General features: G+C 40.4%; 2 protein-coding genes across 2 annotated transcripts; both read left to right on the top strand.

The window, feature by feature from the left end:
* The first annotated feature begins 22674 nt into the window (after window positions 1-22674).
* Window positions 22675-24774, top strand: LOC147901901 (pentatricopeptide repeat-containing protein At1g11290, chloroplastic-like). Its single transcript, XM_087374387.1, has one exon. It carries the CDS (start codon window positions 22675-22677, stop codon window positions 24772-24774), a length of 2100 nt encoding a protein of 699 aa, XP_087230513.1.
* A 9633-nt stretch (window positions 24775-34407) lies between these two features.
* Window positions 34408-36948, top strand: LOC147901900 (Metallopeptidase M24 family protein). The gene has a single exon (XM_087374954.1). The coding sequence runs from the start codon at window positions 34978-34980 to the stop codon at window positions 36487-36489; it is 1512 nt and encodes a 503-aa protein (XP_087231080.1). The 5' UTR covers window positions 34408-34977; the 3' UTR covers window positions 36490-36948.
* Window positions 36949-70000: the final 33052 nt, after the last annotated feature.

Here is a 70000-nt window from a genome sequence, read left to right as displayed (position 1 = left end):
TAAGGTGCTCCATTTGCCCCGCCCGCTCAGGCTAGTGTTGTAGCACCACGTGGCCATGCCTCTCTCTGTCTACAACACATGTCACTGCGCGGTCGGTCCTTGACTCTCCCTTCACTCTATCTTCCTCCACCGAAGCTCCAAACCTCCCTCCTCTCTTCCCAAGCCTTCACAATCCTGCCACGTTGGCTTGGAAAGCCTCTCTCCCTCGTTAATATATAGTAAGAAGATAAGATAAGATAAGTTGTCTAAAGGGCTTTGAAGCCCGTTGACAGTTTCAAATTTCAAGGCTGCATGAGAGAGGTGCAAGCCAGGTGCATAGAGGCAGATTGTGAACCATCAACCACTTTGGTTGCATGTAGCAAATGAACACTAGATGAGCAACAAACAACAAAAGCAATAGGCATAGGTTCCCCACCTCGTTGTAACACTAATAAAGTGCAAACACAAACGTTTCTCCTCCTCATCGTGTCATCGTTTCCCCGCTCACTATAACACAAACCTTTTCCCTCCTTGTCATGCCCATAGCATTGCCATCAGCCAGCCCATCAAGCCACGCCGTTGTTAACCACAACGAAGCACCAAAAATCCCAACCATGAGCCTCAACCCAGGACGAATCAGCTGATATGGACCTTCCCACAAACGTTTGCCTCGCAAACCATGGCTCTGCTTGTCAGCCACTTATCCACAATAGGATTATATAGTCTAGGGTTAGGTTAGTAGACTGGGTTCGATTAGAAGGTCTAGTTGAAGTCTTGTTAGTTAGCTAGTTAGGTTAGGTTAGTTAACTTGGGCAAACTAACTAGGGTTAGGCTTAATCATGGTTAGATTAGGTTAGACTAACTAGTCTTAAATGTCCTAGAGGTGTTAGGTTAGTCCCCAAAAAAAAAAGAGGGGTTAAAAAAAAAAGACGGCTCTCCACAACCTCTTTTGAGGGCCTTTTAAAGCCCAAATCAGGCTCATTTGGGCTTCATTTTGAAGCCTCTTTGTCGACCCTTCTCTCGAGCTTCTCCATCGACATTTTTAGTGGCTCTACATAGTGTAACAAGTGCTTATTATAGCTGGTCTTTGCTACCTATTTCTCTGAGTCGGCTTCTTCTATTTTCCTGGATTCATACTTACTTGTGGTGGCAGCCGTGTCTATTAGCTTGTGCAAAAAGTCAGCTACATTCGGGCTTCCACTCTCTCATAATAGTCACCATGGCAACCAAGCATGCCACTCGTGAATCACTATATGACAGTGATGAGGTGCTCAACATAAGGAATGGACTAGGGAATGCTTAGTGGGCTAATGCAAGGGGCTTGCAGGGTCCCAAAGAGGCCTAACCAGCCCAACCTAAGTGGGTTAAGCCCACATTTGAGCCCACCTCTCCCCCCATCAATGAGGGTAGGGGGCCACTTTTTAAAATTTGAATTTCAAATTTCGAATCTCCCTCCCTCCCTCTCTCTCTCTCTCTCCCTCCCTCCCTCTCTCTCCCTCCCTCCCTCCCTCCCTCCTCCTCCTCCCTCTCCCTCTCCCTCTCCCTCTCCCTCTCCCTCCCTCCTCCTCTCCCCTCCTCTGTCTTGCTCCTCCTCCTCCCTCTCCCCTCCTCCTCCTCCTTCTAGCTCCGCCTCCCTCCTTCCTCTCCCCTCCTTCTCCAGCTGCCCAGGATCCCTCTCCTCTGCTCCTCCCTCCTGCAGAATCTCTCCCCTCCTCCTCCCTCTTGTAGCATCTCTCCCCTCCTCCTCCCTTCTACATCAGCTCCTTCCCTCCCTTCTACACCTATCGCCCTACTCTTCTCCTCCTCTTCCTCTTGCCCTCATCTGCTTCTCATCCTCCCTCTTCCTTGCTACTCTCTCCCTCTCATTGCTCCATCTTTGCCAGCTCTCCCATACATTTTAGCCTACATCGCTGATACCTCTCTTTGAGTACTCATGGCACCATTCAAGGACATATCCAACAAGTACCATGTGAACCTACAACTAGAGGTAGAATATACAAGCACACGCTCTTTGGATATAGTGGAACTCCTCCAAGTGTGCTCCACAATCGTCGATTGCAAGGGAAGAAGCATCTTGACCTTTGGGTGGATGGAATCTTGTATCCTTTAGACCCTGCCACCCAAAGGAGTCCTCCTTTTCATACAGTGCATGATGTTGTTCGGTTTGTTGGCAAGGAACATGATGGATTTCTCAGTTATTGCAATCGATTGAACCATTCTCAGACATTGGCTATGCAAGCAAGCGAGGTGCAGAGAGCCCAAGCAAAAGAACTTGCACATTTGGGAAATATTACTATTGTGGCAATGCATAATAGTATGCAGGATCTCCAATTGCAAAAGAAAGAAATCAATGACAAAGCACATGCACTAGACTTGGAGCGACATGAATTGGAAGAATCAATCCAGAAGCTTGCTGAAAGCAAACAAGATTTGGAAAGGTCTATCTATGGCCAAGTTCAACGTGCTGTGGAGAAGGAACGAGAGAAGTTGATAGAACGAGTACAAAAGTTGAAGGGAACACTTTGGGACTGAAGGAGAGGAAAAGATAATTGCAATCTATGGATGCATTGTCAACCAATAGTGGTGCCCGAAAGAGGAGAATATGGGCTGCAAGTTTAGTTGCCCAAATTTTCAATGAAATTTCTTACCCCAAAATATTTGTGGTGTTGCATTCTTTCCACTAAGACTCATTTGTACTCTACTTTAGGAATTTCATGGAGGATGTGATGGGAATAATGGAAATGGATGATAGTGATCCTTTATATGTTCTAAGAAGTTTAATAAAGCCAAGTGATGTCATAGAAGTGTTGAAGGACCCTAGACAAAAAGGGCTATGTAAACAAGTTGCTAGAGAGGTAATGAAGGATTTCAAGGGCCTCGTCCAAGCAAAGGAGGTGCTTGGAGCTTGTGATGCTATTGATGTAAGTCGTGAAGCTTACAACTCTGTTTTTAAAATTTTCAAGTCTGCTATGGAGGAAAAGTATAAGATATCTACAATGCCATTGCCAACATCGTGGTCTGTAAGGCTTGCACGTCAAGAAACAAACCAATGCGCTAGAGAAAAGCTTGGAGGATACCATTGTGTAAGTGGCACAATGACTTGGAAGAGTAAAAAGAAATCTGGCATCCAAACATTTGAGATCAATGCTTTCAATAATGTTTATGTGGATGTAGAGAATTTGCAAAGAGCCATGGTCAAATTCTATGGGATGAGAGAAGAAGGTAAGAGAAATTCCCCCTTCACATTCAACTTTATTTCTTCTTATTTCTATATCCTTACTGAATTTCTCTTTCATTGTACAGATGGCAAGCTAGTATTTGTTATAGAAATGGATGAAGCTTAGTTGGTAAAAGAGCACAAGCTAGAGAGGGTGAGCATTTGTATTATGAACGACGCCTTGCATTTTGCTCAAGGGGATGAGGAAGTTGAGCAGGGTTTCTCAGTCCAATCTGAGAAGGACATATGGTGGCTTGTAGCCTTTGAGACCCTAAAGGAGTGCCACGAGACATTGAAGTGGGTTTTGGAGAGAACTGACATCTCGTCGATTATTTGAAGACAAGAGGTAGGGCAAACATTAATTGTGGATGGGCATGGAATGTTTCAAGTTGAATGGCATCTAGCTGGTGATTTGAAGACCCTCAAGTGCTTGTATGGTTGTGATACAGGTGCAGATGCAAAATGGACATGCTTGTATTGCACCCATTCTCAGAAGATGCAAAAGGGCATCACAAAAAGGATCCTAAGTGGGACCCCATTCTACCAATTCCATTGGAGCATTTTGCATGTTGAACTGTGTATACTTAATAAGTTACTCTATCTCCATCTAGTTTATGCTTTTTGAGGCCACAATAAGTATCTGCACAATGCATTGCAAAAGCTGAAGAACTACTCTCACTAATGGGACTTCATGGAGGCAATGTGAAGCTTAAGTAGGACAAGAAACAATCAGGAAAGACGCAAAATCTTCCTGCTAAAGTGTCCATGGGTGGAGGAAAGGCAAGGAGGTTCTTGTCTAACCACAATGCTGATAAAGAAAAACATACATTGGCTCAAAGCACCCTAGGTTGGGAGTACTGGAAAGATTTGTGTGAGTGCATCACAAATCAAGCTTCACATCCGCAAATTGCTACTTTGAGAGCAAAACTATGGACAAAGCTTGATGCATTTATAAAGTTGCTTAGACAAGGTCTAACATATGAGCTTTATTATGAGAGATTCATGACAGCATTGGGAAAATTCATATCATTGATGGTAGAAGCATGGGGGGAGTCACATATTACACATTACATGGTAATCCTCCTTAGGTTGAAATTTGTGCTTTAAACTTGAGTTAGTTTATGTTTCTAATACAATGTTTTTCTTTACAGCATATTCTTTACGCACATGCACCATGGTTTGTGGAGCAATGGGGCCCTCTGTCCATTTGAAATACTCAAGGAATGGAGAAATCACACTACAGAGCAAAGGTAGCATACTTCAAGAATACAAGGCATGGGGGTGGTATCATGTGAAGCAATGCACTACACGAAATGTTTGATTGGTTTTATAGATGTCTAGAAACCAGGATTCTCAAGCGCGATAAGGTAGAGGTCTCAAGTCTCGCAAAAGCAATTCAACAATGTCAAGAAGACAAGGAGATGTGCTGCTTGGAAGTCCTCAACATGGAGCCAAGGGGTTGTGCTTTGGTTGCAACATAGAGTTAGACAGGGGAGGCGTTGGGTCCTAAGAGAGCCCCAAATATAAAATGTTTGATGAATAAAGTTAACACTATTTTGAGTCAATTATAGATTCCAAAATTTACAAAATTGTTTGGAAAATTGCAGAATTGCATGTGCGACATGGCAGGGTAGAGGGGTGAATGGGTTGGGAGGGAGGGTGGTGAAGATTAAGTATTACCGAACTGGCGATAAAACACTGGGGGTGGAGGAGGTGCACTCAAAAAACTCTAATTTAAAAGAAAAACCCTAAAGTGCTTTAAAAAAGACTATATAAAGCACTTGAAAACCCTAAAATCCCTCATTTCTATGGCACGAGTTAAACAAACTGCTAGACCCACTGGATGCCGTTTAGATGCTACCCATTGTTCTCCTCAGAACGCCATGGCCTCCGAACACACTGCAAGCCCCAGTGGCCAAGAGGGCAATGATCACTAGGGATCTGAAGGTAGTTCTCATCATCAGGAGTCCAAGCAACACGAGTCCCCACGATCTGACTCTCATGGGGAATCCCAGGGATCTCAGCACCATGAGGAATCCCAGCATGATGAAGGATCCAAGCACGATCAAGGGTCCTCTCACTCCTTCCACACAACAAGTAAAGAGGTCTCCCAAGAGGGGCAAAATAGTCTAGTCAATCCTGATCAACTACCCCTCCCTCCTCCGTGGGGTCCTGGCGTGGAGCAGCTAGACAAACAAGGGGAGCAAGAAAGGCAAAGAGAGGAGATGGAGAGATTACAGGGGCCACAACAAGAGGAAGTAATTGGCATGCTCGTAGATATAATGAACATTGGCCCCAATCCTCCAACCAAGCAGACCGCACGGAAGAGCACCATCAACCCTCTGTGCCTCGAGATGATCAAATATGAGGAGCCTCTATAGTACGAGCTGAGCAAGAGCCTCAGCCTGCTGTCTCATAGCCTCATGAAAAGGAAAAGAGACCAAGGACAAAGCAAACCCCTAGGCATGAGAAGCCACCTCGAATGACCCACGAGACATAGGAAGAGGAGTCTGAAGAGGTGGTTGCAAGGAAGGAGAGGCGAAAGAAGTTCAAAGCAGACAAGCGGCCATGGAGCCATGTCCAAAGGCCATTGTAGGGTCCCCCAAAAATTAAGAGGCACAAAAAATCGAGCGTCGAGGCACTTCAGGAGATCCGCAAGTTCCAAACCATTGTGGACAATCTCATTCCCCGTGCACCCTTCTAGCATGTTGTACGTGAAATAGCACAACATTACAAGAGTGATGTGCATTTCACTTTAGGCGCTATGGGAGCAATTCAGGAGGCAGCGGAGCAGATGACAGTAGGTCTTTTTGAAGACGCGAACTTATGTGCTATCCATGCCAAAAGAGTAACAGTGATGGACAAGGACCTTGCACTCACCAAGTGCATCTGCTCTGATCCCTCCCTTAGGCCCTAGATGTTGTTTAGGTTCATTTGGTGTAACCTGAATCATTTTGTAAATCTCTGCCCTTTGAGGCCAATGAATAAAAGATATCTTTATGTTCTATTACTGTTCCCATGTTAATATACATGTTATGTGATGCTTTCCATCAGTTTATGCAAGTTCAGTGTGAATTTGAGTGGTCAAATGATGTTTTTTCACCATACGACAGAAGGTAAATGTGTTTGGCATTGCGCAGGAAGCCCAAAAATGGTAAAACCCAATATGGCACGTATGGGGCCTGTTTGACTACCATATCCAAGTCAAAAAAGGCCCCATATGCGCCATAGTGGATTTTACCATTTAAAAACAGGCCTCATACATGTCATAGCGGGTTTTACCATTTTTGGGCTCCCCGCGCGATGCCGAACACATTTGCCTTCTACCACACGGTGAGATTCTTACTGGATTGCTCAGAAATGACCATTATAGCATAAATATTTATCTGATCGCATGCTTTTGAACAGAATAGTGAATGAAAATATTAATGCCAACAACAATTAAAGTTATAAAATACAATGACAGTATAAAATAAATTTTGTAAAAGAACACAAAATGAGGCACTGTATAAAAAGTATAGTTGTATTCATATAAAATAAAATTTCTATACAATAAGGCTTCAGAGCCTTTCTCTCTTCTCTAAAGCATAGAGAACATTGGGGTTTGAATTCCCAAATACACTCCTAGCTCTAAACCTAGTTGCTGGCTAGGGACATGGCTGCTACCGTCAATGCCATACCTTGAAAATTGGTTCCAAAGGCATTGAGGGCAGCCATGCGGTTCACCAAAATGACCTTGTCAGCATTGCAATTGATGTCAGCATGACCAATCACTCTTAACAAGGCCTTGCACTTTAGGAGGTCATTAGTGCCATGTGGAGAAAACTTTTTGTGGATAACCACAAAGCACCCTTTTGCTTGGCCAAGGTAATGTGCCAGTGAGTGATCTCGATTGAAGCTACTGCAAACAAGGCGTTGCCGAGATGAGAATAGGTCGATCTCAAATGCCTCCTGCAATAGTCCAACATTACATTAGAATTCCATTAAACCAAAAGTATACCAAGAGAGAAGAAATTCAAAGCTCATAGTTTCTTACCACCATGGAGTCATCATGCTCAATCCCTTCCTCTTTGTCAATGAAGACGGATCCAGAGGCCTCCTGCTGTCTGGAGTGAGATGTGGAGGCTTCTTTTGGAACATCAGATAGGTCGAAGTAGATTGATGTCTCTACATCTTTGATTTGGGCCAGTGTTAAAGCAAGAACCTCTTCTATTGAATCATCTGCTCCAAAAAACCCAAGTTCTTGCATAGTCGTGTCCACCTCGTATCCACATAGGATACCAAGAGCTTCATCCTCCCGAAGACCAAACATAACCTCTATGTCATGGAGAAAGAGGTATTGTTCTCCATCGACAAGAAGGGGAGCAAGAAACCATATCATTGTTGTGGGGTCAACAGAGGTGGTGCCCGAGGTGGATGGAATTTGAGAAGTAGAATGGGGTTCGGAAGGTTGCTGGAGCACTCCCAGGGCCAATGCAACTTCTCCTCAACTTCTTCATCTATGGGCTCTTCATTATAGATGTTGGGCTCATCTACAGAAATAAGAGGATCAGAAAGGGCAGGGGCAGGGTCAGCAGGGCTTGAGGTCGAGGCCTCCTCTTCCATTTGTCCCTCCTGGAGAAGGAAAATAAAGGTCATTTCCCAAGATAGGAACCTATTTCCTATGTTTCCGATGACTCCACATGCTAGGCGGTCATCAGTGTCCACCTCCCTAAACCCTAGGGGTGTGAGCTGGCAAAAGCGATCTAAACGCTTCACGAACCTAGGTTCTTGATTGAATAATTAAATAATCAATTGGGACCCATCTTTTTGTAGACTCATCAAGTTGATATGCAAAACTCGCGATGTAGTCTTGCATGTACTTGATGAGGTCTTCAAAATCTCATCTCGAGCTCCCAAGTAGGTGCCTAGGACATCTATGCTCTTATCAAAGGCAGGAATTAACTCCTCCTCTCTATCAATTAATGGAGTACGGGAGATGAAATCATGGAAGGCAAATCTAGCAGAATCCATGGTAGTTTGGTAGCTAGGAGAATTATGGCTATGATAGTGAAACTTTGAAACTAAAGTAACTTTATAACCTATATATACCCAAATGTTCTAATATAAAAAATAAAAAGAATTATAAAATTTTTGGGAAAAACTTGACATTGACATGAAACAAAACCATTCAAAACATCAAAATTAATTGCACCACTATTAATTGGAAAATGTTAAAATCCACAATTGTTCCACCCCACATTTTCTAGACAATCTTCAATATTGCAGGAGGGATAAAAGTGGCACTATGCATGAGCTTCTCTGCATGCTTTCCTACCTTTTCACCATTTAAGGTAAAGTGAAAGGACTCAGACATGCCATCCTCCATGACCAATATGTGTTCCTGCACGTCCCTGAGAGTCCATTGTGACATGACAGTCACATTCTTGACATCTCCTAAATGAGAACCAATACATAAACTTACCCCTATATTATCATCATCATTAGAGTCAAGGGGGAGCCAATTGCCACCTGTTTTCTTCCAGCACCTATATTGGAAAGCAAAATATAAGATTTGGTGGGAGATGTGGTACTTGACAACCACATTGTCCTTACGTACATGGCATTGAAACTGATCACCCTTTTGTTCACTTGACTTGCTTCCCCAATTCACCCCAAGCAATTTCTCAAGGGCATTCTCATGTAGGTACTTGCATGACCACATGGTTTTTGTTCTGTGCAAAGCCATAAACCAAGACAACCTTACCCATTTAGAGCCAAATGTAAACTTCATGGCCATGCCCACATCCTTTGCAATCTTTTTCTTGTATGATTGCATTGTCCTTGTGTCCACCATGCTGCAATCCATGTCTTCAAGTTGCGGTGTTGCAATGCATTGAAGATGGCCATAGCCTGATGCTGTCCTTGGAGTAATGTACTTGGCATTATACCAATACATATTTCTCTGTTTCAAAGAAGAGGACTTCTCTCTAGCATGCATTTGCCTTCCTAAATCCTCATGAATGGCAGTAAAATTACCTAAGAAGCACTCGATTAGTTCCCATTCCTCAAAGTCTGAAGGAAATACATCTGCTATGCACAAGTGCTATTTCAAAATACAATTTTAGTAGATGTGTTGCACCTTTGCAAGCAATCCTTTCTTCCCAAGCTTGAACTTCAAGATTTGTCCCTTCCATTCATGCAAAAGATCACCTCTTTTGCTCTTGGGAAGCTTATGTGGACCCTTGGCAGATCCTCTCATGACAATCCAATCATTCAAGCTGTAGGTGCAAGGCACCCATTCACCCAGTGCATTTTTTCTGCTATGGGACACAGAGTACATGTATGGTCTCCTCACCATGCTTGTATAGAGGTCACAACAGCAATAGTGGACTAGAAAGTGCAGCTTGGAGGGAGAGAGCAGCTCCGATAGAGGGAGAGAGAGGGAGAAGGTATACAGGGTGCAATTGAAGGTTGAGAGAAGCTCTAAGAGGTGTTATAGCTAGGAATGGAGGGAGAAAAAGTAGAGGGGGATAAGCAGCTGCTCTAGGAGGTGTTGTAGCTAGAAATGGAGGGAGAAAGAGTAGAGGGGGATGAGCAGCCACTATAGGAGGTACTGTAGCTAGGAATGGAGGAAGAAAGAGAAGAGGGGGATGAGCAGCTACTGTTGTAGGAGGTGTTGTAGCTAGGAATGGAGAGAGAATGAGCAGCTGCTATAGGAGGTGCTAGAGAGGGAGAAACACAGTGGACTAGAGTAGGAGAGGGCAGAGGAGATGCCAAATGAGTTCCCACATTTGAAAAATGGAGGGAGAATGGAGCTAGACTAGAGAAGAGGAGGGGGCAGGCCTATAACAAGCTGAGAGGGGGGAAAAATTCACCCAGAAGGGTCCACCGCCTCTTGAAAGACTTGTAGGTTTGTTTGGGGGAGGTGCATATGGGAGAAGGGTCAAGCTTGGGTTGAAGGGGGGGGATGGTTTGAGTGGTCCTCGATGTAAGAGGAGTAGCCAATAGGGGCTGTTTGTAGGTCTACCCACCCTCCACCTCAACATGGCATTGCCCCACAAAAAGGAGTACTCCCATTGGTACACCTCAAATACCTCACTAATCCCTTGAAATTAGGAAACACTAATTGGGGGCCCTTTGGAGACCCCAATTCTCCCTTAATGGTTGACCACTTGTTTGAATAGATTCTTCGCTTGAAGTAGAGTTACCTATGTCTTTGCTACCACCCATACTACCCACTTTGGGAGAGGGCTTGAAGATTTTTTTTTCTTGGGTATTGAGAATCTCCAAGAATGTTTGCTTTGGAAATTTGGGATCTTTGAAAAATCTCCTAATTCTTCCTGGATGGCTCTTGCATAGAAGGACTTATTCTACAGCTCGCGCAAGGTATTTTTTTCCATCCCTGTTGATGTGGTCGGTTGCACTCCCCTCCACCTACATTAGAGTCTCCTCCAGCTTTAAAGGCAAAAGTTGGTTGCGTTCTCTATTTACTTTTGGCTTCTTCCTGGTTCCAACTATTTTCTTTCCCTCTTGTTGCTTTTCGAGTTGTCTCTTCAAAAACCTCTTCAAAGACCATTTAGTTCAACTTTTTTTTTTGGACAACTTTAGCCTCTTTTGTTCCCATTCTTAAGTCTTTTCTTTGAGGTGCAAGGTGAATCCAAGGAAAGATATGAAATGCCCTGGCACATCTCTATCCTGCTCTTCCCAACCTAGCATCTCAATGCCAATCCCATCCATCCCTTTCACATCTACATGAGTGCCTATGTTAGAAAATCTATTCGCTTTTGATACATGACAACATCAGTATTATCAAGTGGAACTTTAGTTGTCACCAGAATCCTGTCAAGATTGGTAGTAGGAGTGGTGGCAACCCTATTTTCTCCACCATTGATAATAGAGGCCATTCCTTCCAACCAAGCTTCTTGCTTGGGTATCCCAAATAAAATCTTGACCGCTTAGTCTTGTGTTTGCAGCTCTCTCTTACATTCATTATGATATGACCCAATGGAATCCATGATGTGTTCTATCATCTCAAGGGTTGGTCCATCTGTTAGATTCAAGAGACAGATAGGAACATCATGATCGACCATGTCATGTTTAAGATATATGCATAAGCACTTGACACAAAGGTCAACTGATTTGCAGAGATGGGGACACTTATTCCCACTAAAAGTATTTTGATTATGGTGGTTAACTCCAAAAAGTGTGTCAGGTAATTATTGATGAACTGAAGCTTCTATGGGAAGAAGTGAAGGCTTTCGATGCTGACATCCATTTGAATCAAAGTTCATCTTGAGATATTCTTTTATGGACCATTCATGACTTTCTTGCTTATGGTTTGATTTCTGGTCATACATTAACAGTTTATTTAGCATGCTACAAGTGTGGACCTAACTTTAAAGGAAGGTGGTCCAAGGCAATGAATAAAATGGTCTATTCTGGTCATAGATGCTTCTTAACCATGGATCATAATTTTAGAAGAATGAAGAAGGAACTTAATGGACAACCTTGTCACATCAATCTCCCTTGGAAATCATGGAATTGTGTGCAAGAAGAGAACATTCATTAATGGGCAATAAAAGAATGAAGAATGAAGATCCAACAAAACTTTATAGGTTGGAAGAGGCTAAGCATCTTCTATACACTACCGTATTAGTAGGCTGTCATATTTTTCAAAAGCTACAAATATTGATGCATGTTTACCTCTTTTGTTTGTGCGTTTGGAAATAGGACCTTTTAATACAAAATACAATTGATGTGATGCATGTTAAAAAAAACATTGGGGAAAATATATCGTAGGCAATCATGAAAATTGGTGATAAAGACTCTTTTAAGGCACAAAAAGACATGGAACAATTTGGCATTCATGAGGACCTCTGGCCAAAGGCATAGGTAAATGTTGGGAAGAAAGGTATATTACCAATGGCACCATACACATTGACCAAGGAACAGATGGGAAGATTCTTCGATCTACTATCAAAAGTGCATATGCCTATAGGATATGGATCATCACTAAAATCACACATATCTAATAATCACATTTTATCCATGAAGTCTTCAGGGGGTGCACTACTAAGAAACCCTACGTATCATATGTGTTCAAGGGGTACTTAAATAACCCCTCAACTAAAAAATTTCTCCCAATAAAATCGCCCCTCTTTACTTATGAACTAATAGATTTTTTCCTAAATTTTGATTAAAAACCCCCTCCTATAATTGTAATCCTATTAAAATTTCTCCAAAATATGAATTAAACACCCCTCCTTTTGAATGCATGCGGAAACACTAAAATTTTTTTAGGTGAACCCCCCGAGATGAAGTCTCATAATTATCGTATTTTTCTTCCTTTATTAGTTGGAAATTCATTGTCAGATGGTGTCCATTTAGGTGCCATGAGGATGAGCCTTTTTTTCAAAAGATATATGCAAGTGTAATAGATCCAAAAAAGCAAGATACATTATACAATGAGGTTGTATTGCTTTTATGCCACTTGGAGAGAACATTTCCGCCATCCTTCTTTGACATTACAATTCATTTTCTAATTCATGTGGTGGAGCATTTAGAGCTATGTGGAATAGAATATTGGCATGGGTTTTAAGGAATCTCGAGAAGGGTATGGGATACAGTTAAAAAGATGATTGGGATTGACATTAATGAAAAGGAGAAATAAAAGGAAAGGTGAAAAGGTTTTGTCTTTCCCCAATTATGTAAAGGCAAGCAAATCTTTGTATTCTTGATAACTCAGATATTGTCAGACCATGGAAAGAGTAAGCAATTGATAACTATTTTCTACCCCTTGTTTGTTTTTGAAATATCACTAATACTAATATTTAGAGAAAAAATGATCCTTTTTTTAATTTGAAAGAATGAAATAAAATATTTTTTGCAAAAGCACTTTCTGGAACGGTTGCTTCAAAGGTACATGCATTGGACATTGTATTTTATATGAAACTTCTCATGTATAAAAATTTTAAATAAAAATAATTAATTTAAGATTGTAATAGATTTCACAAACTTCAAAGCAAGGAGATCATGCGGATACTATGTTGTTTGATCTTGCAAGAGGACCTTTACAAATAGTAAGCTCCTATTCTCATTTGTCTATCAATGAGAAAAGTGACATATGACACTGGGGTGGCTGCTTATTTTGATACTTGGAGTCACAGTAGTGCAAAGGATAAAAATCCAACTATTGCTAAACTTCGCTTCTTTGGTCATATCCAATACATCTTGGAGATAGATTTTGGTTCATTCTCAACTATCTTGTTGCATTGCAAGTGGTTTAAGCCCAATATGTATGGAATTAACACTACAATGAAGGAGGATAAATATGGATTTAGAATGGTGGATAGAAGAAAGTTCGAGGGATAACACTATCGATGATCAAAAATTTTTGATTGGACGGAATGTGCAACAACGTTTTTTACATTCTTGATGAGGTTGGTCCATATTGGAGTGTGGGGCTCTATAAAACATACACCTAGTTCCATACAGTCCCTTGATGTAGATATTGGCATTTTGGATCGATCTATTTCTACATACTTTTCTTTTCCACTCACCCTATTTGATGATCATGTTGATAGAAATGATAATGCATGCAACCAAGGATGACGAGGAGGAAGAAGATTTTTTAACTTGATATTTTCTTAGATCCAGTTTTACCATAACTCCTTTGTATAAACTATATCCTTAGTTTGTTTCAAGTTTTTATGATATTACCAATAAATCTAAGTTTTAGATATTATCAGTATTTCATACATGATAAAGTGTTTCTATGTATTATGAGCTCCATCTTAATGTTTGCATAGGTTGTGTGGTTAACCATATATCTCTTAATTGTGATACTTGCAAACTTTCTTAGTTGTCAATTTTTTAGTGCTGAATGTTTTCTTTTTTTAGTGATTTATGATTTCTTAAAGAATCTCACCTCTCTTTCCATCAGGATTAGCTTACATATGTTGCATGACCTGTACTTAAATATTATACTTCAATTTAAATTTTATAAAAATCATACAGCCATTGGTAAGAGATGCATAAAAGTCATTGTACTTAATTATTCCTAAATTAGAAGGTAGTACTTTCTTTATTCATGCATCTTAAAAGAGAGAAACCTTGGTTTTACTAGAAGCACAAATGCTAGAAAGGCTTCTTGGCTCACTCAAGCTTTTGGATGGTCATCCTTAACAAATTATCATAGGAAAGGTTTGTGAACAACTTCAAATTAGTAATTGTGATATTGATATGTGAGTTGTTTATTTCTATGCTCATGAGCACGTAATTTATTCTAAGTTTTGTATTCAATCCTAACATTTATATGATATCATCATAGGAAAGGTTTGTGAACACCTTCAAATTACTAATTGTGATATTGATATGTGAGTTGTTTATTTCTATGCTCATGAGCTAGTAGTTTATTCTAAATTTTGTATTCAATCCTAACATTTATATGTTTCTTAGTTGAAAACAGAAGATGAAATCATGACACATATCTGGATATTTAATTCAATTCAGTAATGACATTTTTTCAAGTCAAGCAATGCTATTATTAAGATGCATTTGAAAGTCCAATTTCTCATGTTAGTTTTTAAATAATGATTTTAGTATTTGATAATTTTGAATTTATTATATATATTCATAACTTTAATGATTATTTTGGAATAAAAGGAATGGACTATTTCACAACAAGAGGCAAATTGGAAGGATCTCGAACAAAACTTGTTCAAATGACGTCTATCGTAATTTGTTTCTCATGGGCATTTGGTTAGAATTTTAAATTCTATGAATATACCTTCCAATGTCAATCCAAAAAAGAAAATTTTAAAAATCTCTAAAGGACTTGGAGGTTGACTCTAGTAACTCTACTTCTTCATATGACTCTGAGGAAGATAATATGATCCGAAGAGAGATCAAGATCAAAATGATGAAGAGGCTACTAAAAGGAATCTTCCAAGAGATCCACAAAAGATTATTACAACAATTGGTGTTAATCCTGACTTATGTTTCATACTTATTCTTGTGTATTATTTTTGACATATTATTTTAACATTTTTTGTAACGTGTTCAGTATGTAATTTTATTATTATAAAAAGAAGATGTATTTATAAATGATCAAAATACTTTAAAGTCCTTCATGATTGTGTAGTATTTAATTTTATTCTTATAAAAAGAAGGTGTATTTGTAGATGCTGAAAATATTTTAAAGTCCTTTCTCAAGAACCAAGAAAAGGAATCAAAGCAAGTTTCTCCAAAATGTCCTAGCTTTGCAACTCCATCCACTAGCTTGAATCTAGATGAGAGAAAAGACTCTAAAAGAAAAATTAGAAGAAGAGAAATTCGAGCTAAAGAAAGAATTGTTGAAGGGATACAGAAAGGGAAAACAAAGATGGCAGGCCTGTGGGCATGCATAGAGAAAGATTTGTTCAAAGGACAGGTCAAACTAGGGACATCAAGATTGGATATTTAGTGCCCAAACATAAAAAATTGTCCACAAGCACAAATTAATGCAATTCAAATGTTTCTTCTTTTTCTTTTATGGATTTGGATTAAATAATATAAAGTTCTAATTATTATTTTCCTTGTGATTTTTTGATAGGCATCTTTTGATTATGAATTCAATGAACAAGTACTTTAGTAATAAGCTTGGAAGAAGAAAGATGTAAGAATGCTCTAATTTATATTTCTCAATTGTATCCTATTTATAAAGGGTTTAGTAACCATCTTTTATGGTACTACAAAGGTTGTGGATTCTATGGTGATGGCTGAAAGTTGCAGGGAAAGTCCTCTAAATGAGATTGGATGATCGAGGAGAATTTGTTGAAAATGAAAGATTTATGCAATTCAACTAAGTACGAGGTATTTTCTAAATACAAATATTATATCTAAAGTTTGCATAAAACTTTGTATATTTTATATGTACATTAAAATTTAATTGTAGCTTATGTTTAATGGGATGCAAGTATTGCAAGAACAAAATAAAAGTAATAGGTCTAATCAAAGAATATAACTTACATTGGATGACAAGGATATGTTGGATTGAGAGAAGACATGGTAATGATCATTTTAACTCCTTTTACTTGGTACTCTAAAATTACTTACTTTTATTTTCAATTTAGCTCAGAAAAACATTTTTGGCATATTTTAAAATGCCATGCTATTTAAAATTATGTAACTTTTAGTTTTAAACTAAAATTGGATTTGTATGCCTTTTAGAATGATGAAGGAATAATCAATTCAAATTGCTTTGGCAATGTAAGTTGAGGACGGATGCTTGGTTATGGCATTGGTATGCCTTCAGCACCTAGGAGTAATTCAAAAGTGATCAGGCAAACAAATATGTAGGAAATGCTATCTTTGCTTAAAGAACAAATACTATGGAAGAAAAGTTTCAAGAAATACTTAATAATCAGGTGCAAACACAAGTTCAAGAGTAGGTGAGTCAAGTATTCTCAAGCATGATAGGTGAAAACAACCCTATAGCAGCAAGAATATTAGACAAGTTCAATGAATTTTGCACAAATGCAAGTATGCAGTGTTAGGTATTCATTACCCTAAATGTTGCTTTTAGAAAAGATTCATGTTCAATTTAGAGAAAGCATCATGTTGTTTTGTGATTTGTACCATATACCTTTTGAGTAATAGTAAATTTTAACAAACTTGTAATGTGAGAGGAAAACATAACAATTTGGTGCTTTATCTCTACAAAAGTTGAAGCAGGTATTGAATTTTTCTGATGCAATGGGTTGATTCATTGTTTCTTAAATTTTGTGATATTGATTGAATCATGGATCTATCTATTGACAATAATGATTAAAATATTTCAACTCTAGTTCTTTGATGGTGTCAAGTTTATCAAGAGTGCTCATAAGTATCTAGTAGCCCTTGTGTAACCATATCAAAGGTGTTGCATAAGGTTCACGCATATCCTTTCTCTCTATTTTCATTTTCTTGATAACAATTGAGTTTAAAATCTTACTTTGTCTCATCTTTTTACTATAAATCATGTTATAAACTAATGACTACATTGATACATTATATATTTTATTTGAACAAATTATGAACAAGGTGATGTGACATGCAATCTTGAACACAATAATCTTTCACTTGCAAAGTGCGTGCGTATCTTTTCATAGTAAGATATGTTATAAATTTAATATATTTATGTTTGAGATTGTAAGAAATGATAGATAAAGAAAATGATATAATCTTTTCTTATGTATACGAAAAAATTGATTCAAGTACTTTTGATTTGCAAAAGAGAATATTAAAAAGAAGAGGTCATAAGCACATGGAAGACTCTCTCTCTCTCTCTCTCTCTCTCTCTCTCTCTCTATCTATATATATATATATATATATATATTGCGCGCGTGTGTGTGTGTGTGTGTGTGTTGGGGGGGGGGGTTGCTTAGTGGCAATGTTATTTGTTTTGTATGACTAAGAAAATAATACCATGGAGAGACGAATAAATCTTCCCTGTAAGGCAAAAAAACTTAAACAAAAAACGTAGAAAGAAAGTTGAATTATTTTAAACCTATGAAAAGTTTCATGCAAAAAAAGTAATAGATATTTTCTTATAGCTTTATTAGTAATTACATATAGCGAAAATATAGCTTTATTAGTAATTACATATAGCTTTCTTACTTGAGCATTTTTCTTCCCCCCTTGCGAACATATACTATTGTGTAATGACATATTGATTTAGCATTTGGATACAATTTCCTTTGGTCATTCATGCAATGGTTGGGTGATGGGCATGGTGCATTTGATAAGACTCTTTCATGGCATAGACTCCCGAGGCACATTGCACAGATGCCTCTGCCATTGTATCAATGATTGTTCTTTAAGACAATGGGGGTGGGGTAGTTGAGGTCGAGGGGGGTACTGTCACACAGGACAATTTCAAGGGCACCGGCTTCTTCATGTGATAGTTCAAGATGCATTTCCTTGGTACCATGGTGATGCAAACAATTGAGTTGGGCGACAAAGTTGATCTCATGAACATAAAAAAGAAGCTAGTTTGCAAGGGGTTGCTTGATAAGTAAAGATCTTCAAAGTAGATGGCATTGCCAAGTAGTAGGAGAAGGATATTACGTAGTTTGAGTAGAACAAATATGTGAACCAAAAGAGCAACTATTGTTGAGTAATGATGAGTACACTAGGATTGAACATTGCAATCTTATGCCACTTCCATGGCCTACAAAGCTTATCGTAAAAACAATGTAATTGTACAAAAGAGGTACAAGTTGTTATTCTCTTTATTCAGTTTATATTTATTATTTTTAGTAGAATTTGTTTGATATAATTTGTGTATTCATTAATTTTTTTAAAGATTTGAAGTTATTATATTGCACGTATTCTAAGTTATTAAATTAAAAAAATCTCATGCGTAAGACCTTTTAGAGTGGTTCAACGTGGTCATGAGATTTTGGGATTGCTTACATTTAAAAAAAGATAGCTAGGACATGGCTATTATTCTTTTCTATTTATAACTATAAATAATAAATAAATTATTAAAAAAAGGGCAACTAATGCATGGCAATGCATGCTTCCTCTTTTTTTAGCATTAAAAAACAAGAGCAACCATACATGGCCATCCTTTTGGGAGCATTGAGAAAATAAGAATGGCTATGCGTGGTTTTTTTAAAATAAGTAAGCTAATATGTCGTTATCATTTTTCTCTCAAGCTTCAAAAAGGGTGGTCAAGATTTGATTGCTCTTTTATTGAAATGTCTAAAAGAGGTAATATAAATGATTGTGATTTTTTAAAAAATGGAGAAAAAATGAATGACAATTACATGGCCGCCAACATGGTCGTACAAACAAAACCCATGATGCATGATAGATTTTGTCAAGGCATTTTAATGTCTAAAAAGGATTTTAAGATTTCAATGTCAAAAACTTTTCATCACTGTGCAAAGAAAAGATATTTCAAGGAGAAAGTCATGAGGACATCTTGAAAAACTTGCATTTGTCCATTCTTTCTTAAATAACAATATACATTACTAACATATCCACACATAAAAGGGCAGAAAAATGTTAGCTGCCCTTTTTCTAACAATGTCAAAAAAGGGTAGCAATTTTTGACAGCCCTTTCTTATAGAGAAGTCCAAAAAAGGGGAAATTTTTTTTGGCGCCCCTTTAAATTAAAGGCGGTCCAAAAGGGTGACCATCAAAGTCGCCCTTTGAGAAGGCTAGAAGAATAGTTTGTGGTTGACCCTTAAAGGATTCACATATGTGATTGGGGAGGTTGTCATGATACATCAAGGTCTACTATTGGGTGTTGTTACTTCCTTGATAACAATTTGATTTCATGGGTGAGTGAAAAGCAACGCTGTTTTCTCGTCTTAGCCAATGGAAGCAAATAAGTTGTGGCCTCTTTAGCGACTCAAGAACTCCATTAGAATGTTTAAAGTAGCCTCAAAGCGGATTGTAAAGTGATAATCAAAGCATCATTTCTTTGACAAAAGATGAGATCTTACATTCAAAATCTAAGCATATTAATATTCATTAATCTAAACTTGAGTTAAAGAAGAAGACTATAATTCTTGGGTATTGTGCAACACAACATATGCCAGCAAATATTTTCACGAAGCCTTAGGAGTTAGCAAGCATGAAGATTGTAAGAAAGCTCTTGGTGTTGCAAGAAGTCTAGTTCATCTACTCCATGGAACATAAGAGAACTTTGACAAATTAATTAAATTTAAGGACGTTGACTAATATTCAGGTTTTTTCCTTTGAAGCCCTGCAAGTCCGAATATAAAGCAACATCTAGATAAGTTTGCAGGGGGTTGTTAACGCATCCATAATATAAAGCCTTGCTTTTGCTGCTTTACGATGAAGGGTTTTTGCTCTGCTATAAATTGAGAAGCCTTGTACACAAATCATCAATGAATGTAGTAATACTTTCGGGGCTCACTTATTGGTCTTCTCTGTGTTCATGTTGGTTTGACAGCTTAGTCTTGTGTTTGCTCCTCTCTGTTGCATTTATTATGGTATGACTAAATGGATTCCATGACGTGTTCTATATCTTAAGGGGTGATCTATGGGATTGAAAGAGATTAAATAAATTAATTGATGTCTATCAAATTCAAGAGCCAGACAGGACCATCATGATTGGACACGTCATGTCTAAGATATATGCATAAGTACTTGACATAGAGGTCATCAGATTCATAGAGATGCAGGGACTTAGCACTAGTTAGGCAACATAACAGGACATAAAAGTGTCATTTTGAGATTTTGGCAAAAAAATCACAACTTGTTGTAGATGTGTTTTTTGGTTATTTTCTCTCTTAAGCTTAAGGTAGACTCATAGGACTATTATCTAAAAATATAAGAAGCACAAAAAACTATTACATTTGATTTCAAAATGCTCACAAATGTATGGTAACACGGTCTTTCACCCAGACAATACTCAAATTTGAAACTTTATCTAGCATGCGTGAAAATAAAATTGATTTCAAGGAGCTAGCATTTTTTACAAGTATATCAAACACCTAAGAGTGACAAAAATTTGTTTAAAAATCATTTTGGTAAGATTTATTTATCAATTAACAAGAGTGGTTAGCCTAACAGGTTGCATTATAAGTCGCATTTCATAAATAAGCATCTTTATATACTACGCATAATAGCCACAAAGCTTCATATCTTAAGTATAACAATATTTATCATATGGGAAAGTCACCACATCACAATAAAGGCTAAAACTAAAAGGGATTAAGTGCTCCTAATATCAACTACCAAAACAAATTCCGCAGTAAATCTCACTTTTATAGTTTTGAATTATCACATATATAATTGTTCTGCATATAACTTTTTTTAATTGTTATCACTCATTCATGATTAGAGGAACTCTATAGGTATAATTTAAATGTATGAAGGTTCTTATGATATCATTTCATCCTTGTATCTTGAATTACCGCATGAGGAACAATCAATATACGATTTGGATTTGGTGTTCTACATGACATTAGGTCCTCTAAAAACTCCTGCTACTCCATAATATCCAATTGAAGACATATACGAAGTATGGTTGAGTTTGGAACTTGTTAGACATGCCAAAGAATTTATAAAAGATCAAATTTTGCCTCGCCATCAACATTCACTAAAATTACATTTAATGAATATGATTATTGGCTCCAAGAAAATATAAACATATGTGTTATAGTTATCCTTAGTCTCAAGAACTTACAAACTCTAAGAAAACTCATTCTAAGTAAGAAGTATGGCCATTTTATCTAAAACCTGAGAAAACAGCTTGAAATATCGGTGTTAAGTTGACTTAAAACTTTAGGTAGAACTCAAAGTAATAGGTGCAAGTTCCAATCCATTATAATTCCAAGTTTTTTTCAGCATATAAGCTATTATGGCAAATAATCAAAACCCCAAAACACCTTATCAATGCTTTTGCATAATTCTAGGAAGTGGCTAAGTTAACAGGACATAAAAGTGGTCCCAAGACATTTTTATGTCCTTCTACCAAACTAGTGCTAATAGGGTAGAGGGGCAAGCCAGATTCTGATGTGGCCAAGGGACCATGAAGCACCCTAGGCCTTGGAAGCTCAGAGAATGACATGTAGCTTTTGAGAGGTAGATTCTTTTGGCCACATTAGTTTTAGTTTATCTTCTACATGTACCACTTTTCACATGGCTTTGGCTCTAGATCTGCTCTTGTCGTTGCCCTTGGTGATTGAATGTTCCATCCGCACTCCTCTTCGATCTTGTGGAAGTTCTCTTTCTTTTGATCTATTCGGCATTGTTTACTCAATGACTGTGCCCCACACTACCATTTTCTATCAACAAGTGAAATGGCTTTGTCAAGGGTAGCACTAGACCAAATAATTCTTAGAGGATGTAAATGGAGGAAGGTCACCTCTTAGAAGATTGGGTCCCTTTACTCTAGACTTTCCCCATTGTAAAGCCCAAAGCCTTGGAAAGATTCTAGCCCTCCCCAGCCCTACACAACCTTATTAAAATTGAAGGTTCTTTGCCCTAGAACATGATAATAGGAAATTGAGGGTCTTTATAGACTAGAGCCGCCCAAATGCCCAAGGGCCATAGTGCATTGAATGCATTTGGCATGTGGATGGCCCGTCCATGATCCGTGGGTGGTGCGCACTATTGGCACGTGGATGCAGAATTTGTGCGCACTGCACGATCCACGGATCATCGACGTGCATGATTGCCGAGATTCGTCACACTTGCAGCGCGAGGAAAATTCCAAGTGAGTTTCAAGGAATCAGGGGTACAGTAAGCGTAAGTTGCGGTGAGTGAAATGATATGGTAGTTATAGGGATTCTACAAGGGGACCAGGAGTGATGCAATGGTGATATGAATTTGGAGGACTTCAGCGTCCGCACACATGGGCTGCTGCAAGTAGCCAATTGAAGCCTAAGGACATGATATTTATGGAGTGATCATCTCTGAAGGTTTGAGAATATTGCGTGACGCCGGTCACCTTTAATGCTCTTCAGGCTTTGGACCTTATGGATCAGCGAGCAATGCCTCTCTCCATGGACGTCTTTTACAGTCTTCTGCAGGGATGCATTAACAGGAAAGATCTAATAGTAGGCAGGGAAGTGCAACGCCTTATAGCAAAAGCAGGGTTTCAGTCAAGCACATTTTTGGGGAGCCATCTGATCCGAATGTTCGCTGTCTGTGGGAGTTTGTGTGAAGCAAACCAAGTTTTTGTCAGTCTCTCAAAAAAGGATGTGTTTACGTGGAGTGCAATCATTTCAGCATATGTCAAGTTTGGAAAAATCGAGCAGGCAATTAAGCTTTATTATGAGATGCAACAGTCGACTGTAAAACCAGATAAATGTGTTTTTGTTGCTGTCCTTAAAGCATGTACTTGTGTAACGGCCCTTACAGAGGGCAAGATAATTCATGCCCACATTATTGAAAGTGGCCTAGAGTTGGACATATTTGTTGGAAGTACTCTCATTGATATGTATGCCAAGTGTGGTACTCTTGATCATGCACGCAAAGTATTTGACAATTTACCAATTCGAGTATTGGTGACATGGAATGCAATGATTGCAGGGTATGCCCAGTGTGGCAATGGTGAGATGGCTCTTCGACTGTTTTGGCAGATGCAGCATGAGGGTATGCAGCCAAACAATGTCACTCTTGTGAGCATCTTGACAGCATGTTCAACTATAGTGACCGTAAATCAGGGCAAGCTGATTCATGCATATCTTATTGGACGTGGCTCAGATATGGACAGATTTGTGGGCAATGCCCTCATTAACTTGTATACCGAATTCAAAAATCTTAAGGATGCTCACATATTATTTAATAAAATACCACAGCGAGACGTGGTGACATGGACTGCACTTATTGCAGGGTATGCCAAGAATGGGCATGGGTCAAAGGCTCTTCAACTTTTTCGGCAAATGCAGCAAGAGGGAGTGGAGCCTAACGAAATCACCTTTGTTACCATCCTGAAAGTGTGTTCCCATATGGCAGCCCTGGATCAGGGCAAGCTGATTCATGCCCTGATAATTGAAAGAAGTTTCGAGGAAGATTTGCATGTTGTGAGCACACTTATAGACATGTATGCTAAGTGTGGGAGCATTGAGGATGCAAGCAGAGTGTTTGAGAAATGTCCAAAGCAAGATGTGGTCACGTCAAATTCAATGATTGCAAGCTATGCTCAGCATGGACAACATCAGGAGGTCCTTGGCAGTTTTCAACAAATTCAATACAGTGGCAGGGAGCTTGATCATGTCACTTATGTCAATGTTTTGAAGGCATGTGCCTGCACAGGAGCTCTAGATTTTGGACGGCTAGTTCATGCAAACATTATTGAAATTGGGTTGGATTGGAAGGATACCATTGGAACCAGCCTTATCAGCATGTACACCAATTGTGGCAGTGTTATGGATTCGTTTAGATTATTTGAGAGATTACCAAGGCACAGTGTGATAATATTTAATGCGATGATTGCAGGATATGCCCTGCATAACAACTGTAACGAGGTTTTGCAGTATCTTGGAGACATTCAACAAGAAGGCTTGCGACCAAATGATGCAACGTTTGTTGGTCTTTTGACTCAATGCAGCCGCATGGATCTAGTAAAGGAAGGCAGCTACCTTCTCAAGGCAATGAGAGAGGAATTTGGGCTTATTCCTACAGTTCAACACTACTCTTGCATGGTTGACCTACTAGGTCATGCAGGATGGTTAATGGAGGCAGAAGACTTACTTCAAACTATGCCATGTCAACCCAATTCTGTGGGATGGAGGTCTTTGCTCCATAATTGTAAAAAATATGGAAATGTGGAGCAAGGAAAACGATGCTTTGAGCATGTTATCTCAATGGAGCAGGCTTCTGCTTCCGAGTATATGCATATGGCAAATATCTATGCTGGAGCGGACATGTGGGAGGATGCAGGAGACATTCAAGATCTAAGACATTTTTCTTACATGTGGAAGGAGCCTGGGATGGCCTTCATTGCAGTTGAGAAGAGGGTGCATGATTTCATTACAAGAGGGAAACAACATACACAAAGCGATCCAATCAATGCAAAGATGTGCAGATTGAATGCGCAGTTGAAAGTTGAAGGAAATGTGCCCCACCTGGACTTGGTGCTGCAATGAACGGTCAGACAAGGATAAGAGTGTTGGAAAAGTCCATCTGTAAACCCCCATATGAGGAGAGCGTGGGGGGGGAGACCTAGGGCAGGATGTGCCCAAGAGAAAAGAAAGAGAGGGGGCTGCCACATGGGCAGCACCTCACAACAAAGAAGAGAGAGATCATGTACTTGGAGGCATCAAATTGGCTGCAACAGATGTTGGCTTTGTGCAGGAGAGATGGCGGGGGCAGCATGCCTTGGATCTGCCCTGGCAAGAGGATTCTGATGAGCAGCAATATGGCGGGGTATCCTGAGGTACAGAAGCCTACATGGTGAGCTACTTGGCGAGGTTTGTGGGCAGGCACAAGGCCTGCAGCATGCTCTGGATATGGCGCAATGAAGGCATGTGTGCAGCAGCAGGGTCGGCCTGTGTACATAGGCTGGTTGGGCTGGGTATAGCCGGCCAACCAGGCATGGTTATGGGCTGGCCAATGGACTGGCCCCTGCATAAACAAATAAGGCAGTACCCTGCCCTTTATATAGGGCTAGCAGGCTGGTCAGCTGGCCAAACAAAGTCGGCCAGCACACAGCCCCAAAAAGGGCAGCCCACAGCCCCATAAATGGGGAGCTGTGGGGTCGATTGGTGGACAGACAAAGTCGGCCAGTGAGGCCCCTTCAAGTTGGTCAGTTTTGAGTCCCTTTGGGGCCTATAAAAGGAGCCCTTTGGTAGGGCATTCATTCATCCAGCAGCCAGCACACATGGGAGCAGGAGGAGCAGCAGCAATACACTCCCTCAGGCCTACATTCAGGAGGTAGAGGAGAACAAGAAGAGCTGTGGACTGAGCTCACAAAGGGCTGGGATTTTTGGCCGTCTTCTAGGGCAGCAAGAAGCTGAGATCTAGACAGGAAGTCTACATACACTCGAGGTGGAGCACGCAGGCTCGAGTCTAAAGATAACCGGTAGATAGGAGAAGGATCTTGTGGTAAGATCAGAGGACCACACCATTGGTGGGACTTTGGATCTGTGTCTTTTGTATTGTGTCCATAGTTTTGGACGGAAATATATTAGTTTTTGTGGTTTCTCTATCTGGCTGGTTCATTGTCTATTGATGAGTCTGTACACCTATGCTATGCACATAAGTTTAAGAAGTTTGTGATTCCACTCACACACCACACTGTGTGAGCTCCTGGGCTATTCTATTAGTCTTCCGCTGTGCATACCCTCTCTTGGTCCATTTCTAACATGGTATCAGAGCCCAAGTAGGAGGCTCACAGGTGTGGGAGCCTGAAGGCGGGGACCTTTCCGAAGGACGACCCTGATTCAGAAGCTCTTGGGAATCAACTTTCACGGCTGGAGGACAGTGCCCTTGCGAGAAGGAGGGTGACTCAGGTTTAGTCAAGTGCGTTCAGAGTTTTGGTCTACTAAAGGTTGAGTTTGTTCAACTTTGCTATGTGGTTTAGCAGCAAAAATGTCGACCTCTTCAGCCCTTGTTCTCCCTTCCTTCTCTCCCAAATTTCTTTATTTCACTATCCAAACTTTGGAGAGTCTGGAAAACTGGATGGGTCAAACTACCCGATCTAGAGCTTGAAGATCCGGAGTCATTTAGTGGCTCGGAACCTGTGGAAATTGACAACGGGATTGGAGGCGAAGCCTGAGGATATGGTGGACAAGCAGGGGGAGATACTCATGGCAGTAGACGGAGAGGAGCTCGAAGCTTGGGAAGACAAAGATGCCCATGCCCTGGCATTAATCATAGGGACTACGGCAGACTCTGTTCTTTCTCACATCCAGATGGCCGAGACGTCAGTAGAGGTGTGGGTCATTCTGAAGGATCTGTACGAGACAGGCAACACATCTCGGATCTTGCTTCTTCAGCATCAGCTCTACAATCTTGATATGGATAAGGGAGATTCGGTACATGACCACTTGACGAAGGTCAAGGTGGTGAGGGATCAACTAGCATCTATTGGTCAGAAGGTGGACTCGTGCCATTTGGCCTTAATGTCTCGGAGTTTCAAAAGCTTTGTTACGACTGTGACTGCAAGACAGAGGACCAAACCTCTGACTTTTAAGGAGTTGGGCCATTACTGCTACAGGAGGAAGCTAGGAAGAAGCTCTAGAACAATGACAATGATAACAAGGCGCTACTGGCGAAGGATTACGCCAGCAAAGGGAATGGCAAGCCTAACGGTGGCAAGTCCAAGAAGGATCACTCTGATGACAAGGACACTTTCAAGAGGAAGCAGAAGAAGTGCTTCTATTGTGACATGTCAGGCCATTTTGCGAAGGATTGCAGAAAGAAGAAGGCGGACCAGAAAAATAAGAGGAAGGAGTCCAACTCAGATTTAAAGAGTGACACAAAAGCCAAAGCTAATGTGGTAAAGAGCTGTTCTTGGTGATATCTCCGTGTGTTACTGAGGTCAGATATGCCAATCGAGAAACCACAGTGATGATGTCTGACACTGAGATGCGGGCCGACGAGGAGTCAGATGCCTTTGTGAAGGTGAAGTGTGAAGGTGAAGGACAGCATGGAGTGCTTTGTATATTCCAGGTGCGTGGCGGTTGATACTGACACGAGGGTGGATTCCATGTAGTGCCCTGGAGTTTCATGTTCAGACGGATGCTATAATTCAGAAGAAGACATTACAAGATTGCATGACTATTGGTATGTGCCTTGATGAGGTGCATGGTTTGCTTTCAGAGCAAGCACACAGGTAGTACGACGATCTGGTATGTACTTAATGTTCTTCATTTGAGCCTTTTTAGCATGCAGTGGAGAGACTCTTCTCTTCATTTGTCTCAGGTTATGCGAGATTGGAAGGAATTGGTCTTCTTCGAAAGCAGAGGGGAAGTATGGGTGCTTCTTCAAATCTTGAACACAAATTGCTGGAAGTTGATGAACAAGGTGTACTGAAGCCAGAAGAGTACCTGTTTGAGAGCTCAGACAGAGTTCATGGTCCAGGTTATCTGGAGATATTCATTTGTTGTAGACCTTGCCAAAGGAAGGACGGGTTGAAACAGACCCTAAGAGCATGGTGCCTGGAAGACTCCAGGTTGTTCACTCGTTATAAGGGGGACAACTGGAAGATCGTGGCGGTTGGATTGCTCAAGTTCAAAGGCGGGAACGTGATGGAAAGAGGTGGTGCTAGGAGGTGCTACGAGAGATGGACCTATACTAGGATGTTGTGCGAAAGTGGAACCAGACGTGGTGGAGCAGGAGCCATTGCATGAAAAGCCAGGAAAAGATTTTGACATCGAAGTGTTCCAGAGGACTATGACTAGGGAGTTACTGGAGCAAATCGACGTGTTGGCATTGGGCCGAGATGTGTCGGTGAGAGGGGGTGTTGGAAAGGTCACCTCCCCATCTGTAAGCCCCCATATGAGGAGAGTGTGGGGGAGGGAGACCTAGGGCAGGATGTGCCCAAGAGAAAAGAAAGAGAGGGGGCTGCCACATGGGTAGCACCTCACAACAAAGAAGAGAGAGATCATGTACTCCGAGGCATCAAAGTGGCTGCTACAGATGTTGCCTTGTGTAGGAGAGATGGTGGGGGCAGCATGCCTTGAATCTGCCCTGGCAAGAAGATTCTGATGAGCAGCAATATGGCGGGGTATCCCGAGGTACAGAAGCCTACATGGCGAGGTTTGTGGGCAGGCACAAGGCCTGCAACATGCTCTCGATATGGCGCAGTAAAGGCAGGTGTGCAGCAGCAGAGTCGGCCCATGTACATAGGCTGGTTGGGCTGGGTATAGCCAGCCAACCAGGCCTGGTTATGGGCTGGCCAATGGACTGGCCCCTGCATAAACAAATAAGGCAGTACCCTGCCCTTTATATAGGACTAGCAGGCTGGTCGGCTGGCCAAACAAAGTCGGCCAGCGCACAGCCCCAAAAAGGGCAGCCCACAGTCCCATAAATGGGGAGTTGTGGGGTTGGTGGGTGGACAGACGAAGTCGGCCAGTAGGCCCCTTCAAGTCAGTCAGTTTTGAGCCCCTTTGGGACCTGTAAAAGGAGCCCTTTGGCGGGGCATTCATTCATCCAGCAGTCAGCACACTTGGGAGCAGCAGGAGCAGCAGCATACACTCCCTCAGGCCTACATTCAGGAGGTAGAGGAGAACAAGAAGAGCTGTAGACTGAGCTCACAGAGGGCTGGGATTTTTGGCTGTCTTCTAGGACAGCAAGAAGCTGAGATCTAGATGGAAATTCTAAGTACGTTCGAGGTGGAGCACGCGGGCTGGAGTCTAGAGATAACCGGCAGATAGGAGAAGGACCTTGTGGTAAGATCAGAGGACCACTCCATTGGTGGCACTTTGAATCTATCTCTTTTGTATTGTGTCCATAGCTTTGGATGGAAATACAAGCCCGCTATACCCATAATTATGGATGGGACTTCTTCTACCACAACCGCCAATCACGCATCCCTTTTAGAAGTGAAATAGATCAAGTCCATAGAAGGTGATACACAAAGTGACATCAATAATCAAATACAAGCATTAACCACAATTAATAACTACATGACAACACATCCAATGTTGTCAGATGTGTTGGTGACCAACTCACATAAGAGAAAGAAAAAGAATTAAAATCATTTCAGATTGAATAAAGGGGTTGTAGGATTGGTTCTACAAAGAAACAAAAGGGATTTCGCACAAAATTATAGTACATACCATACATGTTTTACGGAAAGTTCCAAACCTAAGGACAAATCTAAAGTATGGCACCCATGCAATCCTAGATGCCACTTTTATTTATGAAATCAAGCACACCAATTGGGTGTCACCAAATGTGATTGTGCCAAAGAAGAACAAGAAGCTCAAAAGATGTGTGAATCTTAAAAATGTCAATGTAGCAACAATCAGGGATGACTAGTCCTTATCATTAATAGAATCAGTTTTGGAATGGGTAGCCAAGCTAGAAGTATATAGATTCTTGGATCGGTTCAGTAGCAGATACAACCAAAAAAATTTTCTCCTGAAGATCATTCAAAGACAACCTTTGCCACAAAATGGGTAATTTTTGCATACAAAATCATGCTAGTTGGATTAGGCAATGCACCAACCATTTTTCAAAGGGTAATGTGCACTTCCTTCAAGGCATTCCTCAACATATTTCTACAGACTCCTAGATGATTTGTGCATACATTTAAGTAAAGGGGATCACTTGAGATACCTTGAAGATGTACCGAAAAAATGTAGAGAGTACGGCATTTCCTTGAATCCTTTGAGATGCTAATTCTTGGTCACACAAGGAGTAGTCTTAGGACACAAGCTCTAGACATGAGATTGATTCTGACATGGACACAATTAAGATAACCATGGAATTTCCACCCCCATAAAATTCTTAGAGTGTACAAGTATTCATGAGCCATGTAGGGTATTATGGAAGATTCATCCTTAGATCTACCATGATTGCAAGACCCCTTTACAATATATTAGTAAAATTCACTAGACAGAAGAATATGAGTAGACAATTGATATCGTCAAGAGGAGATCTAGCATAGCTCTTATATTAAGGCTCCTATCTCGGACATTGAATTCCATGTACATACAAATTTTCCAACTATGCAGTATGTCAATCTAGAAAAAATAATAAAGTACCTAGTATACTTTGCTTGCAAGTAATTTAATATGTAGATGCGAATTACACCACCATAGAAAGAGAAGCCTGGAAATGGTCTATAGTGTGAAAAAAATTAGACATTACCTATTGGACATTGAATTTTTATTTTACTATGATAATCAAGACTTTTTGTATCTAGTTAATCAACCATGTACCACAAGTTGGATAACTAGAAGGCTTCTTTATAAGCGTATAATTTCAAAAAATGTGTGAAAGGGAGCTCAACAATCACATGTCACGATTAATACAAGAGAAGAGAAGAATTTGTCTTGCAAGATACAATACTATTTCAAATAGACACTTTCCCTAACGGGTGCAAATATGTCATTGGCCATTTCAAGATTCTAAGAACACCCCTCATCTGAGACCATTGGATACAAGAAAATAGATGCTCCCTACATTCCAGGTCAACTATACAAGATAAGCAGAGATCTGATTCTAATAATATGTCTTATGCTTCATGAGATTATGCCAATCATCAGAGAAGTCCATGAAGGCATAGGAGGACACTTTGCTAGTGAAGCCATAGCAAGATAAATCCTCTTGGTAGGATATTCATGGGCAATACTTCAGGCGGATGCCTATGAGTATGTAAAAGGTGTGATATATGCCCAAGAATGATTAAACCCCAACACAAGGATTTCAACCGTCTAACCAATATTTTTTATAAAAAATCATTTGAAAAATGAGGGATTAATTCTATAGGACCCATAATTTATTTTACTAAGGAACACAAGCATGCTACATCATTGTGGTTGCAGATTACTTCACCAAATGGGTTAAAGAAAAAGAAGTGAGAAAAGCCAATGCTAAAAGCACAATAAAGTTTTTGTATGAGAATACAATTATATGATATGAATGCCCCACGGAAATGGTGCTACATAGAGGTAGACATTTCATCAATGAAGTAATCATAGAAAATTTAATTAGCTTTATGGTTAGCCATAGAAGAAGCATAATTGTTATCCCCAAGGTAACAGACAAGCGAAGTCCACCAACAAAACACTATGCCAATGCTTCATCAAGATAGTGACATTAAAATGTCTTGAGACTGAGTAAAAAAACTAAATGTAACCTTATGAGTGTATTGAACCACACTCAAGATTAGTATAGAAATTATGTCTTTTCAATTGATTGATTTTTCATACTTAGCCTATGCATAGTATTATTAGAATACATGGCAGATCAAGGGTCCCTCCAAGAAAGGCTAAATCAAATTGGATAAGCATCTAGAGATGAGGCTAGTTGCCTATCATGCCATGATAGCTAAAAGTTAAAGAAGGAAGGCATGGTTTTGATTAAAAACTCAGTGATAAAGAAATCAATGAAGGTGACCTAGATTTGATCTACAAAGAAAAGGGCCATAAGGGCAAGCGCGTATATCTAGGTCAAGGACCTTACTGAGACAAAAAGATGAATCCTATTGCAGTTGTGCTGCTAGAAAGCCTCAATGGAGCCTCAACAATCAACACGAGAACACTAAAGCCCTACAAAATCAACCACAAGCCATACCTAATGTGAGAGATTTGGGAGTCTCTAATCTTTGCTAGTTAGCATTAGATTGCCATGGAGAACTCACTTGCCTATTTATAGATAGGCACTATAAGGTAGTTTGAAAATTTTTAACATGAACCTCTAGATAAGGATACCGCTTATTTGGTACATCTTGATTGCTCATTGCTTAACAGTATCCCAGGTGATCACATGGCAATAGCTCCTAGGTGCCATGTTTTCCATGCTCTTAGACAATGAGCAACTGAACTTTCCATGGCATCTCCGTTGCTCATTGTTTAAGACCATGGAAAGTTGTTAATAATTCCTTGTTCTAATAAAATTTGGGTTCTTTCTTAGTAAGCTCATAAAGAGGTGTTGTAACCTTGGCAAAGTCCTTTACGCACGCCATGTAATATGTTGTTCATTATGCTTTGTAACACTTACTATATGATAAAATGGTGAATGGTGGTCACATGGTTCTCTCATTATGACACTCATGGGTGCATGGGGTTCATGGAAAGATTCACACATGACATGTCCTTTGTACTTGTGGTCTTGGATACAAAAAAGTGTGTGGATGTTGTACAACAAAGTGGGTGGTGGGTTGCTTATCTCATCTTGGTGGAATTGTTGGCTCCATTTAAAGGATCCCAAGATAGTCTTTTCTAGGCTGAAATACAAGGAACTCAATCTTTGTGCAAGTCTCTTGTCCCCTTCTCCATAGCTTTCATTTCTTATAGTTTCCAAGTGTAGCTAAAGCTTATAATGTTTTTCTTTTGCCAAACAATTGCCTTATTTTTTGCCTCAACTTATCTCCCAAAAACTAGCTGGATCACACAATGTAGAGACAACACAAGCTTGTAGACACCAAGAAAATGCATTGGGATAAGCAGTTGACATAGGTTTTATGGGCTTACAGAACTGGTCATACAAGCTAGCTATTGGGTTTGCACCATTCCAACTAGTGTATGGGATAGAAGCCCTTTTGCCCATTAAATTGGAGATACATAGTCTTTGCACTGCTGTTCCAAGAATAGAAGGATAGGAAGATGCCTATGCTCAAAGCTTGGTACAGTTAAAACTGTTGGATGAATGTAAATTACATGCTTTATAAAACTCAAAAGCTTCTCAAAAAAGGCGCAAGGCTTGTTTTGATATCAAATTATGCAAGAAGAAGGATATTGCAGAAGGAGATTTGGTCATGAGACTTGACAGCCGTTTGGACAAGTGACACTAGTGACATTAGTATTAACATGGAATCACCCACAATACTAACCATCCAGCCTGGCAAAACACAGGTAGTTAGGCATCCCCAACTAAACCCCACAAAGCATCCACTAGGACCCTGCCGCATCCAGTGTGCTCCTATGGAATACTTTGCCAAAAGGTTGGTCTTTTAAACCTTTATGCACCCAATTCTAGAGGGGATCGTGCCCTTCTATGGAAGGAACTGCTCTCTTGGTCACATATTGCAACGGCTTGGATTATAGGAGGCGATTTCACACTTGACTAAAATAAAATAATTTTCATAGCACGAAATATCGAAAATACAATCCTGTAACATGCCATCACTGCAACAATGAATAATCAATGGAATAACCTTAATGAATGTTTGATAATATATATTTAACATTTATAATCTCCTCCAATTTCAACTTGCACTTCATTTTGTTTTTTAGGTTTGATGTAGTAGAGGAGAGCGCACCTTCCCCATTGGCTTTAATAACCATGAGTCCACCATAAGAGGTGACAATATCGTCAAAGGACTCAATCAAACTTTAAGTAGAGGCTCTAGCTAATGCAAAAGTCTTAACTAATAAAGACAATACGCTATGTCTGATGTTGAATGGCATTAGCTTCAAAACATCCTTGGAAAATGCAAATGTTCAAATTTCTCTTTGATACAAGATGAAAAAGCTAGAGAAAAGCTCTGTAGTTTTAACTAGATGATGCCCACCAACAAAAGAATTGGGAGATATTGCTCTATTGGAGCATAAAAGCATTGATGATAGCTACTTTTCTATTGGTAAAATGGCAAAAAATTAGCAATTATTGGGTCAATTTTGATTTTAACTTTCATAAGAGGGCCTTCCCTCGTCGGTGCTGGCTGTCGACTTGGTGGATGACAAGGCTGCAGAAAGCACGTCCCTGGGTGCCCAACTTGTAGCCCAGCAGTTGCTTGCTACTGGTTCAACCCTTACACAATGCTATGCAAGAAGGTTGTGGAGGCGCACATAAATAGCCAGAGGTGCATTTAATGGGCAATTTTTCTAGTGTTGGGTTGGAATTGTGAAAATCCATAATGCTCCACAAACACTCATGGAACTGCAAATTCTCCCCAACATTGCTTTGGATCAGAGCCCCTTGCCGATGCGAGGAGGCCCTCTAACAAAATATAACCTCTCCGCTCCCTCTCTTGTTGTTAAGTGTGCCGAGTTTGATCCCAATGAGCAACGTCTGATGCCGTTCGCGGGACCCTAAAACCCGAAATCCAGATACACAAAACTCAACAAAACCTAACCGAAAAATCAGAAACTCCGCCTCCCAGCTCACCTTGACGGCCAGGAAGCCTTTCCGAGGAGTAAGCCGGGAGGATTTCCAGCGACCAAGAGGAAGCTCGGATTTTCGACGACAGGTCAGAAATCCTCCCGACTTCCTTCCCGAAAAGGACTCCCTCCTCCCAACTCCCTCCCCGGAAAGGGCTCCCTCCTCCCGGCTTCCTCCTCGGAAATGGCTTCCCTTGGCCCTTCCGGAGGCTGGTCGCCGGAAATCCTCCCGGCTTCCTCCCCGGATAGGGCTCCCCAGGGCCCTTCCCTACTCTACTCTTCTCTTCTCTTCTCCCCGTGTCATTCCCAATAAAACCCTAGATCTTATAGCATACATTCTTGACTACTCTCCTGAGCTATGCTTACGACATTGCAAGCTACTGTGCATGGTCAAAGCCAAACAGTGTACTTTTGGAGGGCACGGCCAATCTTTGACATCCACGAGCTAGCACCAGGTACCCAATTCGGATCATAAGCATATTTGTACGTCGCTAAAACGCTTTGGAATCCTGAATGCATTCTGGAAGCTCGATTGAATTCTACATGTCGTAAATTTGCTCGTTCGCTGGAATCATGCGGAGATTTTGGAGGCCCCTCGTAGCTCTGCGGTTCCCTCCTTCAAGGCCGCCTTTTCCAACTTGTGGGCAGTTTTTAGTGAAGCCCTCGCAGGTGGAGAATGGGTTGCTTACAACCACTCTTTCTGCTTCAAGGGCATTTTGCAATATTTCAGCAGCAGTTCTTTCGGCCCTCGATGCTGGGCAACCCAGTCCTGAGACCCATCCCGAGGTTTTGCTATCTGGTGAAATCATGCCTGGCGTCACTACGGATGAAATGGTTTCAAGAAGGAGGGACTTGATGTCTCGTTTGCCAAAAGGTAGCCTAGTCATACTAACCTCTGCCACTGTGAAACACATGACTGATGTTGTGCCTTACCCTTTTCGCCAAAACGCTGATTATCTCTACTACACTGGCTGCCAGCAGTCAGGAGGCATTGCTGTAATTGAGGGTGCAGGTGAACTTTGCATGTTTATGCCAGCTCATGATCCAGATCGTACCACGTGGGAAGGACACATAGCAGGTACTGCAGAGGCCATGCTTTACTGGAAAGCAGATCGCGCCTATGATATGAGCCAGTTGTCTGAGATTTTACCTTCCATGATCAAACGAGCCAAGGGAATTTACGTTGATAATGTTCCACCAAGTGGAAGTCTTAACAAGCTATCGGCAATGAAAGAAGCCATGCGGGAGAGAAAAGTGCACAGTTTTCAAGAGTATACTCATGAAGCCCGGTGGATCAAATCTGTGTCTGAAATCAACCTGATGAGGCATTCAGCGGCAATTGCATGTCAGGCATTTATACAAACAATGAAAGCATCTAGAACATGGCCACATGAGCATATTTTAGCAGCAACCATAGAATATGAATGCAAGATTAGAGGTGCACAGCGCATGGCTTTCCCTCCAGTTGTGGGTGGTGGAATAAATGGAACGACTATTCATTATTCTCGAAATGATCAAAGGGTGAGAGAAGGGGAAATGGTGCTTTTGGATGCAGGGTGTGAATATTATGGATACGTTAGTGATATCACTCGTTCTTGGTCTCCTTCGGGCATTGTCTCAGATGCACAAAAACAAATTTATGAAATCGTCTTGTCAACTTTAAAAGAATGCTTAAAACTTTGCAAGCCAGGTGCTACCCTTCGAGAGATCCATGATTACTCAAGCGATGTTTTATTTAGGGGTGCAACAGATCTTGGAATAATAAAGGGACCTTACAGCAACCATTGGAATTCAGTGCAACACGAACAATATTTGAAGGTAAATCCGACTTCAATAGGACATTATTTGGGTATGGATGTTCATGACTGCAGCTCTGTAAGTAGAGATCGCAAGCTTGAACCAGGAGTGATCATAACCATTGAGCCAGGTCTCTATATCCCAGTAATGGATGATATTCCACAAAGGTTTCATGGAATTGGTGTCAGAATTGAAGAGGAGGTCCTAATTACAGATTCTGGCCATGAGGTTCTCACAGCTTCCATTCCCAAGGAACTGAAAGAAATTGAAGCATGGTTGCAATGCTGATAGGCATGTAATATTATGTGAAAGGTTTGCAGCAGGAAAGCGGATCTGTCCAAAATTACAAGCCTGGAGTTCCACAGGTTTCCATGAGGAAATTTGTAATTATTTGGGAGCCCAAGAAGCATCAAGAGGAGCATGGTAGGCTACCACTTTAGGTAGATAACGAAGTTTATTTATTGATGTCAATCTTACAGCATGTTTTAAGCCAGCAGTTGAATGAAAATCTTCTGAATGATATGGAAACCTTGATAAAGAACAGGACAACATTGTTTTGTATGTTTGGGAAGAAATGGTATTGCTGTGCCTTGCTTCAGAGAGAATGCTTTTATGCCTAATTCAGAGAGGAACAAGTCAAGGCCTCCTTCACAGTCTGACTCTGCATAGCTTGTTGCATTCTCCTCATTTATCCCACCAGTTGGCTTGCGGCCCTACAATGTGCTTGACTTGGGTTGGAGAGGAACATGCTCAGCATTTCTAGTGCAGTTGTGTCTCGTCCCCTCACTGGAAAACATTTTTTGAATTTCCTTATCCTGGTTTGTACCTTTTGCTAACACCTGCAGTGCCCTTGACATAACGATTTGGGTAGCTACCTGAATGTTTGAACTATGGCGGAACCATTATAAAAAGTTCCCATGTCCACTCTATAGTGTACTCTTGACTCAGTAATGTAACTTTAATTCCATGTGCACCGATTGCTGGGTTTCTATTCATAAGTCATTATTTAACATGGTTATGGGCTTACCGTGCATTGAGGCTAGATGTACGTTTGAGTGTAAGTTTTCTGTTGTAAAGAACAGAGGTGTCTTTTAAATGATTCTTTGTGAAATCTAGATGGCAGTTTATGCTTGGTACCCATGAGAACGCACTCCTTGTTTTACTTATTGAGTAGTTTGCATTCATAATTTTGAGTTGTCGCATGCCTTCTTCTAAAGATGCACACTCTCCCGTTGCCTTTCTCTGTCTCTTTGTTCTTTCTTGCTTAGCTTTGTTTTTCTGTTTGTAAGATGTGATATACTCTAGTTCTAGCTATGGCTCTGTAGGCCCTTACCTTAGCATGAGACCAGAGACGTTTTTTTGTAGTGCAGTTAGAGATTTAATAAATACGTTGCATGATTTATTGTGTCTATGCTTGTATCTTGTTCCGCGTGCACCCATGGCTGGTTGCATCCATATAGACTTGTATAGCATATATGGGGTCGCAATGCTGGAGGCCAGTGCAGATTCATCTGTGTTAGTATTTCCATTGTGAAATGCCTTTGTGGCCTAGTTCATGGACACTATAATGGAGCTGATAGATGTGCAATGGATCAGGACAAGAAAGTACTCAAATACCAAATACGAATCAGAGGGGGAGATGTTGCTGGCAGAGATGAGAGTAAACAAAAATGATATTTTCAGTACTGCATTATAGGGGATGCAACATTTTGGTCAGCTTTAAAGTCACCTTAAAGGTCTTGACTAATCTTTGGATTCACTTACGGTCATCCTTAAGGATTGGACTTATTGAAGGACTTTAGTTTCTTTCTGCTCTCATCTTGAAGGAATGGACTTATTTAGAGCCTTTTGTGTATGGTCCTTGTTTGCATGTGTTTTTTGTTCCTAATTTGGATCATCACCTTCCGGCAACCTATTGCCCCCTGGTTTTTATTAGCACTATCCTATATGCAGTGACATTGGAACCCTTAAATGTTTTCATAAGGTAATTTAAAGTCTGTCAGTTCTAGACCCACATGATATGGTTTGGTTCAGTGATGGTCAAATGTTGCATGAATCGGTTCCACGTAGGAAACTTGGTGGTTTTGGCATAGTTCTGACACGAAACGGTGGGGGTAGGCTGAGTAAAGTACATTTTTGATTGCATACACAAGCTATCAATTAAACTAAGCATGCACCGATATAAGCTGGATATGTGCTCAAGCTGAGTGTGATGCAGGATCACCAAGCAATTGTAGAAAGCTCATGCCATCCAATTGTTGATAGATTGAGAGGAAACTCTATTTGAAATGCAATTATCGGAGAGCAATCAATGGTCAAGCAATTGGATTCTCTAGTGAAGTGACAAATCAATTGTCACCCATGCAGAGCGTCTACTCTTGAGTCTTGTGTGAATCAATCGTCATCACCCATGCAGAACGTCTACTCTTGAGTCTCGTGTCAGTCTTCAAGCCTTGGCTATGGACCCACCACGATTCCTATTTTACGTGTAGCCACCATTGTAGAGCAGGCCTTCATGATGCAATAGCCCACAATCCTCCACGTTTGGCCACATGAGATGACTGCCTTTCTGAGCTAGCATCCCTGGTCATCTTCATTGAAATATAGACTAGGAACCGAACTACAAAAACCACTTTCTAAAAGTCACCACCCAACCATAGAGCTCTTCTGGCTCACTCTTAAGCACATAGAGGTCACAGGTTAGGTCATATGTCAGCAGACATTCATGTCTCATACCACGGGTATCCCCTCTACAAGGGGGGTATCAGAGACTAGCTTGCCAATCTGCCATACCCATGGCCAATCCAACTAGTAATCAATGAATGCCCATGATGCCAATATGTAGCCTAGGCCATGGAATGAATGAATATATCTTGAATACCTTTTACTCGTAGACCTCTAATCTAGATAGTATTTCTTGAGGTTAGACCTAGAGCCTTCCACCCTAGGCTAATAACCTTAGGGCTAGCTATCAGCAACCCATAGTTATTCCGTCCTCGTATGTAGGTTATTCCGTCCTCGTATGTAGATTTGATGAAAATCCTCTCTCTATGAAAGTAAATTTTCTCTCTACACATGGATCTTGTTAACATAATTCCATTTGACTTCATTCCGAAGTCCTTATACTTCTAGAATTTATTTTGGCATTGCATAAATAGCTCTTAATCAAATCCTTATGATGTCCATACCATTGTAAGTCATCCCTAAGAGGATGTTTAGGTAAGACTGAGTCATTAACAAATTCTCATTCAACTTAGGCCTCTAGTTGATCAAAACACTCTATGTCTGCCGCCTTACTCCTAGATTCCCATGTGAAATATATGCCACTTAAACTTTCAATTCTTCTACAACATATTTATTTCTTTAAAAAATAAAAATAAAAAATATTTATTTCTTTAAAAAATAAAAATAAAAAATATTTATTTCTTCTTGTACATAGAAGAGTAGATGGATTCATGTCAGCATGATCAACGAGCAAAGTCATAGGATACTTTCCAAATGTCAAATTAGACTATGGGTAGTAAATATGCCCTCATATCCCAATTCTTGAAGACTCTTCTGAAGATGACACTATTAGGTTTCATCATGCTCTACCTTGAACAATTTGGATAGCGTATTTTAGGTATGCAAGGACCCATGCATATCCTTTAAAAAATTATCCAATCGTTTACAATGCCATGACTTCTAAAGTCTAGGGATATGAAACATTTGGACTAATGTTCTAAGCATGATTTGGTTGGATTAAATTTCCTATCTAAGCAATACCAACCTATGGTCGATAGCTGTACATGCTTAGTATAATCATGGGCTGTGTGTCTTGATCAAAGTGACACATATGTCCTCAGCGTATTCTCTAGTATGATCTATCCTTAGTAATTGTTGGAAGTGGTAGAATGTGCTACATCACATAGGGGAATGCATCGCTCCCACTCCCCATTCCATAGCCATGCACATGCCTCCTCATCACCCAAAAGGTCTTGGGAGGGATAAGAGGAGGGGTATACATTTATGCCTTATATTCAAGGTTACTTAGGTATAACATGTGCTTATGGGATTACTCCCATACCATATTGCCACGTGTCAACATGCGAGGCCACGAGGCCCTTAGCCTCCAATGTTCTCAATAGTCCACTTAGTCTAAGATACCAAGGGGGGTGTTAGGACCATAGGGGAAGCCCCATATTTCAACACCCCTTCTTTGTCCTAAGACTGCGACTTGACCAAACTGGGCACCAACCACAGTGCAAGCCAGTGAGTAGCATGACCCGTCACGAAGAGCCTCCTATCAGGTGCTGCACAACAAGTGTCAACTCGTAGACAATGCACATGCGAGCTGCCACTTCCAACGAATATGCCACCAGCTGTCACATAGCCACCACCAAGTCAGAATCAACGTATGTGCGGGTTGCCACATCACATAATACATGCACACATGTAATCAATGCATGCTGCACACAATTATTGTAGCCCGTCACCAAGTCGACAACTAACTACAGTTCATAGAGAGAGGTATTATGAGTAGTCACCACCACACAGTCCCATGGGTTGAACGTACCATGTTGGAAGTGCTAGAAAATTTCACGTGTTACATAGGGGAGTGCATGGTCCCACCGCTCCTGGCCCATAGCCATACACATGCCTCCTTGTCTCCCAAAAGGTCTCGCGGGGGGAGGGGATATGAGGAAGGGTGTTCACTTGGGCCTTATATTCAAGGTCACTTAGGTTCACCATGTCCTTATGGGATTACTCCCAAACTATATTACCATATGTCAATGCACGAGGCCACGAGGTTCTTAGCTGTCAATTTTCTCTAGAGTCCACTTAATCTAAGGTACCAAGGGGGGAAGTTAGGACCGCACGACGCCCCAAGTTTCAATTGTAATTGCCCAATAATTGAAGGATGATCATCCAAGCTTAAACCCAATCTCCTTCATAATAAACTACTTGTCAAGAAGTGTCCAATCAACTTAAAAATGTGGTCACCAACTATGTCATTGGTACACTTATTGTATTGAATTTAAATACTTGCCAAGTAGGTATTTAAATTCAATCAATTTGTTAAGTCCTATAACTTCCCTCCAACTTATCTTGTCTTCTATCCTCTTTGAGGATAAGTCTATGACAATTACCTTGGAGTGTTCCTCCCTTCCATTAGGAAGTCACTAGAGGATATAACAAGTCAATTGGTATAGAATATTCCACTTAGAAGTTATTGAGTTTACCAACACGTAAACGGCACATTACTTGACATACACTTTTACTTTCCAATTCCATCTTATTTCCTAACCAAAACCTATATTATGAAAATACCAATACTTACTGGATTGGGCATCATCTTACCATTGTCAAAAGTCATATCCTCAATATCATTATATCTCTCATGCTAAGTATCTTCTCATAAGTGATGAACGTGTATATTCATGTGACCAAATTATCTCTTGATTTTGCATGTGACCTTGATCTTGCATGATTTAGATTGAATATGATAACATATCAGGCAAAGCTGAAGGATGTGGTGGACAACAATGGGAGGATCCTCATACCAATAGATGGAGAGGAGCTCAAAGCCTGGGAAGATAGATATGCCCATGCCTTGGCATTGATCATAGGACTACGGCAGACTCTGTGCTTCCTCACATCCAGATGGCCGACACATCAATAGAGGCGTGGGCCATTTTGAAGGATCTGTACGAGACAAATAACACATCTAGATCTTGCTTCTTTAGCATCAGCTCTTCAACTTGGATATGGATGAGGGAGATTCGGTACATGACCACTTGACGAAGGTCAAGGTGGTGAGGGATCAACTAGCATTGGTTGGTCAAAAGGTGGACTCGTGCCAGTTGGCCTTAATGGTACTGATGATGGCTACCATAGAGTTTCAAAAGCTTCGTTATGACTGTGACAAAAGGAAAGAGGACCAAACCTCTAACTTTTGAGGAGTTGGGTCCATTATTATGCCAAGAAGAAGCTAGGGAGAAGCTCTACAACAACGACAAAGGTGACAAGACGTTGCTGCCAAAGGATTACGCTAGCTTATGCTAGCAAAGGGAAGGGCAAGCCTAATGGTGGCAAGTCCAAGAAAGATGACTCTGATGACGAGGACACTTCCTAGAAGAGGAAGTAGAAGAAGAAGTCCTTCTATTGGGACATGCCAGGCCATTTTGTGAAGGACTGCAGAAAGAAGAAGGCAGATCAGAAAAACAAGAAGGAGTCCTACTCAGATTCAAAGGGTAACAAAAAAGCCAAAACTAATGTGGTAATCAAAGAGCTGTTCTTGGTGACATCTCTATGTATGTTACTGATTAGATATGCCGATCTAGAAACCACAATGATGATGTTTGACATTGAGATGTGGGTCGACGGGAAGTCAAAGACCTTTGTGAAGGTGAAGGATGGCATGGAGTGCTTGGAATCTTCCAGGTGCATGGCTGTTGATATTGACATGAGGGTGGATTCCATGGAGTGCCCTAGGGGTTCATGTTCATATGGATGCTATAATTCACAAGGGGATAGTACAGGATTGCACACGCTATTGGTATGTGCCTCGATGATGTGCATGTTTTGCTTCCAGAGCAAGCACACAAGCAGTATGACGATCTGGTATGTACTTGGTGTTCTTAAATTAAGCCTTTATAGCATGATGTGGAGAGAGAATCTGCTCTTCATATGTCTGAGGTAATGTGAGATTGGAAGGAATGGGACTTCTTTGAAGGCAAAAGGGGAAGTGTGGGTGCTTTGTGTAAGAAAACAATACAACGTATGTGCTCAATAGATAATAGGATCTCGTATGCAAGAGAGAAAAGCAGATAGTACGGAGAATAAAAAATTTGATTACTATAAAAGTGTTACAATAGATGGCGCCACCTCCCAGCCGTGTGCTCCTATGAGAGAATCTTCGATGGCGTGCTAGAAACAGTAGAGGACGGAGGCTAGATGCTAAGGAATCAGGGTTGTTGTAGCCAATGATGAATATGGGCTTCACGGGCTTGCTCTTATATAGTCATCGGTCGTAGTCTGTTAGACCCAATTGGGAGACCAACCCAATTGACCCAAAACGGCCGACTGGAGGTCGGTACCGAAATAGGCTACCGACCACACGATAGAACTGTGGCGCAGAATAGAGCAACTAACCTATGGTCACTGTTCTGCCCAGAGCCATCCAGGATCATCTGGGGCTCCAAAAAAGCCCCGCAACCCGAGAGTGGGCTGCCCTAAGAAATGCTCCATCTACCCTCAGTGCGGTCAGTCATGGGATGCCTTCTCGCACTTGCATGTAGCCTAGTTAGCACTGTGCCAACTCTATCTAAAGCTGTCCAGCAATCAAGCCACACTGGGCCCCCATCTGGTGTCCAAACCAGGACCTACCGGATAACCGAGTTACTTAAATGCCTTCTCCTCATATGGGGGGCTTACAAGTAGAGTTAGCTGGTTCCCTCATAGTTACACGAGAGTGGAGCATTGATATCTAACACCCCCCCCTCAATGTCCACCTGCAAGTGAACTTACTTTTTCAGCCCAATGCCAAGTCGATGAAGATGCCTCTCCAGCAAGTCTCTTCCAAGAGCCTTCGTGAAGATGTCCGCAGCATTCTTTGTAGTTGGATAGTACACCAAGTCGACCTCTCCATCCATGATGAGCTCGCATACAAAGTGATATTGAATCTCGATGTGTTTTATGCAAGCGTGGAACACAGGGTTCTTGGCAATTGCCATGCAACTCTGATTGTCACATGATAGCTCTGTAGGCTTCTTCTGCATTGCACCCATGTCCCCTAAAGTCCTCCTCATCCACACTGCCTCACAAGAAGAAAAACATGCTGATTTGTACTCAGCCTCGGTAGAAGAAAGAGCAACTGTGGGTTGCTTCTTGTTGACCCATGACACAGCTCCAGATCCAAGTGAGAAGCAGTAACCTGTCACTGATCTCCTGCTGTCCATGTCTCCTGCCTAATTCGAGTCATAGAATCCGGTCAAGATGTTGCCCTTGGTATAGATGATGCCATAATCAAGTGTGCCTTTGATGTATTTCAGCACCCGCATCCCTACTCTCCAATGGTTCTCCCGGGGCTTATTGGAAAACCTACTTAGTACACCAGTCGCAAAGCTGAGTGAAAGATTATTGTGTTCAAGATCGCATGTCACATCACTTTGTTCATAATTTGTTTAAATAAAATATATAATGTATCAATGTAGTCATTAGTTTATAACATGATTTATAGTAAAAAGATGAAACAAAGTAAGATTTTAAACTCAAATGTTATCAAGAAAATGAAAATAGAGAGAAAGGATATGCGTGGACCTTATGCAACACCTTTGATATGGTTACACAAGGGCTACTAGATACTTATGAGTAATCTTGATAAACTTGACACCATCAAAGGACTAGAGTTGAAATCTTTTAATCATTATTGTCAATAGATAGATCCATGATTCAATCAATATCACAAAATTTAAGAAACAATGAATCAACCTATTGCATCAGAAAATTCAATACTTGCTTCAACTTTTGTAGAGATAAAGCACCAAATTGTTATGTTTTCCTCTCACATTACAAGTTTGTTAAAAAATAAAATATTTACTATTACTCAAAAGGTATATGGTACAAATCATAAAACAATGTGATGCTTTCTCTAAATTGAACATGAATCTTTTCTAAAAGCAACATTTAGGGTAATGAATACCTAGAACTGCATACTTGCATTTGTGCAAAATTCATTGAACTTGTCTAGTATTCTTGCTGCTATAGGGTTGTTTTCACCTATCATGCTTGAGAATACTTGACTCACCTACTCTTGAACTTGTGTTTGCACCTGATTATTAAGTATTTCTTGAAACTTTTCTTCCATAGTATTTGGTCTTTAAGCAAAGATAGCATTTCCTCCATATTTGTTTGCCTGATCGCTTTTGAATTACTCCTAGGTGCTGAAGGCATACCCATGCCATAACCAAGCATCTATCCTCAACTTACATTGCCAAAGCAATTTGGATTGATTATTCCTTCATCATTCTGAAAGGCATACAAATCCAATTTTAGTTTAAAACTAAAAGTTACATAATTTTAAATAGCATGGCATTTTAAAATAGATTTTAAAATATACCAAAAATGTTTTTCTGAGCTAAATTGAAAATAAAAGTAAGTAATTTTAGAGTACCAAGTAAAAGGAGTTAAAACGATCATTACCATGTCATCTCTCAATCCAACAATGTAAGTTATATTCTTTGATTAGACCTATTACTTTTATTTTGTTCTTGTAATACTTGCATCCCATTAAACATAAGCTATAATTAAATTTTAATGTACATATAAAATATACAAAATTTTATGCAAACTTCAGATATAATATTTCTATTTAGAAAATACCTTGTACTTAGTTGAATTGCATAAATCTTTCATTTTCAACAAATTCTCCTCGATCATCCAATCTCGTTTAGAGGACTTTCCCTGCAACTTTCAGCCATCACCATAGAATCCACAACCTTTGTAGTACCACAAAAGATGGTTACTACACAATCATGAAGGACTTTAAAGTCATTTACAAATACATCTTCTTTTTGTAATAATAAAATTACATACTGAACAGGTTACAAAAAATGTTAAAATAATATGTCAAAAATAATACACAAGAATAAGTATGAAACATAAGTGAGGATGAACACCAATTGTTGTAATAATCTTTTGTGGATCTCTTGGAAGATTCCTTTCAGTAGCCTCTTCATCATTTTGATCTTGATCTCTCTTCGGATCATATTATCTTCTTCAGAGTCATATGAAGAAGTAGAGTTACTAGAGTCAACCTCCAAGTCATTTAGAGATTTTTAAAATTTTCTTTTTTGGATTGACATTGGAATGTATATTCATAGAATTTAAAATTCTAACCAAATGCCCATGAGAAACAAATTAGAATAGATGTCATTTCAATAAGTTTTGTTCGAGCTCCTTCCAATTTGCCTCTTGTTGTGAAATGGTCCATTCCTTTTATTCCAAAATAATCATTAAAGTTATGAATATATATAATAAATTCAAAATTATCAAATACTAAAATCATTATTTAAAAACTAATATGAGAAATTGGACTTTCAAATGCATCTTAATTATAGCATTGCTTGACTTGAAAAAATTTCATTACTGAATTGAATTAAATATCCATGTGTCATGACTTCATCTTATGTACTCAACTAAGAAACATATAAATGTTACGATTGAATACAAAACTTAGAATAAACTACTAGCTCATGAGCATAGAAATAAACAACTCACATATCAATATCACAATTAGTAATTTGAAGGTGTTCACAAACCTTTCCTATGATGATATCATATAAATGTTAGGATTGAATACAAAACTTAGAATAAATTACGTGCTCATGAGCATAGAAATAAACAACTCACGTATCAATATCACAATTACTAATTTGAAGTTGCTCACAAACCTTTCCTATGATAATTTGTTAAGGATGACCATCCAAAAGCTTGAGTGAGCCAAGAAGCCTTTCTAGCATTTGTGCTGCTTCTAGTAAAACCAAGGTTTCTCTCTTTTAAGATGCATGAATAAAGAAAGTACTACCTTCTAATCTAGAAATAATTAAGTACAATGACTTTTATGCATCTCTTACCAATGGCTATAGGATTTTTATAAAATTTAAATTGAAGTATAATATTTAAGTACAGGTCATGCAACCACCATTCTAAATCCATATTTATCCTCCTTCATTGTAGTGTTAATTCCATACATATTGGGCTTAAACCACTTGCAATACAACAAGATAGTTGAGAATGAACCAAAATCTATCTCCAAGATGTATTGGATATGACCAAAGAAGCGAAGTTTAGCAATAGTTGGATTTTTATCCTTTGCACTACTATGACTCCAAGTATCAAAATAAGCAGCCACCCTAGTGTCATATGTCACTTTTCTCATTGATAAACAAATGAGAATAGGAGCTTACTATTTGTAAAGGTCCTCTTGCAAGATCAAACAACAGAGTATCCGCATGATCTCCTTGCTTTGAAGTTTGTGAAATCTATTACAATCTTAAATTAATTATTTTTTCATAAAATTTTTGTACATGAGAAGTTTTATATAAAATACAATGTCCAATGCATGTACCTTTGAAGCAAACCATTTTAGAAAGTGCTTTTGCCAAACCTCAGGTTTGAAAAAAATATTTTATTTCAGAATTGAACATTCTTTCAAATTAAAAAAAGGATAATTTTTTCTCTAAATATTAGTATTAGTGATATTTCAAAAACAAACAACAAGGGGTAGAAAACAGTTATTAATGGCTTACTCTTTCCATGGTCTGACAATATCTGGGTTATCAAGAATATAAAGATTTGCTTGCCTTTACATAATTGGGGAAAGACAAAACCTTTTCATCTTTCCTTTTATTTCTCCTTTTCATTAATGTCAATCCCAATCATCTTTTTAACTGTATCCCATACCCTTCTCGAGATTCCTTGAAACCCATGCCAATATTCTGTTGTGAAACCAAGGGATACCTCTATAGAATATCCTTTACCCATGCTTCCTTCTTACTTTTCTTGGTTCTTTATGAAAGCTTTAAGATATTTCATGTATCTTTCAAAAGGATAGATCTATCCTAATCTAATGGGTCCACATAGCTCTAAATGCTCCACCACATGAATTAGAAAATGAATTGTAATGTCAAAGAAGGATGGCAGAAATGTTCTCTCCAAGTGGCATAAAAGCAATACAACCTCATTGTATAATGTATCTTGCTTTTTTGGATCTATTACACTTGCATATATCTTTTGAAAAAGAAGGCTCATCCTCATGGCACCTAAATGGACACCATCTGACAATGAATTTCCAACTAATAAAGGAAGAAAAATATGATAATCATGAGACTTCATCTCGGGGGTTTCACCTAAAAAAATTTTAGTGTTTTCGCATGCATTCAAAAGGAAGGGTGTTAATTCATATTTTGGAGAAATTTTAATAGGATTACAATTACAGGAGGGGGTCTTTAATCAAAATTTAGGAAAAAATCTATTAGTTCATAAGTAAAGAGGGGCGATTTTATTGGGAGAAATTTTTTAGTTGAGGGGTTATTTAAGTACCCCTTGAACACATATGATACGTAGGGTTTCTTAGTAGTGCACCCCCCGAAGACTTCATGGATAAAATGTGATTATCAGATATGTGTGCTTTTAGTGATGATCCATATCCTATAGGCATATGCACTTTTGATAGCAGATTGAAGAATCTTCCCATCTGTTCCTTGGTCAATGTGTATGGTGCCATTGGTAATATACCTTTCTTCCCAACATTTACTTGTGCCTTTGGCCAGAGGTCCTCATGAATGCCAAATTGTTCCATGTCTTTTTGTACCTTAAAAGAGTCTTTATCACCAATTTTCATGATTGCCTATGATATATTTTCCCCAATGTTCTTTTTAACATGCATCACATCAATTGTATTTTGTATTAAAAGGTCCTATTTCCAAACACACAAATAAAAGAGGTAAACATGCATCAATATTTGTAGCTTTTGAAAAATATGACAACCTACTAATACGGTAGTGTATAGAAGATGCTTAGCCTCTTCCAACCTATAAAGTTTTGTTGGATCTTCATTCTTCATTCTTTTATTGCCCATTAATGAATTTTCTATTCTTACACACAATTCCATGATTTCCAAGGGAGATTGATGTGACAAGGTTGTTCATTAAGTTCTTTCTTCATTCTTCTAAAATTATGATCCATGGGTAAGAAGCGTCTATGACCAGAATAGACCATTTTATTCATTGCCTTGGACCACCTTCCTTTAAAGTTAGGTCCACACTTGCATTATGCTAAATAAACTGTTAATGTATGACCAGAAATCAAACCATAAGCAAGAAAGTCATGAATGGTCCATAAAATAATATCTCAAGATGAACTTTGATTCAAATGGATGTCAGCGTCAAAAGCTTTTACTTCTTCCCATAGAAGCTTCAGTTTATCAATAATTACCTGACACACTTTTTGGAGTTAACCACCATAATCAAAGCACTTTTAGTGGGAATAAGTGTCCCCATCTCTGCAAATCGACTGACCTCTACAACAGTAGCTACTCATCCCCCTGTCCTCTTTCTTCCTCCATTCCTAGCTATAGTGCCTCCTGTAGTGGCTGCTCACCCCCCTCTGCTCTTTCTCCCTCCATTTCTAGCTACAACACCTCTTGGAGCAGCTGCTCATCCCCCTCTAACTTTTCTCCCTCCATTCCTAGCTATAACACCTCTTGGAGCTTCTCTCAACCTTCAGTTTCACCCTCTATACCTTCTCCCTCTCTCTCCCTCTATCGGAGCTGCTCTCTCCCTCCAAGCTACACTTTCTAGTACACTATTGCTGTTGTGACTTTGTACAAGCATGGTGAGGATACCATACATGTACTCTGTGTCCCACAGGAGCAAAAATGCACTGGGTGAATGGGTGCCTTGTACCTATAGCTTGAATGATTGGATAGTTATGAGAGGATCTGCCAAGGGTCCACATAAGCTTCCTAAGAGCAAAAGAGGTGATCTTTTGCATGAATGGAAGGGACGCATCATGAAGTTCAAGCTTGGGAAGAAAGGATTGCTTGCAAAGGTGCAACACATCTACATGGGGAAGGACATGCACCTTCCTCCGTCAAGCAATCAATCGACAATACCATCGCATTGTAAGTCTGCATTTTGTGTAAGATTTGGAAGTGTAATGAGTCAACTTGAAATTGTATTTTGAAATAGAGACAGTGTAATGAGTGAGTTTGAAATTGTATTTTGAAATAGCACTTGTGCATAGCAGATGTATTTCCTTCAGAATTTGAGGAGTGGGAACTAGTCGAGTGCTTCTTAGGTAATTTTACTGCCATTCATGAGGTTTTAGGAAGGCAAATGCATGCTGGAGAGAAGTTCTCTACTTTGAAACATAGAAATATCTATTGGTATAATGCCAAGTACATTACTCCAAGGACGGCATCAGGCTATGGCCATCTTCAATGCATTGCAATACCACAACTTGAAGACATGGATTGGAGCATGGTGGACACAAGGACAATGCAATCATACAAGGAAAAGATTGCAACGGATGTGGGCATGGCCATGAAGTTTACATTTGGCTCTAAATGGGTAAGGTTGTCTTGGTTTATGGCTCTGCACAAAACAAAAACCATGTGGTCATGCAAGTGCCTACATGAGAATGCCCTTGAGGAATTTCTTGGGGTGAATTGGGGAAGCAGGTCAGGTGAACAAAAGGTTGATCTGTTTCAATGCCATGTATGTAAGGACAATGTGCTTGTCAAGTACCACATCTCCTGCCAAATGTTATATTTTGCTTTCCAATATAGGCTCTAGCAGAAAACAGGTGGCAATTGGCCCCCCTTGACTCTAACGATGATGATAATATAGGGGTAAGTTTATGTATTGGTTCTCATTTAGGAGATGTCAAGAATGTGACTATCACGTCACAATGGACTCTCAGGGACGTGCAGGAACACCTATTGGTCATGGAGGATGGCATGTCTGAGTCCTTTCACTTTACCTTAAATGGTGAAAAGGTAGGAAAGCATGCAGAGAAGCTCATGCATAGTGCCACTTTTATCCCTCCTGCAATATTGAAGATTGTTTAGAAAATGTGGGGTGAACAATTATAGATTTTGACATTTTCCAATTAATAGTGGTGCAATTAATTTTGATGTTTTGAATGGATTTGTTTCATGTCAATGTCAAGTTTTTCCCAAAAATTTTATAATTCTTTTTATTTGTTATATTAGAACATTTGGGTATATATAGGTTATAAAGTTACTTTAGTTTCAAAGTTTCACTATCATAGCCATAGTTCTCCTAGCTACCAAACTACCATGGATTCTGCTAGGTCTGCCTTCCATGATTTCATCTCCTGTACTCCATTAATTGATAGAGAGGAGGAGTTATTTCCAGTCTTTGATAAGAGCATAGATGTCCTAGGCACCTACTTGGGGCTCGAGACGATTTTGAAGACCTCATCAAGTACATGCAAGACTACATCACGAGTTTTGCATATCAACTTGATGAGTCTACAAAAAGATGGGTCCCAATTGATTATTTGAAGTACTGGTTCAATCAAGAACCCAGGTTCGTGAAGCGTTTAGATCGCTTTTGAGCCCAGCTCACACCCCTAGGGTTTAGGGAGGTGGACATTGATGACCTCCTAGCATGTGGAGTGATTGGAAACACAGGAAATAGGTTCCTATCTTGGGAAATGACCTTTATTTTCCTTCTCTAGGAGGGACAAATGGAAGAGGAGGCCTCGACCTCAAGCCCTGCTGACCCTGCCCCTGCCCTTTTCGATCCTCTTATTTCTATAGATGAGCCTAACATCTACAATGAAGAGCCCATAGATGAAGAAGTTGACGAGCGGGAAGCTGCATTGGCCCTAGAAGTGCTCCAGCGACCTCCTAAACCCCATTCTACTTCTCAAATTCCATCCACCTCGGGCACCACCTCTGTTGACCCCGCAACAATGATATGGTTTCTTGCTCCCCTTCTTGTCGATGGAGAACAATACCTCTTTCTCCATGACATAGAGGTTATGTTTGGTCTCCGGGAGGATGAAGCTCTTGGTATCCTGTGTGGATACGAGGTGGACAAAACCATGCAAGAACCTGGTTTTTGGGAGTAGATGATTCAATAGAAGAGGTTCTTGCTTTAACACTGGCCCAAATCAAAGATGTAGAGACATCAATCTACTTTGACCTATTTGATGTTCCAGAAGAAGCCTCCACATCTCACTCCAAATAGCAGGAGGCCTTTGGATCTATCCTCATTGACAAAGAGGAAGGGATTGAGCATGATGACTCCATAGTGGTAAGAAACTATGAGATTTGAATTTCTTCTCTCTTGGTATACTTTTGGTTTAATGGAATTCTAATGTAATGTTGGACTATTGCAGGAGGCATTTGAGGTCGACCTATTCTCATCTCGGCAATGCCTTGTTCGCAGTAGCTTCGGTCGAGATCACTCACTGGAACATTACCTTGGCCAAGCAAAAGGGGGCTTTGTGGTTATCCACAAAAAGTTTTCTCCGCATGGCACTGATGACCTCCTGAAGTGCAAGGCCTTGTTAAGAGTGATTGGTCATGCTGACATCAATTGCAATGCTGACAAGGTCATTTTGGTGAATCGCATGGCTGCCCTCAATGCCTTTGGAACCAATTTTCACGGTATGGCATTGACGGTAGCAGCCATGTCCCTGGCCAGCAACTAGGTTTAGAGCTAGGTGTGTATTTGGGAATTCAAAGCCCGATGTTCTCAATGTCTTAGAGAAGAGAGAAAGGCTCTGAAGCCTTATTGTATAGAAATTTTATTTTATATAAATACAGCTATACTTTTTATACAGTGCCCCATTTTGTGTTCTTGTATAAAATTTATTTTATACTATCATTGTATTTTGTAACTTTAATTGTTGTTGGCATTAATATTTTCATTCACTATTCTGTTCAAAAGCATGCGATCAGATAAATATTTGTGCTATAATGGTCATTTCTTAGCAATTCAGTAAGAATCTCACTGTGTGGAAGAAGGCAAATGTGTTCACATCGCACGGGGAGCCTAAAAATGGTAAAACCCACTATGGCATGTATGGGGCCTGTTTTTAAATGCTAAAATCCGCTACGGTGCATATGGGGCCTTTTTGACTTGGGTATGGTAGTCAAATAGGCCCCATACATGCCATAGCAGGTTTTACCATTTTTGGGCTCCTCGCGCGATGTCGAACACATTTGCCTTCTGTCGCACGGTGAAAAAACATCATTTAACCACTCAAATTCACATTGAACTTGCATAAACTGATGGAAAGCATCACGTAACATGTATATTAGCATGGGAACAGTAACAGAACATAAAGATATCTTTTATTCATTGGCCTCAAAGGGCAGAGATTTACAAAATGATTCAGGTTACGCCAAATGAACCTAAACAACATCTAGGGCCTAAGGGAGGGATCAGAGCGGATGCACTTGGCGAGTGCAAGGTCCTTGTCCATCACTGTTACTCTTTTGGCATGGATAGCACATAAGTTCATGTCTTCAAAAAGACCTACTGTCATCTGTTCCGTTGCCTCCTGAATTGCTCCCATAGCACCTAAAGTGAAATGCACATCACTCTTGTAATGTTGTGCTATTTCACATACAACACACTGGAAGGGTGCATGGGGAATGAGATTGTCCACAGTGGTTTGGAACTTGCAGATCTCCTGAAGTGCCTTCACGCTCGATTTTTTGTGCCTCTTAATCTTTGGGGGACCGTGCACTGGCCTTTGGACATGGCTCCATGGCCGCTTGTCTGCTTTGAACTTCTTTCGCCTCTCCTCCCTTGCAACCACCTCTTCAAACTCCTCTTCCTGTGTCTCATGGGTCATTCGAGGTGGCTTCTCGCGCCTAGGGGTTTGCTTCGTCCTTGGTCTCTTTTCCTTTTCACGAGGCTGTGAGATAGCAGGTTGAGGCTCTTGCTCAGCTCGTACTAGAGGCTCCTCATATCTGATCATCTCGAGGCACAGAGGGTTGATGGTGCTCTTAAGTGTGGTCTGCTTGGTTGGAGGATTGGGGCCAAGGTTCATTATATCTACGAGCCTGCCAAATACTTCCTCTTGTTGTGGCCCGTGTAATCTCTCCATCTCCTCTCTTTGCCTTTCTTGCTCCCCTTGTTCGTTTAGATGCTCCATGCCAGTTACCCACGGAGGAGGGAGGGGTAGTTGATAAGGATTGACTGGACTATATTGCCCCTCTTGGGAGACCTCTTTACTTGTTGTGTGGAAGGAGTGAGAGGACCCTTGATCGTGCTTAGATTTTGTGCTGGGATTCCTCATGGTGCTGAGATCCCTGGGATCCCCCATGAGAGTCGGATGGTGGGGACTCGCGTTGCTTGGACTCCTGATGATGAGAATTGCCTTCAATCCCTGGTGATCATTGCCCTCTTGGCCACTGGGGCTTGCAGTGTGTTTAGAGGCCATGGCGTTTTGAGGAGGACAATGGGTAGCGTCTAAACGGTGTCCAGTGGGTCTAGCAGTTTGTTTAACTCGTGCCATAGAAATGAGGGATTTTAGGGTTTTGAAGTGCTTTATATAGTCTTTTTTAAAGTACTTTAGGGTTTTTCTTTTAAATTAGGGTTTTTTGAGTGCACCTCCTCCCCCCCCAGTGTTTTGTTGCCAGTTCGGTAATACTTAATCTTCACCAACCTCCCTTCCAACCCACTTACCCCTCCGCCCTGCCATGTCGCACATGCAATTCTACAATTTCCAAACAAATTTGTGAATTTTGGAATCTATAATTGACTCAAAATAGTGTTAAATTTATTCATCAAACATTTTATATTTGGGGAGCTATGCGGGGAGGGGTTGAAATTCACCTCAGTGTTGAAACCTTGTAAGTCCATTTTTTATTATTTTTATCAAACTAGAATTGTGGTAGGCAACCTTTTTGCGATCGAGCATGTAACTATTAACTCAAAATTGAACTTGAATCCTAGTATTTTATCAAATATTTAAAGGAATCAAACGAATGAGTAAAAGTATGGACATGAGACGCGTCATCGAGCATATAACTACCAACTTGAAATTCAACTTGAATCCTAGCATTTTATGAAAATTTTAAAGAAAAAATGAATGAGTAAAAATATGGACATGAGACACAGCACATGGTCCGTTAGGACCCAATCTTCCCTACAAATGTCAATGAAGTTGATTTATTATTGACTTGGTGATGCCCATATTCTGGAAGTTGAAGCCTAACAAATACGCGAACAAGGCAATGCTCACAAGAGCTCATAACTGATCCTCATTGGATCCAAAAATCAATCAACAGGAAGAGCAGCGTGCTTGTGATGGAGAGGGACGTTATTGAAGACCTAAGTGAAATGTGGAGTGGTTTAGGCAATTTCCCCGAGTTCCTCTCACTGTGGATAAAAGTTCTACTCAACCTACAGGAGTACAACAATTAACACCTCTAAGGCCTGAAGATAGTACAAACCAATTGTGGGATAGTCAACAATGATCCTCCAATGATCTCATACACATGAAGGTAGGTAGGTATGATAGGTGGAGAACTAGTGACTTGGTCCTTCCGAGTGGAAAACCTATCTACTCGAGATATGGAGTAGAGAAATCTAAGTATGGCACCAACATTAAGGCAAAAATTCAAAACTTCAAGGGCATGATGATGAAGACTATATGGTTATTTACAAAGTTTCTTGCGAGTTTACATGGACTATTTTCCATGTACCTTAATAAAAAATTCTCGAACATGGTTCAATTAGTTTTCAATTGAATATTTTTCTAATTGGTATGCAATGTGGAAAGCCATCCTGTGAAGGTTTAGGCAGGATATCAACAAAGAAGATGGTCATACAAAGCTAAGTGAGCTGAAGCAAAACAAAGCAAATTCCATCCAAGACTTTTTACTCAGGGTGAGGGATCTTATCAATCAGTTAAGCACAGTCCCAGATGATAAATCTATGTAATCCTAGTTGATCATAGGCTGCATTCAAGTAGATCTACGTAAGCCAGAGATAGTCAATCTGACTAAGACTTTTGAAGAGTTGTTGGATTGAGCTATTTCTCTAAAGAAGAGTGAAGGCTAAAAGAATAAGACAAAGAATAAAGATGCTAACAGCGACACCGAGGAGATGCTAGCAAAAAGAAAGATAAGATCAAATCCGAGTCAAAGAAGGCCTTGAAAGAACTAGGCATTCAAGGGAAACCAGGCAACAATGAGAAATGGTGCAATAAGTGTTATAAGGGTGGAAACTTAGAAGAAGAATGCAAAACTAAGTATTGCAATACTTGTACCAAGCTTGGGCATAATGATTGGACTATTAGTTCAATGGTAAAAATCACAAAGTGTCGGTGAGCTAGGTGACGGACTGATGCTCGGGCCATCGAATGGTAAGCCACCATGTCTCGAGCAAAAGGACAAAGATAAGAATGGTAAGCCACCATGTCCCGAGAAAAAGGACAAAGATAAGAATGGTAAGGAGAAAATAGAATACAAGGTTAAGTGTTTTTGTTAATTCATCCACACTCTGATTGCCCAATTTGAGCCTGAACATTTGAAGTTTCTCAAAACTAACTTGGAAAGAAAGGAAGTGGATCTAGAATGCCGAGTAGTTGTTGCTAAGCTATCAGATGTAGTTGATGCCCAAGTGGTTACGAGGTCAAAAGGATCAGTTGCAACCATTGCAGACATGGGTTTCTCAAATAAGATAGTAATGGGAAGGCTCAAAAGGAGTTAGCTTCTAAAATTGCAACGGATTTAAACGAGAAAGCCCCAATAGTGGAATTGCCTGAACAGATTTAGCAGCTATCCCTTATCAAGCAAGGGGAATCCTCAAAATCTAAGTCAAATGCATCATAACCGACGTTTCAACAGAATCTAGCATAGAGCTAGCCCAAGTATGGGAAATATTCAAGAACATGCAAGTCAATCTAACATTCACTGAGTTAATGCGGCTAGCTCCATATTGTTGAGATTTCTTTGCCCAACAGATTAAAGAGTCATTCGAATGACCAAAAGAGGTAGATTTTTTAGCCACTATACCTATCTTGACACTCTAGTAGTTGTTGAGGAAGTGCAAGTGATCACCATCAAAATTAAGAAACAAACTATATTGGGAGTGATAGTAGATGGTGGCTCTAGGGTCAACATTATTTCTAAAGAAATTGAAGTTTAAGTCCTACAAATAGTCACCTTTCGAGTACATATGGTAGATCAACGACCAGTTGACCCAAAAGGTATGTCACAAGATGTTGTCATCTCTATAGGTCGAATCTATTATATAGTTAGTTTTATTGTGATTGATAGGGATCATCATGCCTATCCAATACTATTGGGACGATCTTGGCTAAAAAGTGCTCCATGATTGGGGTTCAAAAGAGATGATCATTAAAACAGATAGTCAAGATTATGCATCCCTTCGAATCCTCATAAGGTTTCAAGTAGTTGTCGACCAAAGAATTTGGAGGTTACAAATCCATTTCCTAAATCACAACTGATGGAGTTACAAATCCTAGTTATGGATGACGTTGATATTTTTCAAGTGGATGTAGATATCAAACAGAAGCTAAAAGTCGAGCAGATTGCTAAACAAAAAGATATCTTTCCAAGCAACTTCACTAAAGATATTGAAGGGGAATGAGAGCTAGCTAAAATGTAGGTCACTATTACAAGGCTCTATACTGAGTAGTTAGTACCAGAGCCAACATAAGAACTAAATCTTGAAACAAAAGACAACTTGGCAATGGTAGTAGTAAGTGCCAATATCTCTTCCAAGAAACTAAGGGTTACAAAAGATTTATTTGTAAGGTATAAGGATGTTTTTGCTTGAAGTTACACTGATCTATGAGAAGCTCCTCTTGAGTCATGTCAACATAAGATGAAGGCCAAATTGATGTAATGGGATCATACCTAGGGTCCTAAGGTCTATGGTTGTGAGTGTGTGAACACATGGTGTGTGTAGGTGTGCCTGAGTTAGGTGTGACTAATGATGTGTCAGTTAGTAGGTGTGAATGAGTGAACCTAGGAGTGTGGTGTGTGATTGAGAGATAATTGTGGATTAAGAGATGCTCTCTTGAGCTCACATATGATGTCACTCTTGGATATAACTTGTGCCTATATATTGGGCATATCTCTCATGAATAAACTATCTCCCTTTTCATCATCTTGCTCTCTCCATCTTGTCTCCATGCTACTCCAACATGTGGTATCATAGCCTTTCCACCCTCCTTGAGCCTCCACCTATGTCTTAGTGCCACCTCATCATCATCTTCTTCAACCTTCTTCCACCTCTTCCATGTCTATCCCATTTTCCTCAATTCTACCCGAAGCTTGTAACATCGATTTCTGCACATCCAACCATTAACTTTCAAAATCCTTCGGGCTTTAGCTTTTGCACACTAGGTGTACCTTTCCACCATTGGGATCGATAGAATTGTACTCTAAGCTACCATGCCGCCCTGTTCTTTGGTCCTCAAACTTCCTTAAAATTCTGCCTCTACAATCACAATTTCGACCTACCCTAGTAGCCGCACTTGGACACCTTAGGGCTAGCTGCTGACAAAATTTGAGCTCGATCCAACCATAGAAGAGGGAGAAAACACTATTTCTTTGGTTGACTTTCCTGATGGAGTGCCGAATTACTGTGCACACTATTTCACCCATCCTTTGTGCTGCTAGTAGGTCTCAGTAAGGGCTTTCATTTCCGCCCAAAAGCCCCTTGATTTCTGCTCAACTCATCCAAACGGTCGGCTAGATTATGTAGTATATTATGCCACTCGGTTATTAATGCCTACTGAGCTTAACTATAGTACTACCAAGCAAGGAGCCTTAGGTGTTATATTCAATGTGCAAAAATTAAGGCATTATTTGCTCAACAACCCTTTTGTGTTTTATGTGGAACACAAGACATTACTTTATCTTATCAATAAGACTATTATTCAAGGGTGCCTTGTGTGTTGGATGCTTCTTCTCCAAGCGTTCAACTTTAAAATTATCTGTAAACCCCAAAAAACCCATGTAAGATCTGACTATTTATCCAAACTTCTTGCACCCAAGACTACTCAAGGAGTCACTACTGAACTTTTAGATGCTGAACTCTTTGTAGTTGACTATTGTGAGCATGGGTATGCTGAATTGATGCTTTATTTGTCTAAGGCTTGCATTTCTTGATACAATGCCTCATGAGACAAGCACAAACAACTGGCCTTGAAGTCTTGGAAATACACTTTAATTGGTAGACACCTTTATCATTAGTGTGCAAATGGAGTTCTTTGCAGATGGATTATGCCACACAAGCAAGCAATCATTTTGCAAGAAGCTCACTTAGATCCTTTAGGAGGAGATTTCCAAGGGGAGTTAATGATGTAGGCAGGATGGTGGGAAACCTTGTTTAAGGATGCTCAAATTAAGTATATGCATAGTGATGTTTGGCAACGCACTGGACGATTATTGCCCAATCAGTCTATGCCATTGTAGCCTACTCATCCTTGGGAATCTTTTCAAAGATGGGGTTTGGATTTTGTTGTCCCTTTAAAACCTGCCAGGTTTACACAAATAAATACATCATTGTCACTACTATTGACTATGCTAAGCTCGGCTTGGCTTGTAATACTGCAGAGTTGTTTTTGAGGATATCATCTATAGATATGGATGCCATCTACATATTGTAGTGATCAAGATTCACATTTCCTTAATGACATCATCTAGTTGCTCAAGACTGAATTCAAAATCATGCATAAAGTTTCCACTACTTATTATATTCATGGCAATGGTGAAGCGAAGTCCACAAACAAAATACTTAAGCTTATCCTCATGAAAATAGTTCAATCATCCCAGAGTGAATGAGATACCAAGCTTCATTCTGCTTTATGGGCATACATAACTGCTTATAAGGTCACTACAAATCTTACTCCTTTTTGTATGGCCTTTGGTTTGGAAGCAATAGTTCCCTTAGAATTTATTGTTCCCAGTCTTTGCATTACCACCGAGTATCACTTGGATGGATCAGAAGCAATAAAGGGGCAATCGCATTAGCTAAACCACCTAGTGAGTTATGCCTCCTAGCAGCCTATTCATAGTAGGTGATATCGCACAAGAGAAAGGCATGGCATGATAGGCATAGTGTGCCTAATAATTTGAAGAAGGTTGTGTTATTATTATACAACGCTAGGTCGGAGCCTCTCAAAATAAATTTAAAATTGGGATGGAATGGTTCCTAACAATTAATTAAAGCTTTCTCCAATGGGACAATTCAGCTCGAAGATTTGCAAGGGAATGTATTCCTCGAGTTGTATAATGGAAGTAAGATGAAGTCATACCGAGCAATGGGTTCCTCGATCAGCCAAGACTCAGATGCAAACCACTTGTTGACAATGCCTTGGTCAAGAGTGCCAGTTAGCTGATTAGTGATAGTGGAAGAAATGCATCATATGTTGACATGTGGCAGTCTAAAACATTGTGGGCAATCATGCCCAAGAAAGTGGTTCTCTACACTATCATGCAGCCATTCTTCTAACGGGACGTCCAATGATCTCGTTTGGTTACATTTGGTTGTGGTATTCCTCTCCATTCACTTGTGCAAACTTAAAGTGCTCCTGCATCCCCCCATCATTTACAACAACTCTCTTCTTTTTTACCTGCCCAAAACTCTATTGTGTCTCCTATTCTTCTTCATCGTCCTCATCCTCAATCAGTTTCTACGCAATGTTTGTGACCATGGAGGAGCATAGGGAATGAACCAATTAACAAAAGAAGTGAAAAGCACCAGTTTGGGTGTCGCCTCTGCCCTTGATCGAGAATTTGAGAATGATGCTCCTAAAGTTTGCACGGTTCCACGGAAGCACATGTGGAATGAATGTTTGGCAGAGGAGATCTTGGATTCATATGATGTAGATCACAGCATCATGATTAACGACAAACATGTCCCCGAACTTCTAAAGGAAGTGTTCCAATTCATCCAAGGTTGGACAGCTTGCCTCTACTGAAAGGTGTGATGCATAAGGATAGCTACTCGACTTCACAAGGCTACCTCATTCGCAAGGAATTTGATGAATGCCTAAGGGCGGTATGCACATTCATGTCCAAGTTTATCGATCTTAAGAAGGGCATGGGCTATGTTCCACAACAATTTGTGGCTAGGCCGGTAGCAACTTTGGATGACGACTTGGCATTGGACTAGTTCACCACCTTTGAAAAGGTGTTCAAGTCCCAACTAGGCAGTGAGTAGGGGGCAGACACACTACAAGCTCCGCTCTCATCTCTACATGCTACATCACCATCTCACAACAACTGGCCAGATTCAATGGCCAAATGCCTTTCTAGCACAAAGTGGAGCAGGCTCATCAGGAGCCACGAATGACAAGCGCTCGGAGGAACAAGAACACAGAGAGAATGACATTGCCCAAGGTCAAAAGAAAAATGACAAGGGTGACACGGAAAAGGCACATGAGCACACTCTAGAGGGGAACAATGGCAAGGACACCTCTGAGGAGGAGAAGGGACACGAACAAACTCTAGAGGGGAACATCAACAAGGGCACCTCTGAGGAGCAATTGGCTCAAGAGTCTACAAAGGGGGAAGAGGAAAGTGAAATGCCCAAGGAGCAAAGGACAGAGGAAGCTACCAAGGGAATAGACAAAGGCAACACCGAGTAGTCCTCGTAGACACCCATGAGCGACCCGAGCAACAGCATGGAAGTATAGAGACTTGGGCTACAACTCTTGCACTACCATGTCCCCCCTCTCCTTTTTGAAATATGCAAATTGTAGACCCATTCTCCGTTGATCCCCTATTGAGACAGAACAACCACTAGGATTGGGTGGCAGATAATGGGGGAGAACATCGTGCAAGTGGCACAAGCTCTTGACTACTTAGCCAATTGTTGGCTCCCTCCCCAAGTTCTAGAGTATAATCTATTTCTATAGGCACCTACCGCCGAGAGGTAAGCTTTTCAAAGACCAGAGAGCTAGTTTGAGATGAGCCAAGGTGTATCTGATTGCAAGGGTCTCTAGAAGAGCAATTGGACACTAGGAGAGTGGTGCATGATGAGCTAATCTAGAGCTCAAACCCATGGTGAGCTGCAAAGGGACTTTGGCAATCTTCACTGTGAAGTGGACAGAATAAAAACGGTATCACCTTAGCCTCATTGATGATGAGGTTGATAGTCAATATGATTTGATATGTTGACTTTACTTGTGTGGTCTTCCATCTCTCTCCTTTCCCTTACTTTTGCCATCATCAGTTGAAGCCTTATCTCTGTTGCTATTTTGTGGGTTGTCAGAAAGACCTTATTTTTAGCTAGGAAGTCTTGTATGGTTGTACTTGGGACTCCATTCTCTATGTGGCTATGGTTTATGGCCACTTAGAGCATGGAACGTTCTTTTCTTTTCTAAGAAGCAAACATAGGGGATAGGGAAGACCCTTTAATCTATTCCATTGTATTATGCTACTTGTCGTCATTTCAAGGGAGGACTCCTTAATCAATCCGAGCTACTCAATCATGGCCATTCACGTAAGCTTTTATCAGTTGAATACATTGTAGTGCTGTTGTTGAGACACATAATCAGTGGGGGCATATCTTATGCTTGTGTCCACATGCTTCTTTGCTGACTGGCAAAGTCTCGGGTTTATGCCCAACTTATGACCTCTAGTTCTCATGCATGTTCTTTGATTCGGGGCAAGTTTCTTTCTGAGAATATGATTTTGTTTAGCACCTATGAGGAACTTGTGAGCTTTTGTTGGTTAATCATTGTGGAGCACCTTGGGCTCCAAGAAGTGCCATGGAAGCTCCTTCGCTATTCAGGACTAATCCGAGATGAATTTTTTCATCCTTGCGAAGGTGACGTTGATTTCTATTTTTGCCAAGGTTTCCTTCTAAAGTTATAGATGATTGGCACGAGGCTGATTGATCTTTGGCCTCTTATCCCTTTGCAAAGGTTCATTTGGTTGGTTAACTAAGGGGTTGACTTGGATGGTTTAAAGTCCTTGAACTGTTAAAAGAGCTTGTCTTTCACATCAAATTTTGTGGCCCTAATATTCCCTTGCCAAACCTTGTTTAAAGGGGATTTCTTGGTTCAAGGAAAATAGGGGGGACCTGATTTTTCAAATTTTGAGCCACTATGGCTCCAAAATTTTCAATTGACAAGCATTTTTATGTATGGCAAATTTTCATCACATAAAACTCTTGTTTATCAAGGTATTATTGCCATACATATTTGGGAGAAGTATTGATCATTTGAGTGCAAATGATTTGGAGGACAAGCATGCTTGCACTCACATTTTAATACATCTTGATAATAGATTTCATCATCATTTTGGCGACGTCTCAAAATCAAGACACTTGTGGGATTATTTGGAGAATTCATGTTTATAGTGACGTGTAATTTTTTGACTCTACTTATGCTTGTATCTTCATTTTTTGTTTCATCATGTGACATGTCTTTTTATTTCTCTACATTTTGTAAAAGAAGTAGACAATGCCTTGGACCTTCATGAAAGGCAAGGGGTAAGACCCTTCTTATTTCATATACTTCCATCCATGTTTGAGAGGAATTCCCTCATTGCCATTCGGAGGAGGCATTGCTATCCTCTTCTATTAGTGGAAGTATTATATGAAGAGAATATTCATGCATGTTTGTGGAGGTCCCTTATCTCCATGTGCATATTACTTGATCATTGTGTGAGGATGATTAAGCAACAAATACGGAGTTTTTATTTATGATCAAGAAATTGTATAGAATCATTTAACGCCATGTCTTACTTGAAATCCAAAACCTTGTCAAATCCTACTGATGAAGGCTTTCATGTTTGATCACCTGATGTTAGTGCAATACTCTAGCCAAGCTCGTATTGAGAGGGGGTATTGAGAGTTAGTACACCAAGGTTCCTAAAGGTGTCTAGAGGGTTCTAAAATCCACCTTCACATGATTGGTGGAACGGACATTGGATGTGATTTGGATAAGGACTTGGTCCTATTTAGTGGGGTGGACATGGCCTTGTATTGTGGGGATCACCTTAGCCTCCTTACTATTGAGGTTGATAGTGAATATGATTTAATATGTTGACTTTACTTGTGTGGTCTTCCATCTCTCTCCTTTCCCATGTTATGTGAGCTTATCTTCTCTCCATTTGAGCACTCCTTGAGTTTCAATAGTCCATTCAAACTTGGCATCCTTCCTAGTCAATTCATATTATGGAGTTGCGATCTTGATGAAATCTTTGATAAAACACTTGTAAAAACTGATAAATCCCACAAAAAATGCAATTGTGTCAAATTCTCAAGCTCTAGCATTTGCTAAATAGCATGAATTTTACTTGGTTCGGTTCTGTACCATCCCATGAAATCACATGCCCGAGAAAAATACCAACTCATACACAGAAAACACTCTTAGTTGGATTAACAGAAATTCCTACTTGCCTGCATCGCTGAAATACTTTCTTCAGAAAGCAAAGATGATCTTTATCTGAAGAATAGACACAAAATTAATCCAAATAAATGGCTATGAATTCAGTTAGATAGTCTCTGAAAGTCTCTACTATGAACTTCTGAAAGGTTGAGGGTGCATTTCTCAAACCAAAAGGCATCACCTGGTTGCATAAGCACCCCTTTTGTAATAAAGGCAACCTTAGATTGATCTTCTAGAGCTATAGTGATTTGATTGTAGCCAGTGTAACCATCCATAAATGAATACATTTCATGTCATGCAACCTCATCTAAGATCCCATTTGTAAATGGTATTGGGTCAGGAACAGTATGAGCATATAGTTTTCGGTAATCTACACATACTAGGAGTTTACCCTTTGTCACTACCACAATAGGAAATAACAAATCATTGCGATCAATAGCGTAGATGAATCCTGCCCAAAGAAGATGATCCAATTTAGCATCTAATTCATCTTTCAATTGTTTATTTAACATAATTCGGATTCATTGTGTACTTTTGTTGACGGATTGGTTTTGCATCTGGTACCAAAGATATTCTTAGGGGGAACTCCCTAAGGATGAGTATAATTCCAAGCAAACACATCTTTTTACCTGGTGAAAAGATCTTTGAAATCTCTAGTTCCTTGGAAGAAAGAGTGGCACTTACCACCACCGTTGTAGGCTTGTCTTTTGTGCCAAGATTGAGTTCTTGAGTTCGCTCTAGAACTAAGTATTTAGTTCTGAGGTGTGTGATAGTCACTGATGTCTCTAATAGTTCTCTTTCTCCTTCAATATCTTTAGTGAAGTTACTCAAGAATAAATCCTCCTGCTTTGCAATTTGCTCGATCTTCAGTTTTTGCTTTATATGAGCAGCGACTTGGAAAATATCAATTCCGCCCATAGGAATGATGTGCAAGTCCATCAAGCGTGCTCCACATCTTGGGGAAATGGGTCTGCAACTTCCAAATCCTTAGGCTGATAACTGCTTGGTACCTTCCGAGGGTTAGCGGGAATGCACACATCTTTACCACCAACGTTGATGATCATTTTCTCGGATCCCCGATCATGCAATACCATTGCACTCTTAAGCCAAGGTCATCCTAACAAAAGAGGATAGGCATTTTGCTCCATGGCAATTGAAACTAATCGTGTAATAAATGCCTCCTACAAAAATAACATCCTGTGGCATACCTTTGGGATCAACTGGTCGTTGATCTACCATTCGCACATGGAATGGAGAGGGCTTGAATTTCTTAAACCTTCAACCGCTTTGCAATATCTTTAGAAATAATGTTTACTCTTGAGCCACCATCAACAATCACACTTTGTATGGCTATTTCTTGACTTTAATAGTGAAAATTGATAGTTCTTCATCCACCATAGGTGTGTCCATGACAAGAATAGTAACCAAAGAATTAACCTCCTTGGTTGCTTCTCAAATTCCTTGAGTTGCTAGGCAAAGAATTCATGGCAATATGGGGCTATCCACATCAATTCAGTAAATGTAAGAATGATTTTCATAGTCTTTAATATTTTACATGCTCGAGCTACCTCTGCACTAGAAGTCAATGGAGTACTCGGTTCCTATACCACACTTTGTTCTTTAGACTTTGAAGAGTCGCCTAGTTCCGAGGAAGGTGGTTGAACTTGCTTGGAAGGCATCTCAGCTACCAATGTCTTACCCTTCAATTCCCTGGCAGTTTTAGTAGCTATCTCCTTTTGTGCCTTCTGATTAAACATCTTTGTCAGATACACCACTATTCTTAGAGATTGTAGTTGGACCCTTTGATCTGGTAACCACTTGAGTTTCTATTATATCTAGTAACCCAACTATGACTGCTCCGCACTTTGGATCCACTTCCTTTCGTTCCATATTAGTTTTAAGAAACTTCAGATGTTCAGCCCAAATTGGACACTCAAAATGAAGATGATTTTCTCCACATCAAAAACATCGGATCTTTGAAGAGTCTATATTCTTCTCCTTACCATTTTTACCTTTGTGCTTATTTTGCTTTGTAGGCCGAGTATCAGTTGTCACGTGGTCTGAAGATACTTGGCAATTTTTGCCATTGAACCAACATTCCAAGTCATCATGCCCAGGCTTGGTGCACGTGTTACAGTACTTGGTTTTGCAATATTCTTCCAAGTGTCCATTCCTAGAACAGTTATTGCACCACTTTTCATTACTTCTTGGCTTCCCTCAAATGCCCAATTCTTTCAATTCCTTTTTCAGCTCGAACTTGAGCTTATCTTTCTTTGCTAGTGTTTCTTCAATGTTACGTTCAACATCTTTTTTCTGTGTCTTGCCCTTAAGGTCATCTCTCTTTTCGAGAGCGATAGCTCGGTTAAGCAACCCCTTATATGTTTTAGTCAGATTCACTATTTTTTGCTTGTGCAAGTCCACTTGAGTGCATCTTGTAATCAACCAGGCTCTCATGGTCTTGTCATCTGGAACCTTTGTCAGAAGCTAACTAATAAGAGCTCCCATCCAAAGCACAAAGCCTTGGATAGACTCACCCTTATTTTGTTTTAGTTCACTCAGCTTGGTGCAAACATCTTCCTCATTAATTTTTTGTCTAAATCAAGGCAGGAATGGTTCAGACCTAACATACCAACTAGGGAAATACCCAATGGAAATCAATTGAACCATCTCTTTTTATTTTTAATAAAAGTACACGGGAAATACTCCATGTATTCTTCATTTGTTGTGATGCCATTTATATGACATACCCGCAGAAAACTTTGAAGATGGCTATACGAGTCTTCATCATCAATACCCTTGAAATTATGGAATTTTACCTTAATATTCAAAAGATCTTTAGATTTACCTATTTGCTCCCCTAGATCTTCCACTTGGTTAGCTCCATATTGGGTACGCATGTCATCCACTAGGAGGAACAGGGTCTCCAAACCTCCATCTGTCATACCCACCTTCATGTGTATGAGGTTGTGGATGACTGATAGGAAGAGCTACGTTCCTTATGTTTGTTGGAGGTCGAGTGAGTGATACACCTCCTGACTGCATAGGCCTTCTATCCATCGGAAGAGGAACTCGACAAAAATGCCTTAGTTGCTCTATATTCACCTCTTCAAGTGCTCGGTGGTGTCTATCTTCAATTAGAAGCATGCCTTTCTTCTATTATATTGATTCTATGACCATTTGCTGTAATTGGTCTCTTCTTCAATCACGCCTCTCTCGATGGTGTCCTTCTAATGGGACAGTCAAGTATCGAAGAAATCTTTCTCTTTCATGTTCATGTTGAGGCGGAGGAAATGGCTAACCATTCCAAGTCCAAGCTCTTTGTAGACGAGTGCGCTCCATTTGCCATGATGGACCCGCACTTGCAGGCCTTCTAGAATGCCTCAGCCAATTACCAGTTGTTCATCCTTCTAGCACTGCATAATAATCAACTTCCACCCCTGAGTTAGCGAGGCCGATGTCTCTCTCCTCATGCTATGTGCTCCTATTGGACAGTTGATGCTTCTACATTCCTCCTTTGGGAACTCAAATTTAGCTCTGAGTTTGCACCAACTCTCATGGTTGTGGACGTAGGCAATTTCTTTGACTCATAAACTCTTTGTGCCTTGCCGCGTATCTTTGTCTTCTTTCCAAGCTAAGTCGTGAATTATCTGATTGGCAATGTGAATGCTTTCTGTAGTCCACACTCCAATCTTGAAACAAAACACTAGACTACGCCACTCATCAATGGTTACTCGGAAAAGTTTCTTGTAGTAGCTCACAATGACCAGCAAAATGCTTCAAGTTGTCACTTGTCAACATGAACCTCTCTCAATTTCTGCGCACTCAATCCTAGGCTTGCTACAATCAATTTACTTAATTCCCCTAGCTAACAGCATGTCAACTTGCAAATTTAATCCAGCAGGATCGCCACATGTTGACGCCTTAGTTTGCTCACTCCCCAAAGGTTAACTTAGTAAGTACTTAATGCGCATTGCTCGTGAACCGCCAACCCAACTCTGTCCAATGCTCAGATAAATATGTTCACTCTTGCAATCCTTAGAGGACTATGTACATGTGTGCTTGGGTGAGATGAACGTAGATGCCAACCAAACAACTCGGAGGTCAAGGTTGCTACTGAAGGAGAAACCTTATGATGATGGGTGATTGAGTTATTAACAGTTGAACAGATAGAAGAAAACCAAAATAAACTAGTTCAAGTAAAAGCCACACTTGTATCAAACAATTCTATTACAAGCAAGCTGCCTCGGCTTGAACTAAGCACTCAGTAGCAAACTCCGAACCTAGCAAGCCAGGTGAGAGAAAGCGTGAACCACACAATGTCACTCTTCTCTCTCCTTCTCCCTGTTACAATGATTCTTCTAAGACTACTATAGAACCAACTTCTAAAGCTGATGCACTTGGTTCGCTAGACCGATGCTTGCCATTGGTGTACCGCCCTTAGCTTCAGGTGTAGCGTCACCAATTCATGTTCCTAGTGCTCCCCATTTAGGAGTTAACTAATGTTCATTACTCATTGCCGCTCACCATTAAGAAGTTAACAAAAGAGATGCTTTGCATGATCGCCAAATCAGGAGCGCCACCCACTCTTGCACATGTGCTGGTAAGTTTACCGATTAGCCTAACCCGAGGGCCAACATTTATGGGTGTCCCCTTGAAGGTGTTTTGTGAGTTTCTAGACTTTCTTTTTGGGATGTCCTACTTAGTACAACTACTTGGTGTTATACCCGCCATTTGGAGCAGCCAATAGCCAGCTTCTCCTTTGGGCTGGCTATGGGTTTCCCCCTTTCGGGCAGTGGTTTTTTAAGCACATGTGCCCTCGTCTCCTTGCTAAGATCTCCTTTTAGGCTGGCCTTTTCAGCTAGTCTTTGGGGGTCTTTTGAGAGGGCCTCAATTCTCTCCTATCCTTCTTTCCTTTTTCCCTTCCTTCTCGTGGCACAGCATTTGTGTTTATTCTTCTAAAGAACAAAATATTGGTGGTGGCCATTGGTCTAGCTGGAGAGGCTCACATGGCAGCACCGTCAACTCCCCAAGCCATTAAGGTTCTTCTCTCTATGGAAGACAAACACCAGATGAAGAAAGAATTTTGGTCACTTCAACACAGGGTAGTCGTAGGCAGGATAGTTGGCCTCATGCCCACAAGGAGCCAGGTGTGGGATTGGATAAAGGTGAGCTTAGCATTGGATGGGGACCATATTCAAGAGGTTACTATCTATGGGAGAGGGGTATTCACGAGGTAACTCTTCCAAAGGATATCTTTCTAGAGACCCTAGATGCCGGTGAGTTCAAACAGTGCATTGAGATCTTGGGGCTGCTAGGCCAGTGCTTACGCTGTAGGCAGATGGGACACCTTGCTCATGATCGCATGAGGGATCTAGGCAGGGATCCCCCCAACCACACCAAAAGCAGAGGGCTACTTCATCAACGATAGTGCAGCACGAGCCAAAACAATGGATGGAGCCCCCATACACCTTGGGTAGAGCCTTCCAATAGGGCTTGGACTAAGGTGAAGCGCAAAAATCCCAACAAGAATGCTTTGAAGAACTGTAGATGATGTCTCACACTCTGAGAGTGTATGAGGGAAATCTCAAGGGAAACAGTTAGAGGATGCCTCCATGGACCGCTCTTGTACCTAGAGGATGAGAATTTCTTCAATGTTCAAAAAAATCCATTGGTGGAAAAGGGACAAAGCACCCAAGAGCTAACCCAACAGCATGATCTAGGGGGTCCCTTAGCCATGGGCGGTTACTGCTCCAATTGCCCCCTCCCCCACTTCACTACTAGCCTTGCTTGGGACGCATGCTAGGTCAGCGGGGACTCACATTGGATGCGTGTAGTGGGACAGTGGACCAGCTAGATCCTTTAGGGCTTGGAGGTGACTTCCCAG

The sequence above is a fragment of the Dipteris shenzhenensis genome, chromosome 5, assembly GCF_047967505.1.
Source record: "Dipteris shenzhenensis isolate YYH24624 ecotype China chromosome 5, Dip_SZ_1.0, whole genome shotgun sequence".
NCBI classification, from domain to species: Eukaryota; Viridiplantae; Streptophyta; class Polypodiopsida; order Gleicheniales; family Dipteridaceae; genus Dipteris; species Dipteris shenzhenensis.
This window is presented reverse-complemented; position numbering and strand designations above follow the sequence as displayed.

What these genes read in the sequence shown, in the direction of transcription:
- LOC147901900 (XM_087374954.1), top strand. Translation starts at nt 34,978, where the DNA reads ATGCGGAGATTTTGGAGGCCCCTCGTAGCTCTGCGGTTCCCTCCTTCA.
- LOC147901901 (XM_087374387.1), top strand. Translation starts at nt 22,675, where the DNA reads ATGCCTCTCTCCATGGACGTCTTTTACAGTCTTCTGCAGGGATGCATT.